Source organism: Sphaerodactylus townsendi, linkage group LG06 (assembly GCF_021028975.2).
Source record: "Sphaerodactylus townsendi isolate TG3544 linkage group LG06, MPM_Stown_v2.3, whole genome shotgun sequence".
Lineage (NCBI taxonomy): Eukaryota > Metazoa > Chordata > Lepidosauria > Squamata > Sphaerodactylidae > Sphaerodactylus > Sphaerodactylus townsendi.
The window spans coordinates 131,961,956-132,033,008 of record NC_059430.1 but is presented as its reverse complement, the minus strand read 5'-3'; the positions used below and the strand labels follow the sequence as shown (position 1 = coordinate 132,033,008).

The 71,053-nt window shown below is 49.6% G+C and overlaps 1 protein-coding gene across 2 annotated transcripts; it reads left to right on the top strand.

Moving 5' to 3' along the window:
* The first annotated feature begins 36,639 nt into the window (after positions 1-36,639).
* ZFP36 (ZFP36 ring finger protein) lies at positions 36,640-49,392 on the top strand. 2 transcript variants are annotated; one of them, XR_007244911.1, is made up of 3 exons: positions 36,640-36,832; positions 43,678-45,175; positions 49,378-49,392. XR_007244911.1 is itself a non-coding variant. In XM_048502111.1 (2 exons), the coding sequence occupies exons 1-2, from the start codon at positions 36,797-36,799 to the stop codon at positions 44,659-44,661; spliced, it is 1,020 nt and encodes a 339-aa protein (XP_048358068.1). In that variant the 5' UTR covers positions 36,640-36,796; the 3' UTR covers positions 44,662-45,555. The 2 variants fall into 2 exon arrangements, 1 of the variants encoding a protein (XP_048358068.1); XM_048502111.1 differs by lacking the exon at positions 49,378-49,392 and having other exon boundaries at positions 43,678-45,555.
* Positions 49,393-71,053: the final 21,661 nt, after the last annotated feature.

The window sequence follows — 71,053 nt, the reverse complement described above, 5'->3', positions numbered from 1 at the left end:
GCAGTTTTATTATCAACTCCTTTCCTAATTATCCCCAGCATAGAGTTTGCCTTTTTCACAGCTGCCATGCATTGAGTTGACATTCCCATGGAACTATCCACTAAAACGCCCAAATCCATTTCCTGGTCTGTGACTGATAGCACTGACCCCTGTAGCGTGTATGTGAAGTTTGGTCATTCCTGAAACCAATTTTCTTCCAGTTAGGAATAAAACTATTGAGAGAGCCTGTAGAGAAAGTAGAGAATCTATCATTTTACATTTCTTTTTGGGGTAGCAATTCATGTCAGGTGCTACCATGTTTTAACTTTGTTAAAGGTTATATTCCAAACAAAATTGAAATGGAGCATTAACAGATGTTAGCATCCTTCACGTTTTAACCTGATGAGCAGCTGAATGTAATCAGCCAAAGTCTAGAAGAAACTAGCAATATTGCCGGACTTCTCATAAGGCAGCATCTTGAAGTGCTGCAATTCTAGATTGGATTCATCGTAATTTATGTATGTGCTATCACAGGGATGTCAAACTCGCGGCCCTCCAGATGTTCATGAACTACAATTCCCATCAGTCCTTCCCAACATGAGCATTGGCTATACTGGCAAGGGCTGATGGGAACTGTAGTTCATGAACATCTGGAGGGCCACAAGTTTGACACCTGTGTGCTATCAAGTTGCAACTGCCTTTCAGTGAGTGCAGTCAGGGCCTTTCAAGGCAAGAGGAAAGCCAAGATGGTTTGCCATTGCCTCTCCAGAACCTTTCTTGGTGGTCTTCCATCCGAGGACTGACCCTGCTTAGCTTTTGAAGCCTCTTGGGATTTGGTCTTTTCCATACCACCTTCCCTCTTGCATTGCAGTTTAACCTACCTGTAATTTAAAACTTCAACCTATTTTGCGCTGATTTTTTGGATGCTGTTGAGTTTGGCCTCCTGCCATCCAGATATTCACAATGATAATCTCTCAGATGCAGAAACGGCCAAACAATCATAGAATGTCCTCTGTTTTGTCATTGGGCTTAGCAGATGGAAGCAATGGCATATGCTTACTGAAGAAAACTCATCTTCATGGTTTATCTTCTCAATACCAATCATCATCATCATCATTGACATAGCAGTCCCTGGTGACAGCAGGGTCATTGAAAAAGAACATGAGAACGTCACTAGATACCATGATTTGAAAGTCAAGCTTCAGCGACTATAGCAGAAACCAGCTGAGAATTCGATCCCAGTGTGGTAATCAGCTTGCGCTGGGCATGCCATCCACAAAGAAAACTACTAGAGGGCAGCAATTGAAACATCTTCGAATTGACAAAATTAACATCTGTCAAATTCAGAAGGCAGCCCTGCTGGGATCTGCACGAATACTACGCCGATACATTACAACTTCCTAGGCCTCTGGGTGAGGCTCGAATTGTAATGAAGGCCAACAATCAGCTAAAGATCTGGCAGCTGTGAAATCTACAATAATAATAATAATAATAACAACAACAACTACTACTACTACTACTACTACTACTACTACTACTACTACTACTACTACTACTACTACTACCATCTGCCTGTGACAAAGAACTGGTGGAATCACAAACCTGAAAAGGTAACTGAAAATGAACACATAAAACTACACAGGGACTTCCGAATTCAGACTGACAACGTTTTGGAACACAATACTCCTGACCTCACGATTGTGGAAAAAAAGAAAGTGTGGATAGTCGATGTTGCAATTCCTGGTGACAGAAGGATTGATGAGAAGCAACTGGAAAAACTTACATGATACGAGGATTTAAGGATTGAACTACAAAGACTCTGGCACAAACCAGCAAAGGTGGTCCCAGTGGTGATCGGCACACTGGGTGCAGTGCCTAAAGATCTTGAACGGCACTTAAAAACAATCGGCGCGGACAAAATCACCATTTGTCAGCTGCAAAAGGCCACCCTACTCGGCTCTGCACGCTTTATTCGTCGATACATCACACAGTCCTAGCTGCTTGGGAAGTGTCCGACGTGTGATGTAATACAAAATCCAGCATATTGAACTTGTTTGCTGTGTATAACTGTTTTATATCAATATAATAATAATAATAATAATAATAATAATAATAATAATAATAATAATAATAATAATAATAATAATAAATCGAGCACTGCATCCAAGAAGTGATGTAGACAGACTCTACCTAGCAAGGTCAGAAGGAGGAAGAGGACTGCTCCACATCAAGCAATCAGTAGAGGAAGAGAAAAGAGGCCTGAAAGAATACATCCAAGAAAGTCAAGAGCCAGCATTGAAAGAAGTCCACAAGGCTGAGATGCTGAAAGCCAAAGAATCAAAAGAGTATAGAGTCCAACAGTTTAAAAAACACAGAAAGGAGCAGTGGCTAAACAAGCCACTCCATGGGCAGTACTTTAAGAACATTGAAGGGAAGGTTGACAGCAAGGAGAAAACATGGGAGTGGCTCAGAAGGGAACTCTAAAAGAAGGGAAACTGAAGAGGAGCTGATTTTTGCTGCCCAGGAGCAAGCATTACTGGACAAATGCAATAAGAAGACCACCGGTCGAAAGGTCTTACAATGACCCAAGTGCCGTCTCTGCAAAGGGGGGTGATGAAACTGTGGAGCACATCATCTGCTGTTGTAAGAAAATAAGCCCAAACTGACTATCTTGAACGTCACAATGGAAGCTAGCAGCAATGGTGCACTGGAACCTTTGCAAAAGTACGGACCCCTGCCCTGTAGCAAGACCTGGGTACACGAGCACAAATAGCCAGAGAAGACCACAGAAATGAAGAAACAAAATACTCTGGGACTTTAGGAATACAAACAGACCAGACACCCTGGCACACAACACCCCAGACATGTAACAGTGATAGAGAAAAAAGAAACATGTTTTGGATCATAGATGTTTGCTGTGTCCAGTTGACAGCAAGGGAGTAGAGGGACAAAGAGCTGGAAAGATCACAAAATACAAGGACCTACAAATTGAAGTTGAACGATTGTGGCAGAAAAGAACAACAGTAATCCCACTAGTAGTCGGTGCTCTAGGAGGAATCCCAAGAAATCTTGAAAAACATCTGGAAAGCCTAAACTTGGACAGAACATCAGTCCACATGCTGCAGAAAGCAGCACTTCTAGGAACTGCACACATTCTACGCAAATACCTCTAATATCCTAGGTCCTTGGGAAGGACTCGATATTCAGAGATGAATTCCAGACACTTGTGCTGTGTTGTTATGTGTATAATAATAATAATAATAATAACGTTGCAAGTTCTATTTCGTTATCAAATATCACAATTATTCTTCTAAGATTTTTGGACTATTTTTACACATCAAGCATCTTAGTATATCCATTGCAAATTTCATTTTTAAAATGTTCTAATTTTTTGCATTATTTTCTTTCCAATTTTTATAACTTTTCTGCGCATCTCCCAGATATGGTAAAATGAGCCATCCGTTTCTTTACACCTCAAGCATTTCCCTTTGTAATTCTTATCCATCTGCTCGATATCCTTTGATGTACCACTGATGAAACACCCAGAACCAATTTCCTCTTAATATTTGGCTGGCTGTGAATTTTATAGCTTTTGTCCATGAGGCTTCCCTCCAAATTTGCTGCCATCCAACCAGGCATGTTTTCACTTGAGCAAAGAACTTATTTTTGTTTTCTGGGTAAGTCAGCAAGATTATGAGCTGTGAACATCAATGCAGGTGACGCACCTGGCTGGTTTGTTTGCAGCCGGTCTCCTTGGAGAATGTTTCTCTGTGTTACACAATCGCAGGCCAGCCAAGCAAACTGTCACAAAGCTTCAAGGTTTTATGGGGCTGCAGGAATGTTTGTGTGAGTTCAAAATAGGCCTGGGCTGCTCCAGGATTCGCCCTTAACTTAAAAAAAGGGAATCTCCACCCCTCCTCTCTCTGTGTATGTGAGCATGCCCGCATTTACAACAAGGAACAGACTCTGCATAGCCCAGCCAAGTGGCTGTCAGCATTCTTTAGCAATTCTCCTCCCTCCCCCACTTAAAAATAAATAAATTACACAGATCAGGAAATTCCTAACTGGGAACAGCTGAAATTCTGTTTTCGTGGAAGAACCGAAGACAGCGTAGCACAGAGAAGATGGGAATCCACCGTCCTGATTTCCAGGGTTCTGGGAAGAGCCCGAGTACGCGGGGGAAGCGGGAAAAGGATCAGCCCCGGCAGAAGTCAGTTTTACACCCTGCTCAGCAAACCTCGGTATAGCAACGTGCAGAAAGTTTAATCATGTACAGAGGTGGAAAATATATCAACAAATTATCCATTCACACATACACCACATTCATACCTACAAGCTCCCATACAGTTTATACCTCTCTAAAGCATATCTAATTGAAATCTAATTTACTGCAATATGAAGTGTAGCACTTAAACTTGTTACCACAGAGAGGAAATAAGCAGATATAATGATTATTCAACACAAACTAATGCTCTATCCAGTTCTCCCGGAATCTTTCACTGCTGCTAGCACATTTGTTCTTTGGAGAATCAGCCCTAACCAGGCCAGTGAGATCTGGGGGAAGGGATGCCAGAGGCCGCTTGTCAACTCCAGGTTGGGAAATCCCTCAGGGGCCCTCAGTGGAAATCCCTCAGGGGCCCTCAGACAGGGGCCCTCAGTGGAACATACGTGTCATCCAGCACACCCTTTAGAGCAGCCTTTTTCTCCAGATGTCTTTGGAATCTGCAGGCCCTCTGAAACTATTTTCATGGAGATCAACAGTAATTCCAGGAGATCTCTAGGCCACACCTGGGGGTTGGCATCCTAGGGCAGTGGTGGCGAACCTTTGGCACTCCAGATGTTATGGACTACAATTCCCATCAGCCCCTGCCAGCATGGCCAATTGGCCATGCTGGCAGGAACTGATGAAATTGTAATCCACTGTATCTGGAGATATAAAGAGTCGCCTCCTCGGTCCCAACCTAGGGTCTATTTATGGCATTTCAGAGATACAGTAGAATTGTTTCCTTTAATGATGACTCATGAAGTTCTATGGATGTGTCAGAGAAATGAGTCTTCAGATTAAAAGGGTCATGTGTGTGTGCTTTTAAATTTACTTCATTCATAGCTTGCCTTTCTCCTTGATAGGGACCCCAGTGACTCATATAGTCTTCCTCTCCTTTGTTTTCTCCTGACAATATCCCTGTGAGGTAGCTTAGGCTGAACACCTGTGACTGGCACCAGGCAGCAGCGTGGGGAGTCAAACCTGGGTCTCCCCGATCACAGTCTGCTACCCTGGCCAGGCTCTCTGGAGCAGTTTCACACATGAGTCCGCTTCAAATCTGAGTCTCCTGATTATTATTATTAACATCACAGCTGCCAGTTCTTTAGCTGGTTGTTCGCTTTTCATGACAATTTGAGGCCCACTCAGAGGCCTAGAACCTTTGGCACTCCAGATGTTATGGACTACAATTCCCATCAGCCCCTGCCAGCATGGCCAATTGGCCGTGCTGGCAGGGGCTGATGGGAATTGTAGTCCATAACATCTGGAGTGCCAAAGGTTCACCACCACAGACCTAGGGTGTTGTAAGGAGCAGCAGTGGTGTAGGAGGTTAAGAGCTCATGTATCTAATCTGGAGGAACCGGGTTTGATTCCCCGCTCTGCAACCTGAGCTGTGGAGGCTTATCTGGGGAATTCAAGATTAGCCTGTACACACCTCCCACCTGCGCCAGCTGGGTGACCTTGGAGCTGAGTCACAGCTTCTCGGAGCTCTCTCAGCCCCACCCACCTCACAGGGTGTTTGTTGTGAGGGGGGAAGGGCAAGGAGATTGTAAGCCCCTTTGAGTCTCCTGCAGGAGAGAAAGGGGGATATAAAGCCAAACTCCTCCCCCTCCTCCCCCCTCCTCCTCCTCCTCTTCTCCTCCTCCTCCTCCTCCTCCTCTTCTTCTTCTTCTTCTTCTTCTTCTAGCAGCGTCTGTTTGGCACACAGTTAAAGGGGCAAGGCAGTAGGTGATACGAAACGCCCTGGAGAGCAGCTGCCAGCCTGAGTAGACAATACTGACTCAGATGGACCAACGGTCTGATGGAGTAGAAGGCAGATTCACACGTGTCAGGAGGGATGGGGCTCAGTTGCTGAGCACCAGTTGGGCATGCAGAAGGTTCCTGGTTCCATCCCTGGCATCTCCAGGTAAAGGGCCAGGCAGCGGGCGAGGTAAAGACCTCCGCCTGAGACCCAGGAGAGCTGCTGCCAGTCAGAGCAGACAATACTGACATTGATGGGCCAGTGGTCTGATTCAGTGTAAGACGGCTTCATGCGTGTGACCCTTGTGCTTTCTGAAGAGCCAGTGTTTCTAGGTCAAGTTTGCAGACCCCAAAGGGTGTCAGCAAGAAAGTTCTGGTTGAGAGAGAGGCTCTGCAAGCCGATGGTGCTGAGATCTTGTGGAGTGGGTCAAATAAGAGGCCTCTCACCCCCATCTCCTCTGCCCGCCCGCCCCCCCCCCTCCCGCCCCCACTTAGCTCTGGGCTAAGGCTTCGTGTCTGGTGCAGGGAAGAGATTCTGGCAACTGAGATATTTAGATGGGGGCACTGAAGAAGAAGAAGAGTTTGGATTTATATCCCCCCTTTCTCTCCTGTAGGAGACTCAAAGGGCTGACAATCTCCTTGCCCTTCGCCCCTCACAACAAACACCCTGTGAAGTGGGTGTGGCTGAGAGAGCTCAGAAGAACTGTGACTAGCCCAAGGTCACCCAGCTGGCGTGTGTGGGAGTGCCCAGGCTGATCTGAATTCCCCAGAGAAGCCTCCACAGCTCAGGCGGCAGAGCGGGGAATCAAACCCGGTTCCTCCAGATTAGATACACGAGCTCTTAACTTCCTACGCCACTGCGGCTCCTCCTGAAAGAGGCTTGGGCAGTTCATTTGCTTTCTAGCAGAGGGCTGACTGCAGAGATTCTCCCCCGCAATGCTCGAGTGCTTCTGAGCATGAGCAGAATCCCCTTCCTTCACCAATCTGTTATTACAAGCAGAACTCCAACATCTCCACTGTGAAACAGTTGCTGTGTGCCTGCATTAAAACATGAATCTCTAAGCCTCCTATGGGGATAATAATTCTGCTCTACTTTACAGGATGGTTGTGTGGAATAATAATGGGGGAAAGGAGCCTTCTTACACCTTAGGGATGAAAAGGCGTTTGGGGGCCAGAAGGCTTCATCATCATTAGATGCACTGAGTGTCTCTTCACATTGGCTGGCGCACTCCGATTGGCTGGGAGCAATCGCGTCACTGCTATGGTGGGAATCTGAAAAAGAACTCAGTCGCGCGAAATTCCCCACCAATCCAGAATGTAAACATGTCCTGGCAAAAATTGCACAAGCAACCGGGTACAGGAGGAATGCAGGGTAAGGGGTGGGGGGAGCGACAGAGCCAGAACTGAACTGTGGCCCAGTGGGGAAAACGGGAGGAAACCACGACATTTCCAGTCACTCTTCTGGAACTAACTGAAAGTGGGGAATCGACCTTAGAAGACAAATAAAGCAATAACTAAAAATAGAACATGTTCCTAACCCTGTTGCTCCACCGGGGCTGCCAGTTCCGGGTTGGGAAATTCCTGGGGGTTTGGGGGTGGAGGGGTTTGGGGAGAGGAGAGACCCCAGTGGGTGCCATGCCAGAGAGCCTACCCTCCAAAACAGCCACCCTCTCCAAAAGAACTGGTCTCTGCCACCGGAAGATCAGTTGGGTTCCCAGGAGACCTTTCGAATCAAGAAGCAGGCTCTGATTTGGGCTGGTGCAGACGACAAGCATCTTGGTTCTCCTAGTCACAGCTTCTCGGAGCTCTCTCAGCCCCACCTACCTCCCAGGGTGTTTGTTGTGAGGGGGGAAGGGCAAGGAGATTGTCAGCCCCTTTGAGTCTCCTGCAGCAGAGAAAGGGGGGATATAAATCCAAACTCCTCCTCCTCCTCCTCCTCCTCCTCCTCCGCCTCTTCTTCTTCTTCTTCTTCTTCTTCATCTAGTCAACAGGGACAGATCTGGCTCCCCATTGGTGAATCGGCTGCCAGTTATTCCTTGTAAGGCAAAGGCCGAGTGCTGTGCTTCCGGGCTGTCCTTGGGAAAACAAACTGGACCTGGCTGGCCTCCCCTGGCCTTGTTTGCACACCTGAGAGCCCGGTCGTTTCCTGGCTCAGCAGCTGGAGCAGCTGACACCCACGCAAGTCTCTGGCAGCCACAGCAAGGCGAGACTTTAACACCTCTCTCCACCTTCAGCAGGCCCTGCGCTTGGCTCCAAGGGACTTCCTGAGCTCCAGAGATCCCTTCCCTCTCCACAGCCAGCTACCGTGGTGCCAGTCCAAGTCCCAGCCTCCTCCGACCTCCCTGCTGGCTCCCTGGCTCCCATAAGTGGGGGGGGGGGGCCCGCAGGGAGCCAGGGGGATGGGGACTGGAAGGCAGTCATGCCCCTAGGCGCGGTTCAGCGCTGAGCCTTTGAGTTGTCAGCTTTGGGGGGCTGGCCTTTTGGAAAGGCAAAAGGATTCCAGGGATCCGGCCTCTTGCAATGGCAGACAGGGGATCTGTGAAACCTTGCTTACGGCGGGAAAGACTCTGTGGGAAAGTCGCCCACTCATTCCGAGTGCATGCAGGGTGGGTGCCTTTCTGTGTGTCCTGAGGAGGGCGGGTGCTTGATCTTCTCTCCCCACTTGGGGAAGACCCTGCTCGTGCATTGCCTGCCTGCACCACAGGAAGCCCTTGGGACAGATGGCTTTTACAACAGTGGACAGTCTTGGGAAATGTACATATGATCGGAGAAGGAAAAGGGAAAACAAACATCTGTACTAGGGTCTTTTTTGAAATGTTGCACCGATCTGGACAAGGCTGCTCTGCTCACCAAGGGCCGTTCATCCCAAACCAGCAAAGTTTTTGAAAGCAGAGCTGAGCTGCAGGATCCAGAAGGCAGGAGCTGAGCACCCAGCAAGAGGCGAGGAATTCCAGATCAGTCACTTGGTCATGAAAACCAGACATCGCCGGGGAGGCCCTGAAATGGAATGGGCTGAGGTTCTGAGGAATGATGGACTTACTTCATTTTGACCAAAACAAACAAAATGAATTTCAAACAGAGATAAATGTAAGATACTACACTCAGGCAGAAAAAAAATGGCATGCACACATATAGGATGGATGACACCTGGCTTGACAACGCTACATGCGAAAGGGATCTGGGAGTCTTAGTAGACCACAAACTGAACATGAGTCAGCAGTGTGATACGGCAGCCAAGAAAGCCAATGCGATTCTGGGCTGTATCAGTAAGAGTGTAGTGTCTAAATCAAGGGATGTAATTGTATCTCTCTATTCTGCATTGGTCAGACCTCACCTGGAATATTGTGTGCAGTTCTGGGCACTGCAATTCAGGAAAGATATTGACAAGCTGGAACAAGTCCAGAGGAGGGCAATCAAAATGGTCAAAGGTCTGGAATCCATGCCCTGCGAGGAGAGACTTAGGGAGCTGGGGAGGTTTAGTGTGGAGAAGAAAAGGTGAAGAGGTGACATGATAGCCATGTTTAGATATTTGAAAGGATGTCATGTCGGTGAGGGAGCAAGCTTGTTTTCTGCAACTCCAGAGACTAGGACCAGGAGTAATGGGTTCATGGTGCAGGAAAAGGGATTCCACCTAAACATCAGGAAAAACTTCCTGACTGACAGGGCTGTTTGACAGTGGAATTCACTACCTCAGAGAGTGGTGGAGTCTCCTTCTTTGGATGTTTTTAAACAGAGACTGGATGGCCACCTGTCAAGAGTGCTTTGATTATGTGTTCTTGCATTGCAGGGGGTTGGACTTGATGACCCTTGGGGTCTCTTCCAACTCTATGATTCTATGATACCCTGCCTTCCTTACGCCAAACAGCCCAATTCTCCCCTGTCTGTGCCAACACACAGCTTTAAACCTGAGCAGGGACCTATCCCCTAAAGACACAAGGGAGTCCCTTCTGATACTGCCGGTCTGTAATACGAACCAGTCGTTCTTTGCGGATGGCTTTGCACTGCGAGGGGAACAAAGCGTCCCCAAACACTTCTGAGCAAACCTCTCCCCACCCCCTGTACTTTATCCTTTTTATCATGGGACCAGTTAATTCGAGGCCAGTGGTTTTGACAAGAGCGGAGAGGAAGCTGAGCTGTGGGCAAGAGCAGCAGACTGGGTCGCTGTTGTCAAGGGCCACGTGACCTTTGTGGTCTGCAGCAAGAGGCTCAGGTGACCCAGCCCCAGGTGGGTGTGTGGCGGAACGTGTGGAGTCCAGAGCCAGAAGCGTCACCACTTCTGTGGGGGAGCCAAGAATAGCACATCCAGCCGGGCAGCCGGAGAGGGGGGCTGGCCAGAGTTTAATTATAGCCTTCTGAGAGTGGAAAACAGCTTTGCAGAGCTGAGACACCCAAAGGGACTGAGGGATGCGTGCGAGGTCTCCGTGGCTGTGATTTTAATTCTGCGCTGCAGTGGGGGGGAAAGCTTGGTCATTTGTGTGTGTGTGTGTGTGCGTGTGCGCACGTGTGTGTTTAAACACTTTCCATGTTCTGATTTTAACCCTTCTTCACTTCTTTCTTGGCCCTCATCAGATAAGGGGAGAACGTTTCTAGAAGAAGTTGGGCCTGATCCAGTTGGGAGTGGAGCCCCACTGAAAAGCAGGAGGGCTGAGCCAGAGCATTCTTGCCCCTCTGGCGTTCGCAGGATCCTCAGAAGGTGCACAGGCATTTCTTACCCCTCAGTGCCTCGAGCCAGGGTCCCCAGCCTTATTGACCCTATGGGCATCTTTGCAATTCGGACACAGTGGATGGGCCCAGCCACAAAGCAGCTGGGACAAAATGGCTGCTGCATAAGGATTCCAACCTCCAGGTGCGGCCTGGAGATCTCCTGCTATTAAAATTCATCTCCAGACAACAGAGATCAGCCCCACTGGAGAAAATGGCTGTTCGGAGGGTGGGTTCTATGGCATTATCCCCTGCCCAGGCCCCACCCCTCAGGCCCCTCCCTTCGCCCCCCAAATCTCCAGGTCCTTCTTTCCTGGTCCTGGCAACCCCACTGCCACCGGAAGTGGAGTCAAACACAAATTGGTTGCCGTGTGGTGTGATGGTGGCAGCAGCTAAAGCAATGTTATAAAAAATAATCATAACCAATAAAATATCTAATGGCCAATAGCTCCACTTGGCCCCTCCCACTTTGCAGCGTCACACTGGGGACCCCGCCCACAGCATCCAGCGGCCCCAGTGGGAGCCCAATGGCTTTGCCTAGGCCCGTGGGGGCGAACCTTTGGCACTCCAGATGTTATGGACTACAATTCCCATCAGCCCCTGCCAGCATGGCCAATTAAACATGCTGGCAAGGGTTTATGGGAATTGTAGTCCATAACATCTGGAGTGCCAAAGGTTCGCCACCACGGGCCTAGAAGAAAGCCAGGCTGAGAAACAGAGGACGCATGTGCAGGTGGAAGAATTCCAATGGGTGGACTTAGGAGGTCCAGGAAAAGCGCTTGGTGCTGAAACGGGGAGAAGTTAGGACTGAGAGCTCCTGGGTTGGCTGGCAACTGCGCTGCAGTTCTTATAGTTCTCAGCCTCAAAGAAATGTTTTTAAACCATGAAGCTCATCTTGTCATCCATCCAACAGTGTGGGCATCATCTGTGCACATGGGCGGGCAGCGGTTGGGGTCTCTCTTGCCAACTCCGCCATGCCAGCAGCCCCGTGACATCCTCTGCAAGGCTGACGAAGATTTGGGGGAGGGGTCCCTTTTTGAACGGCATGGCGTACCCATTTGGCCCTGCCAGATGCCTTTGGTCGGCCTGCCCCAACCTGCCAAACCCACAGAGGGAACATTGCTGCAGGGCTGCCGTGTTCCTAAGTTAAAAGGAGCTGGAGTGATGACGTCCTCAGGTTATGGTTCCTCGTCAGCAATGAGCTTGGTGTCAGGTCTCAAACCTTGAAGCAATAAATGGACTCTGTATTATTGATCAGTAGTGTTTATTGGTAGGCATCGGAGCACCCAGCTTGACAGAGCCAGTTCTGGCGAACTTGGCTTTTGCTATACGCTTTATTCTGATGTTAATCCCCAGTCCCATTTTCCCAAGAAATGTGAGAAACAGTTAGTTTGGAGCTAAGGTCAGCAACAGATAGAGATAGAAGGCCACCCACAGGGCAATGGAAACAATCCCGGTTCCCATGAGACCAAAGTGTCAGGGGAAAGCCTAGTTCTCTACTCAGTGTGCAAAGCCATAAAGCAGGGGTCCCCAAACTTTTTAAACAGGGGGCCAGTTCACTGTCCCTCAGACTGTTGGAGGGCCGGACTAAAAAAAACTATGAACAAATTCCTATGCACAAATGATTGTAAAATGTTTGATTTCACCTTTCAGCCTTTCTGTCATGGTCTATTTTTAGAACAGTGACCAAAGTATGTCAAGTACAGGGTGGGCTCCAAATATTGTTGGGGAGGCTGTGGAATACCTTCCCCTGTAAAAAAAAAAAAGCAGAACTTTCCCAATGAAGCATTCCATCTAACCCAGGATCAGGTATCTTCCTGGGTTCTTTCCTCCCTAGCAGCCAGCGAGCGATTCGCCAGCCTGGCTGATGCCAATGGGAGTGAGGCGGAACAGAAAGCCTGAGAGCAACACATGGAGTAGCTGAGAGGGAAGGGCGGAGCAGGCGTTGCCACATGTAAGGTTTCCAACTCTGGGTCAGAAAATTCATGGAGATTTGGGGGTGCCATCAAGTAACTGCAATCAATGGCCGTTGGGGCTGGTTCCTCCTCTCCCTCAAGCCCCCACTGCACATGAATGGAGCCATCGCCACTATGCCTGGCGGGCCGGATAAATGCCTTCAGGGGGCCACATTTGGCCCCCGGGCCGTAGTATGGGGACCCCTGCCATAAAGTAAAGATCAAGGAAAGAATGCCCCAGAATGGCAGTGGTAACATATAGCAGGCTGGTTACATATATCTGGTAGCAATTACATTGAGCTAGGAATGCATCTCAATCACCTAGATACCATCCCCCTGACACTTGGCAAGCTGCTTCTCGGAGCTGCAAATCACACCTACCCAAAGGTGCAGTCCTGAGATCTGTTTTGCACTTGCAATTGCTTGAGAATTTTGGCAAATTTTCAAATCTCTCAGCTTCAGAAGAAGGGGAGAACCTGCCGTCCGCTGCGGACTCCGTGGAACCCCCTGTTTGAAGAGCTGAATCACGCCAGCTATCAAGAGGCGAGGTAGCAGGATTCAAAGCCGTCATAAGAGTCTCAGGAGCCGTCCCAAACAGCGGCGTTCAGCTTGCCCTCCGCTAAAGGAGAGACTTTACAAAGACACATAAAGAAAGACAAAGGAAGTCAATGTGGTGAAAATAGAAATTGATGCTAGGAACAGTATGTGTAGTGTGACTGTGTGTAGAGGAGAGGTCCCAAAAGAAGGTCCTGAATATCATCACATGCTAGATGGGCGAGTGCTGGTTGGAGGACTGAGGCCCTTTCCACAGAGCACAGGGAGAGCAGGTTGCAGGTGGGACAAAGGGACTCACTCTCCCTCTTGCCCCGTTGCACACCTCCGCTAGGCAGCAACCGGAGCCCGCGGAGGCAATGCGTGCTGCTGTCACGCCTTCACATGGATGCACAGCTTTTCAAAAGGGACTCACCTCTGTAGCCACGAGGGAGGGCAGGCATGGACCCCACAGCCATGCTGACGTCTCGCTCTGCCACGAGACGTCCCTGCAGCCACGAGACGGGGACATTTCAAAACCAAGAACTGCAGCCGAGCACAGCTGCAAAACATGGTTTAAAAGCTTCCCGGGGCAGCTGTTCACACGCGAGCAGCTGCAAAACACACTTAAACAAAAGAATAAGGAATAGCGCAATTCTCAAATAACCCATTTCGGGGGGAATGCGGGACAGCCTCACATTTGGGGAGGGAACCATGCAAAGTTCCTGCCCACAACGGGTTTTATCCCATTGTTATCCTGGGGTTATTGGCCAGAAAGGGCCTGAGTTTAAAAAAAACTTTAAAAATAAGAATAAAACCTTTTGGCAGTATTTGGTGGTTTCTGGAAGACTGCCAAGGAAAACCACAGAGTTGTGGGATAGAGAGACTGTTCTTTGCCAACAGTGTTCTTTGCCAACAGTGAAACTTAAAGGATAGACAAATTTCCGGGTTTAAGATAAAAAAGGAAGGGGAAGGATGATATCATAAAGAAAGATTGTGATAGAGTAGCCAGAGACTACTTAAAGAGAGTTTGGAATGACAAAAGTAGAAAAAGCAAAAAAAAATGCAATTATATAATTATTAAAAGAACTTAAACGAACATGTCTTTAACAAGACCAAAGAATAGCGGTATGAATGGTAATGAAAATACGGACTCTAAAACACTAGAAAAAATGTTAATGACTTATATAGAAAATTGGAACAGTTGCTTAGCTTGACAACATTAGTTCAAGAAGACACAAAAGAAGGTTTTGATAAACGGGAGAGCAGATTTAACAAATTGGAAACAGAGATCTAGGACATAAAGAAAGACTTAGCCCAGCTAAAAAAATTAGAAATAGCTGTGAAGGAAATAAAACAAGATATAAAAGCTTCAAAAGTCCATTTGATAGTCCTGGACAAAAAATCAGAGATTATTAAGAACCAAATAGAAACAATGCTGCACCAATTTGCTCTAATGGAACAGAAACAGTAGGAAAATACCTTGAGAACAAGAGGATGTAAAGAAGACGATAAAGAAGATTTAAGAATGATATTAAATGTTGTACTAGCAAACTTTCTCAGAATGGAAGAGAAAATGGAACAAGAAATTGATAGGACTTATAAACACAAGATTCACTGCAAAAAGAAAACAAACATATAATCATACTTTTTGTGAGGAAAACAATTAGAGATGAAATATTAATGAAGCACTCTGTAGAGATATTTAAGATCAAGGACCAGGAAGTATCGGTTCTAAAAGAAATTCCCATACATATCCTCCACAAAAGAAAAGATTACATGTCTTTTTTGTGGCATAGCTGAGAGACAAAAAAACCCCAAATTTTAGATGAGGTCAACTTGCAAATTTTATAGGCAAACATCAAGTTGGATTTCTACCAGGGAGAAACTGAAAGAGAATATAAGAACTGTGTTAGACATTACAGAACATTTAGAGACCCAAGTAGAAAAGCAGCTTTAATCTTCTAGAATGCTGAAAAGGCTTTTGATAATGTTAGCTGGTTATTCCTGGACCAGATTTTAACTACAATAGGCATTGTGGGAGAATTTAAAAACACAATCAGCTCTATCTGTAAATCCAAAAACACAACAATTTTAATGAAACCAATCATAATCTATTAAATAAATAAAGGTACGAGACAGGGTTGTCCCCTATCCCCTTTGCTATTCATTTCATATTTAGGAACGTTGAATAGAAATTTGGAAACCAATAGAGAATGGCCAAAAATTAAAATAAGAAAACACATCTTCAAATATAAAGCCTATGCAGATGCCTTCATTCTTTTTGTGGAAAACACAATAAAGAATAATCAAATTATACAAAAGCAAATTAGAGAATTCAGAAATTTATCAGTCTTGAAAATAAATAATAAAAAAACTAAAATTCTAACCAAAAATATGTCAGAAAAAGAAATAATTAACTTGATGAAGATCTCAGGATATTATATGGGTATAATATTAGAACAAAAAAATCAAATTATTAGAAAACAATTATTAAGGGAGACCTGGAAATTTCTTTCCTAGGAAGGATAGTGGTGATAAAAAATAATGTCTTACCTACCTCTTTCAGAGTTTGCCAATGTCTTTCCTGAAGAACATTTTTGATCCATGGAAAAAGGATACAACCAAATTTATTTGGAAAAATAACAGAGCCAGAATAAAATATATGATCATGATTGATGAGAAAATGAAGGGAAGATTAGGTCTGCCAGACCCATAAATTTACCATGATGCCAATGCTCTAGTTTTGCTAAAAGATTGGATAACTTTAAGAGATTTAAGATTATTAGCCCTTGATGTTACGACTTATTGTCAGAATCCCCCAAACTGAAACAAACTCATGTATAAGAACAGCAGTTTATTGAGTATTGGCCTCCTGACCAATAACAGGACTCCTGACACTTATTAAGAGGCTGGCATGCATACCTCTGGCCGAATAAAAATAATTTAGAGCAGAAACAATTAAAAAACCATTTAATTAGGAATTTTCTTATTATTCTAGAATAAATATAAGAACAGAGTTTATACAAAAACACTGGAATGTATTTCAAGAATCAAAGAATATTACAAAAATTAGAACTGGCCAACTTATAGGAAAATTTTAATTGGAAAAATTGATATATTGAAAATGAAAGATAGGGAAGAGATTCACAATGGAGAAAATGCTGTCATTGGTATAGTTATATCCAATTAAAAGAGGCTTTAAAGAAAGATCAGATAGAAGGAGGAATACTTATGAAACCTGCTATATTTGAAGAAAAATTATGTAAAGATGAAAAAAGCTAGTTAGTAAAATGTACAAAATACTATCAGAACTGAAAATTGAAACAGAAGTGGTGAAACAGAAGTGGTGAAAGAAACAATGATTAGATGGGCAGCCGACATAAAAAGAAATATTCGTTTAGAGGATTGGACAAAATTTTGGAGGAGAAATGATAACTTTATGTTGTCAATGAATCTGAAAGAAAATAGTCTGAAGATGTTTCACAGATGGTAATATACTCAATCACAAAGAGTGAAAATGAATAAAAATTTAAATTATTATTATTGCTGGAAATGTAATAAAAAACCAGGAACCAGGAACACATGTGGTGGGATTGTCCAAAAATTAACAAATATTGTAAAAAAATAAAATCATTCATGGGAAAAATGTTCAAAGTAAAAATTGAGATGAAACCAGAATTATTTAAGTCAGGTGTGACAGCTGATAAGAAAGTTTTGAAATATGATAAATTATTTCTTTATTTGATAACATTAGCAAGAAAAGAATTAGCACAGAATTTAAAAAAGAAAAAACATACTAATGTTAGAAGAACCCTCAGGGGTCCCAGGGCAGCGTGGGCGTGTCTTTCCAGCCGCCCAGAGCTGCAGAGGAAGGCAAGGTAAGTCCCTCGCAGATACTGGAGGGGCCAAAAGCGGCGGCCTCTGTGCTGGTGGGAAGATGCCACTTTTTAAAAACCTTGCGTAGGGAGCGAGGTTTAAAAGCGGCGTCTTTGTGCCGCTTGGGCAGGCCCAGCACAGCTGTGCGAACAGCTCAGTTTTAGCCATCCCAAGGGCTCTGTTTTCCGCCTGTGAGGAAACAGCCTTGGAAACCGATCATGTCTTATACAAACATGACAGTTAAATAAGTTCAATTTAAATATCTTGTTGGGCCAAAAAAAAAAATAGTATAGGTTTAGATTATTTTGGTAAGAAAATACTATTATGTGTCAGTTTAGTATAATTGATTAAATTGTCATAGAAAATATAATATATAAATCTTTTCTTTCTTTATATTCTCTTGTATGATATAATTAATCAATTAAGATTTAATGTACTTTAAAGGTGAACTAGTATAAAAGATAGGTTATAAAATTAGACCATTTTTCATAGTATACCTGGAAGTTTTGTGTAATGAAAAATTCTGGACAAGGTTTTTTTTCACTGAAAATTTTCTATTATAACTTTTATTCTTACTCTCTTTTTCTTTTCTTTTTTCTCTATTTTTCCTTTCTTATTTTTTTTCTCTATTAAGAATTGGTACACTTATTAGTATTATTAGTATTTGATTCCATATTTTAAAACTGTGTTACTTTCAACTAAAGGTTTTTTTAAAGCAATGAGCAAAGCACTCTGCTTATGCCCAGAGGCACTGCTATCATTGTGTACATATTCCACCACTGAAACCTGGTGCTGGGATAAACAGGGGGATTCATTCTAATGAAACTGGAAGGTTTTTCTGAATTTCTATATGTAGTTTTTGGGTTTGTAAGACAATACACAGTGAATTGGTAAAGTCTTTCAGGTACAGTGAGTGTTTTGGCAATTTTCTGTGTTCTTTCATGCTGTTGTTCTGACCTTTATTATTATTTCTCTTGGTGTGGGAATAGATCTGAATCCGCAAAGCCCACCCCAGCCCCTCCCAAGCCTCTAATGTTTGTTCCACTGCTAATTCACAAAATCACTTTGCACAATCCCTGGAAAACCAGTCATCCTTCCCTTGGCCCCAGCATCTGCTAGCTGAGCCAAGCCCTGAATTCCCCCTTGATAGGAAGGATAAATAGATCCATCCTCGTCATTGGTTTGGCAGGCATGAGCAAGCCGGGTGGGGAAAGGGGCAGCTCTGGAGCTCCAGCAGGAAAGATGCCAAAAGCTCGGCTGGGAAGTAACACCCCCTCCCTGGGGTGTCCGCACTCCCAATACTGTCGGCAGTGACAATAGGGCTGCTTTGCTGAAGCAGTCCGAGATTCCATCTGATGCAACATTGGCCAATCAGATGCCATACGAGAAGGCCCTTCCCCCTGTTTTTGCCCCCTAGCAACAAGTATCCAGAGGTAGACTTCCTCTGAACATGGAGGGGTTCTGTCAAGTCATCATTACTGATAGCTAGGGATATGACTAGCATTTGATTCTGCTTGGGCTGATGTTTATTATTGTCTTTGGGTTGCATGGATTTCTTTCCCTTATATTATTATTCCCTAAAAATAAAGTTAGAAACCAACCTTCACAAATTCAGTCCTATGCAAATGTTATCAGCATCAATTCACCATCCATTTATCAAACTTCTTTACCTTTATTTATATACCGCCCTTTTTACATTCAAAATACAGGGCAGTTTATTTATTTTATTTATAACCTTCCTCAATGAAGTTAGACTCTGGGTGTCGACCAGCAATATATTCACATGTTCTACTTTTTAGCTGAGATACTGCTGTGAATAATACGCTAGCATTTTATTTAGGACTTTTGTGGGAGATTTCAGTAGCCCATTTAGGATCTCCCCTTTTTGAAAACGCTTAGAGTACCATGCAAGCTATGTTATTTTTTAGTTTTGCAAGCAGAATTTCCAGATATTTTGTATTACCACAGCCCTGGCCTCTTCCTCCAGCTCCCACCCCCCTTTTTATTTACTTAGTTTGAGCTTCCTTCAGGAGGACTAGAGGAAAATAACTTTTAAAAGACACGAATACATAAAAGACTAAAAATAAATAACACATCATCAGGAGGAGATCTTCAGGAGGAGAGTATATACTAGCTCACTTTGCAGAGCCCTTTGAAAAAGTCTTAGGAAACAAGCCAAGCTAAAGCAGAGTACATGCTATTAATTTTGGACAAGTCAGAGATAATAAAGTACATGTTGCTGATGACAGGCATACTTAACTGTACACATACATTCCATTAGTTTCTCCAAACATCCCTCTTTATTTGGAGTTACATTCCTTTCCCAGTGTCTAGCAAAGACTGGTTTTGCAGAAGTTACGGGATTTAAAATAAATTCTTGAGACTCTTTAGGAGGAAAGTCCATATAATTCAGCAGGAAACCTTTAGGAGAAATTGCCTGTTGCTTAAGAAATAGTTGTAGAAAATCATTTCTCAGTATTCTTCAGTTCTCCTGTATCCTCCTGTATTAAATCAAGAACAAACCGTGTGTGTGAAAAAGCCCAATGTTTATGCAACTTTCTGAGATAAAACAGATTCCCTCCACAATCCACTGCCTATGTGCGAATGGCAACGCGAACAAGCAACTTCGAAGAATCACGCCCACTGTGTGATGCCATTTCCTCCAGCCAATCAGCATGCGCAACACATTGCCAGTTGCGCGCGCAGATTTCACAGTTTCGTTTCCATCTCACTCGCCTCCCGCCCCTCCCTGCATGATTCCTAGGTCATTGGCCTATAAGCTAAGCTGATCACGTCGAGATACTTGAGATCTTTGCACAGATGCGGCTGAGACAGTGGAAATCCAAGCTGACTTCGGTAGCTCATTATTGCCGCATTCACGTTGGGAGCTTCAGGCCCGCGTCAGCATGAAGGTGGAGAGGAGATCACATGGTTGGCCAGAAAAATTCAGCCGCCATTTCAGGCAAAGCTCAAGGTAGGGGCGTGTCATGGCGGACTGAGGAGACGAGGGACCTGATTGCTGGGGGGGGGGGGAGTGCAGCGCTCCCTAAAGTCAAACTACAGAAACCCGGATGTTTTTTTAAAAGGTGGCAGCGGAGACGCACCTCAGGGGCCACAACAGAAGTCCCGTCGAGTGTAGGACAAAGGCAAAAACTGTAAAACGGGACTTCAAAAGAGTTAACCAGCACAACAAGACTTCCGGTAATGGTCCTAGGACCATGGCTTTTTTTGATGAGCTGGAACAGATGTTGACAGAACCGTCAACCCGCCACACCAGCTCAGAGCAACGGAATGTTTAGTGGCCGCTTCCGCCAACACTGTCTCAAAGGACTCCGCCAACATGGTGCACAAGGACTTGGAGACCATTGACCCGAGACCCCTGCAAGTCTCCACTCCATCTCCGGTATCACAGGGTGAGTATTCAAGTCTCCCTCTTCTGCGTGTGAATGCAGCATATGTTTTGGTGGGCCTGCAGTGAGATGATGCATCCCTCGCCACCATTTGGGCTGGAATTAGGGGGTTTAGTGCCTCTGACTGTTTATATAGTCATATACTAGAAACTCCGCATCAGGTGGACCGGAGGGGGGCGGTTGGGGAAGAGACATTTCGCTGCCCCTAGGCCCCTGTGCTACCTCATGCCACTTCTGGCCGGGGGTTTGACATAAAGGGATCCATTTCAAGGCTCTCTGTTTACTTTTGGGAAATTTGGTCTTCTGCAGTGTTGTTGATGGTGATCTTGTGTTCCCACAGTCCACCTCGGACCTCAGCAATTGCCTGGAGGACGGTGCCACGCAGATCTCGATGTCACAAATGAGCGGTGAGTTCAAATGTTGCTCTGGCTGGTGGCTTGCAATTGTGAACTTGGGAGCAGCTGGGAATGGGATGTCCACGCACTCAAGAGAAAGTGCTCGGTAATAGTTGGTGCTTAGATGTCAGTCACTGCTTACTTATCTCTCAATATGAGTGAGCATGACATTCCTGGAGATGGCACCCTTGCTACGCATCTGCACAGTTGTGTTGTTGAGAAGTGGAGTGGTTGTGCCTTTCCAGCAGGTTCTACTTGAATATGACTGTCATCATGTGCTTATTTCCCTACAGCTGCTCTTTTTGCAGGCAGTCCTGGTGAAATGAATGATGCAAACAGCCTTCCTTCTGCTGGAAGTGTGAGTAGCAATGAAAGTATGTGCCGTCTCCCCCCTTTCTTCCATGAGCCTTGTTTCTCCATCCTTTCCCCTTCCTCACAAATCACGCGAGCGCCAGGACAACAGCAGGCCACTCTGTCTTGACCGCACGTTGCCTTCATAAACCCAAACCTCAATCGCTACCTACATCCCTCCCGAGTCCCTGGGCACATGTGAAACATGCATGCACAGATGTCTCTCTTCCTTTTCTGTGGGAAGTGGGGCATCCTGCAACGCAAACAATCTAGAAGAGCCAGATTTGTTTCCCCGCTCCTCCACATGAGCCCTCCTGGGCGACCCTGGACCAGCTGCAGTTCTCTCAGAACTCTCTCAGCCTCACCTGCCTCACAAGGTGTCTGTTGAGGGGAGGGGAAGGGAAAGACATTTGTCAGGTTGGCTCTCCTTGGAATGCCATTCATGCCTTGAAAAACTCCTTCTTTAGCACCTTCCATTTATTTTGAACCTGCGTAGGGTTCCTGGAAAAGCCTCTTTTTGCCATTGCCTTGCTGACCCCCGTGTAAATTTTTCTATTGGGGGCCTTTCCGCTGCCCATTAGAATGGGGGCAGCCCCCTGCCCATGACTGCCTTGAGCATCGCCTCCACCTCCTCAGCTGACCAGTTTACCCCACGAGTGGACGACATCACTGCCAGAAGGTAGCACGGAGTAACAGCAGAGGCTAGGCTAGTAGCACAAGGGGAGGAGGCGGCAGACCGCGAATGAAAAGACGTATGCGCTAATTAGTTTACTGAGCTAACGGCACAGTGAGGTGATGTGGTACCGTTACACCAGAACTTCCTGCTCTGCACGCCACCACCTCTTCATATCGGGACTGCATGTTAACGATGCCACGTTACACTCCATTTTCTGTATACTAGGTTTCAAGTAGAATAGGCAGATAAACAGCAGCGTGTGTGTTTTCCATCCACACCAGTTGACATGGCAAGCGCACACTTTGACTAGTGAAGCCATGGAGTGATTGTAGCAGAGGCTACTAATGGTAAAAATTGTACCGCCCTCTGAGGAGGGGCCACTAGCGTCAGAGAGGCAAGAAGTACGCTGGTGTGGCTGGGATAAGAAAGCAGTTAACCTAATCTGATTTTTGGATTTGAGTGGAGGACTGGCCACTGAAGCCTGGTTCTACAGGTCACAGTCCAGGGGACCTCCCTTTTTGTTCATCCATCTAGCATCCTCCATGGAATAAGGGGAGGATTTCCTAATGTACACCCCATACTTATCTGCTGAAAGGAGACCTCATACCCTCACAACCTCCTTTACCTTTCCCCTCCAAAAAAAATCAGCCTGTCAGGGTGTGGCAGACAGAACTTTGACCAGCCCACGGAGACGTTGCTGGCATGTGTGGCGTGCACAGCTGTCCGTTGTAGGTCATCAGCATGACACCCTGGGAGGGGTGTGCAGTGGGTGTCAGCTGGCAAAGCGGGGTTGCCAAAAGTGGCAGCTACAGCAGTTGAGTAAATGACAGAGTTAGGGGAGAAATCAAAGCTTGACACAGTCTTTCAGTTTATTAACATAGTAAAAAATGGAATTTTTTTTGGTTAGACAGTCATGAAGATATGGTAATGTCTATAACGGGGATCAAAGGCGGAAGGCCAGCCTTCACCAAACTACTCCTGCCCTGGACGATTGCAGTACAGGAAGGTTGCCAGGGCCGCTCTCACTGCCTTGCCCCGAGCAAGGTTACACTCCTCAGCATGGCAGCCTTCGTCCTGTGCAATTATGATAGGTTGCTGCTCCTCTATTTGTGTGAGTAGGGCTCCCGCCCGGCTCTCACTCTCTGCGACATCATGTCTCTCTGCCTCACACAAGTTATGGAGAACTATGCAGGTGGCAACAAGAGCATTCACCCTTTCTACCCATATTGGCAATTTATTTCTAAGGCATTTCCACCTTGCCTTTAACCGGCCAAATGCCCGTTCTACAACACACCTGGCCCTGCAGATTCTCCTGTTGAAGAATCGCTCTATTACATTGTGCGGTGGAACATATGGTTTAACAAGCCAACTGCGCAAGGGGAAGGCCCCATCTGCCAGAATTAGGGGTGGTACGGCCACCCTGTGCACTGACATTACAGGAGTCACAGGGAAAAACACACCCCTGTCCATGGCCTGCGTCAAGTGGCATCCACCAAATATGTGCACGTCATGACTCCTTCCTGGGTGACCAATGTCCACCTCAAAGAAGTGACCCTTGTCATCACACACAGCCATTAGGACAATGGAGGCCACCCTTTTCCTATTGATGTAGTCCGCGGGGGCATCTGAAGGATTAAAGTATCTGGATGTGGCATCCATCAATTGCTCCAACACACTGCGGGAAACCAAGGTTGGTGAATCCTCATATAACCTACATGTAATGGGAAAAATACATAACTTTTCATTAAAAAATTGGACAAATTCTCACTAAGAGCAGATTGCGGTGACAGAAGGGTGTGTGCATTACAGATCGGGGTTTGGTGACTTGTGGTAGCTGCTGTTGCTGCCCTTTTCAGCTCCAACCAATGGGCCTGGCAGGCATGGCTGACAGGACAGGTGTGTGGGAGGGAAGAAGCCTCCTGGCTACCTGTGCCACCCTGCCTCCACCAATCCGGAAATGTTTTAAATAAATTCAGTATTTAGCCGTTTTGCCATAACACGAATGTAAGTTGAAGCAAACCTTTTCCACAGGATCAGCAAAACGGACGACCCTCTTGAAGAGAATGTCTCTGACAGCTTCGCAGAACTCATGTACGGCCTCAGAGGCCGTGGTGGTGCCCACTCCAAATTGTTGCCGAACCTCTCGGAAAGAGTTTGGGCTGGCCAGGTACCATATAGCCACCCCCACTCTCATCTCCACAGGCAATGCTGGGCGCATGTGAGTGTCCTGCCACTGGAGAGTGGGCGCAAGGCTATTCTCTGGAACGTTCTTCTGGTTATGGTAGCCAATGGGAACATTGGAGACACATCATCACGTGGTCATGTCACAGCGTGACAACATGATGATGGGGCCAAGCATCACACAAAACACGCCCCTGGACGGCGCAGCAGGCAATCAGGACACTCGTTTGTATTGCATTCCGCGGCAATGCAAACCACCAGGGTTTCTGGAGCAAGAAGAAGATCCATATCAACCGAGTGGTGTGTGAATGATGTCGAGCGACAAAATGGCAACAAAAAGGTCAGGATGTTGATGTGGATTCCATTAATTTCAGAGCAAACCTTGTGTGCGAAAAAGCCCATCGAGTGACAGGAAAAATCCGAGGCAAAGGCTGAAATGGGCAACAGATTAGGGGTCAAAGCACATTCCGGCCCAAGTGTGTGCGAAAAAAAGCAGAAACCATGACGACCACATATATTAAATCAAGAACAAACCGTGTGTGCGAAAAAGCCCTCAGAGACCCAGTCAGGAAGAGAGAAAGAAACAAAAACACTTGAAGCTCTCAGAGTACTCTGAATACAGATGAAAGTAGATCACTTGGTAGATTTGTCCCCAGGGTGGAGGGGTCCCTCCCCTTCCCAAACCCCGCCCTTCCCAAGCTCCACCTCCACAATCTCCGGGTATTTCCCAACCGAGAGTTGGCAAGCCCTCTCACAAGTGGTGGGAAAGCCGTGAGTGGGCAGGGGGAGGAAGCACAGGTAGTTGGGGACAGGTGGGCAAGAAGGGCAGGGGGGACTGGGAACTCTCTGCTTGGAGCCCTCCAAAACCTGGAACCAGCCTAGGATGACATAACTCATTCGGCCTGGTCTCTGGGTCCTTGAACGCTCTCCTCCTCCAGCGGTTTATCTGCCCTTCCCACCTGATAGCCAGGACTGCTGCTGCCCTGCCCCCCGATAACCTTTAGAGCCGTGGTGGCGAACCTTTGGCACTCCAGATGTTGTGGACTACAATTCCCAATTGGCCATGCTGGCAGGGGCTGATGGGAATTGTAGTCCATAACATCTGGATTGCCAAAGGTTCGCCACCACTGCTTTAGAGTGATTTCACAGTGATTTCAAATGATTTCAGCTTGGGCGGCAATGAATGAACACGGAGGCGAGGATCGTCCAACAGGGATTCTTTATTCTGACACGAAGCTCCTTCCAGGCAAGACTGCGCTGGGCAGAGCAAAGCACAGGCTTCTTATTCAGGTTGATCAAAGGGAGGGAGGCAGGGGGCAGCCCCCAGCAACATAATACAAAACATTTTGCAACAGAGAGGAAGATTAAAACACAATACAAGAGTCCTTAGAATTTTATGAATGAGTCCTGGCCAACTCTTGCCGTCAGCGTAATCTCACGATAAGACAAAAAGAAGGAAAGTCTCTTCCTGGTGTGCTGATGAGCTTAGACAAAAGGGAAGAAACGTTGTAAGGCTGCATCCTCTTCCTGAAGATCTCCACCTTGAGATTCTGTCAATGGGAAATTCAAATAATCCAATGGAGCTTGAGGTTTTGTGAATGAGGGTTCAAATAGTCCAATGGGAAAGTAGGGTGCTGTCTTCCAACGGCCCTGACGTTTAGTTTATAAATCCAAAAGGTCTTTTGTTTACGTTGATGGGTTTGCCTGCCAGGCAAGTGGCAAGAGGGTGTTGTTCAAATTGTATTTCCTTGCTGACTCCTAAAAACTCTGTTTTAAGCAGCACTAATGTAACACCAAGGAATCTACAACATATCTAAATGTATACATATACCAAAAATAAAGCAAAGAAAAGAGTTAAATGAATAATATTTTTATTTCTATATTTATCTGAACACTTACATTCTCCCTGGCAGATGCGTGGGTTGGCTTCATGGGAAACTTAAGCAAATCCTTTATTAATACAAACGCCTGTACATTTATATATGTGAGAAGGGGCAGGGTCAACTAAAACATATTCTAATACATTCTGGGGGTTCACCGGTTCCAGTACAAGCCCTTTCCCTCTTTTCCAAAGCAGCCAGACGCCACTGTCTCCCACCCCACACATCCTCTGCCTTCTCCCTGAAGATACCGGGGAGGCATCTCCGCACTGCAGCCTCAGAGTTTGAAATGCCTCAGGGGAGGAAGATTCCTGCTTGGACAGCAGTCAGAGAGACCTCCGAGGAGAAGCACTGCACACAGAAACGCCAGGCAGAAACGATGCTTTGCGGTGCCAACATGGGTCGGCGGGTGCACTTATCTGGCAAATATCTGCTGAGGCACTCCCTCACCTGCCTGCCTCCTCCCCAGGAAATGAAAACCGAAAGCAAACTACAACTGGTGCGGCCAGAACTTGGCTTGTTAGGTTGGGTCCAAAAGTTCGAGGAGGTTTTATTTGGACCCATTCACCTTTTGAGGTTAACAAGCAGGGCGCTTGGGCTCGATAGTTCTGCTAGCTGCATTCTGAAAGCACAAATTTTGAATAGTTGTTCACCACCTTCCAAGCATTTGTCTAATACCTGTTCTAAAACCCGTCTAAGTCCCCTCCGCCCCATGCATACATGCATTCAATCCGAGGATTGAGAAGTGATTTTGCTTTGGTTCCCCGTAACACATGTGGTAAGCCAAAAGGAAGGGGAAGGAGCACTTTCTTCATGTGCTTAGATGTCCTCTTTGTAGTGGTGATGCCCCCAAAATACAGCTCAGTGACTTGAACTATTCAGTGGGGAAGGGGTCGTAGCATGGGGTAAAGCACCTGCCAGAGGGCCTGATGGGGTATTGGTCGGTTCAAGAGCCACATCACACTGTGCTGGAGTCCCATGATTGGATGCCTCCAATGACTGATTTAGTGGCAAAACAGTACGGGGGTCCCACGGTGCTGCTATGGAAATGCCTTTAATTCCTCTCTCCCATTTCCCACCCCTGGAAGCAGCACCTGACCAACGTTCACCTGAACAGATCCTGTTAGACCACAGGTGTCAAACTGGTGGTCCTCCAGATGTTATGGACTACAGTTCCCATCATCCTCTGCCAGCACCATGCTAGCAGGGGATGATGGGAACTGTAGTCCATAACATCTGGAGGGCCACCAGTTTGACACCTATGTGTTAGACAAACCCATTCGTGGTAGCTTCTTTTTTTGTCTTTCATGACTGACCTGTGGGGTGATGTCACATCACGTTTACTAGGCAGACTATTTTTACGGGATGATTTGCCCTTGTTGACTACACTTCAACCCTAGCAAGCTGGATCCTTATTTTACCAGGCTTGGGAGGATGGGAGGCTGAGTCAGCCTTGAGCAGGAAATCTGAACCGACTTTTGTGGGGATCAAACTCATGTTGTGATCAGAGCTTGGACTGCAGAACTATAGCTTACCGCTCTGCGCCACGGGGTTGGTCCTGTTTGTTTATCCCCCTTGGAAACCATTTCCACTTTGAATGTCAGGTGAAAATGTGCCGGGGTGTGTGCGTGTGTGTGTGGATTCTAGCAGGGTTTCTGGCACAGCAGGGTTTTTTTTTCCTTGGGGGTGGGGATTGGCCCTGGGACGAGAAGCTCACGGAGAGTGCCCCAGACAGTAGGCCTGTTGTGCACTCCTGAGGGAGAGTGTAACATTCAGATTCTTTTCCACAGGGGCATCCATCCTTTTCCAGCCTGTGGGAGCGTTTGGAAACCTGATAGTGTGGAGGGTGCAGCCACAAAATGACTGCCATATCATCAGTCCCTCTTGTGCTGCCAAAGAAATATTTTTTTAAAAAAAATATCAAGTAAAATATCAAGTAAAAAACCAATGCAAATGGTTCTTTCTCCCACCCTGGACATTCCACAGGTAGATACTCAGATTCTCTGAAGATGCCAGCCACAGATGCAGGTGAAACGTCACGAGAAAATGCTACTGGAACACGGCCACACAGCTCAGAAAACCCACAACCTCCCAGTGATTCTGGCCGTGAAAGCCTTCGACAATACATTGTTTAAAAAAACTTGGCCAGAACATTTGCAGATACCCTGCTTTCCAGTGAAGATCCAACACTGGCCAATCCCGGCCACTTTCTAGAAGATCTTGTCTCTGTTTTGAAAGGGTTTCTGCATTTCGGCTGGTATGCCGTGAGCCAAACTCTTCAAGGGAAAAAATGAGTTTGCATGTGCCATTTTACAAAGCATTACAAAATAAGTGGCACACAAACGCACCTGCACATATAACACACTCACAAGCGCACAGAAAGCCAGTGTCGTGTAGTGGTTAGATCAGAGGTGTCGAACTCATTTGTTATGAGGGCTGGATACAGAGGTGGGATCCAGCAGGTTCTCACAGGTTCCCGAGAGTAGGTTACTAATTATTGGTGTGTGCCGAGAGGGGGTTACTAATGGGTGATTTTGCCCCGTGATTTTTGCCTTAGCTACGCCCCTCCTCTCAGCAGTAGCGCACAGAACTTGAAGTCGTCTAGCAGGAGGTGCACCGGCGTGCGTGGCAGCCTGCGCCTGCGTGCATTCGTTTCCCGCCCAAGGACCGGCGCAGTGGCTGCGTCCTTGCCACAGCTCCGCCCAGGAATGCCCAGCCCCGGAATGCCCGGCTACGCCTCCGTCATGCCCCGCCCAGCCCCATTGGCGCTACGCCACAGTTTGAATCCCACCACCAAGGAAACCTGTTACTAACATTTTTGGATCCCACCACTGGCTGGATATGACTTGGTCAGGCTGGGTGGGGGAGGGGGGCAGGGTAGCTGCCTCGGCTGCAGGGGTGTGTGCCTGCAACAAGGGGGGGGGGGTGACTGCCCTGAGAGGGCTTATCGGGCCCACGAACCAGTGAGGGACACACATACCCCTCGCTGGGCTCCCTAGACCAGATTGGGAGCGAGGAGATGTTGCGTCTGCTGGCTCACAGGCCTGATAGGTCTGTGTCATAGAGATTGGGGGGGGGGGGAGAGAAGTGTGAGGCTTTGCAGAATGGGGGGGACTTCATCTCAAGGGGACCACATGCTTGACACACCTCCAGACCACATGTTTGACACCCCTGGGTTAGAACATCTGACTAGGATCTGGTTCCAGTATCCTCACTCTGCCATGGAAGTTAATTGGGTGACCAGGCTAACCTACCTCACAGGGTTGTTGTGAGGATACAGTGGAGGAGAGGAGAATGACGTCAAGAGCTTTGAGTCCCCATGGAGAGAAAAGCAGGATAAAAATGAAATTGACAAACATGGCCTTCTGCTGACTCGAAGGTGTTCTGTCTTCAGGCGGTTATAACTCACTGCCACAAGGCTCACAGCTGGGAATCTACCAGCTCCTGCTGGGTGCCGTCCTGCACCTGGAGCTCCGCCAGTTCCCTGCGGGGCTCAGCAATCGAAGAAAGCCAGCGATTGTTTGCCAGGCTGGGATAGAACGATAACTGCTGTGATTCAGTAGGGATTTTCCGGCCCGGAGGGGAGCCAGAGATCCAATTCCACAGAAATGCGGCCATGAGTCACCCTCTGCCGCTGAGGCCTTGACTCAGAATTCGGTTGAAACAGAGATGCGGCTCTCCGGTTGAGAAACTCACCCACCCTCACAGCATGACATGCGGGACTGGAGGAAAGACTTTTTCACTTCCCTTTGCCCACTCTACCCTATCCAGAATAGTCTGAAACGGCCACTGGTTGGTCCAAGCCCCAAAGGAAGGCGGGCAAATCTTTCCCTTCCCTGGCAGAAGGAATAGGTTCAACATAACCTCTGCCCCCACCCTGAATTATCAATTAGGAATTCACTTGGAGCCCTGGATGGGGGCAGGGGGGCGGATTCATGGCCTGTCATGACCTCCTGAAGATATCCGGCTGGCTACAGTCAGAAAACGGATGTTGTTTAGACAGCCCTTCAATCGGCATTTCTCCTGCATTTTTCGTGCTTTTCTTTGGCTTGATGAAGCCCAGCAGGGAAGCTGTATTCTTTTGTACAGCCTTCTGTGTGGCAGAAAGACCTTCTACAGAACTGTACAGGTGTGAATGTTTTGATTGAAGCACAAGCTCAGGTGGACCAGCTCCTTTGGCATTCCCCTTTTGCTGCAGCAAGCCTCATATTTCAGCGGCCTTTGGTCACTCAGTGGTGTAGATGGTTAAGAGCTCATGTATCTAATTTGGAGGAACCGGGTTTGATTCCCAGCTCTGCCGCCTGAGCTGTGGAGGCTTATCTGGGGAATTCAGATTAGCCCGTGCACTCCCACACACGCCAGCTGGGTGACCTTGGGCTAGTCACAGCTTCTCGGAGCTCTCTCAGCCCCACCTACCTCACAGGGTGTTTGTTGTGAGGGGGGAAGGGCAGGGAGATTGTCAGCCCCTTTGAGTTTCCTGCAGGAGAGAAAGGGGGGATATAAATCCAAACTCTTCTTCTTCTTCTTCTTCTTCTTCTTCTTCTTCTTCTTCTTCTTCTTCTTCTTCTTCTTCTTCTTCTTCTTCTTCTTCTTCTTCTTCTTCTTCTTCTTCTTCTTCTTCTTCTTCTTCTTCCTTCTGCCGTGCCAGCCACAGGGTCCCTCTGGCCACACCCCACATTTTCACGCCCGTGTCTCTCTCCCCACCCCCCACCCCCCATGCACCTTTTGGAACTCCAGTGAAAGGTTATGTCTGTGGTGTGAACCTTGGCCTATTCCACCCTCCCCTTCTCCTGGCATTTCTGCAGGGCTGGTTTACCTCTTGAGAGCCTCTGCTTGTTGCATCCCATCCAGATGTGCGGGAGGTTTACTTCCCTGTAAGGTTCTTCAGATTCTTGTCAGTGGGGCCCTGCGGCAAACCCATTTATGGCAGCCTTCAGCCAGTCGTTTGCGGTGATGCAAGATGGTGTAAACAGACCCCATAACACATAACACACGCTGAGAGTCTACGTCACATTCCAGTCATTTCAAAAGGCTCAAGGAGTACCATCAGCGGAACACACAAACACACTCAATAACTCCACTTCTTAAATAGCCCCACTCTCTGCCAGGTCCTCTGGTGGCATTTTGGATTAGAGGGGATCGTTCCTGTGCTCTCAAGCGACACAACAGTCGTTACAAACCACTATGTGGGCCTAAGTTCTACTGTTTTATGTTAAGCAACAACACAAACTGCTTTGCTTGAACAAGGCAAGTGACCCTTTGACCTCTGCATTTTTATGAGGCTGAAGAGAGGAAAGAACTGTGCCCACTGATAATCCCACCCGCAATACAGTGCACTCAACCACACTTTTGCATAGCAAATTCCACCCAAACAGTTAATGATTGGTTCCCCACCCTGGGACATGGACAAGATACCACACTAAACTTTCCCCTTCTCACTTAGACACAGTGAGAAACAGACTTTTCTCTGTGATACACCTCTGAAGGTGCCAGCCACAGATGCAGGCGAAACGTTAGGAACAAAATCCACCAGACCACGGCCACACAGCCCGGAAAACCCACCAGAACCAACTGTGCCCACGTTTGCAATTTAACTCTTGAATTGTACGAGGGAGGGTGTTCCTTCTACCTTGCCCCCTCTGAAATTGCTCAAAGTGGGCTCCCAGGTGGGGGACCTTAGCTTGCTGAAAATTTCACATGCTATTCACTAACTGATTGGACTTTCAACCAGCTAGTTGTTTGCTTCTTGGGAAAAAAATATGGAAGTTGAAATGTTCATGAATATTCCCTAGCCACCATACCAGTTGAGCCCATAATTAGAAAAGACACATTTTGGTCAATGTATTATTATTTTATTATTATTTAATCTCACAGCTACCAGTTAAATCCAAATCCAAAACCTTTATTAGGCAAAAAACCGGTGCCAAGAATTTCAAATACAATAAAAAGATCATTATTGCTCAACTTGCAGTACACAGAGTACAAATATAGCAACAGCTTCAGAGATTTCAACATTAGAGTTATTTAGAAGCTTAGCCATTTTTATTTTATCAGAAAGGAGCATAAATCCTGTTGGTCATACAGTTCTCAAATCAGTTCTGATGTTGTTGTATTTTGAACAATGAAGCAGAATATGAGAAAGTGCATTAGTTGTATCAGGACAAAATTGACAGCAACACTCATTTTGTGGAATACCAGAGAAGCGACCTTGAAGATGTACTGACGGAAAAGAGTTACACCTTGCTCTAGTCATGACCCATCTGCAATTGTAATTAATAAGTTGTTGCAGGTATATAGCAGGGCTAGATTTCTGACGGGATAATCCCAAAAGAATATTGGAGAGCAAGAGCTTTGCGCTTTGCTCAGGAGAAATTGGTACTCTTGATCAAATAATCTAGTCTTTAAGCGATGGTAAATCTCCGGAGCGGTGAGCATTTGTAGGGCCTCCCAAGAGAAGCCCAAGGAAAAGATCTTTTTTTCAATATGTAGCCACCATTTCGAAAGCTGAAGCTCTCTCATTTCTAGCTGGGACAAAGCTACCAGTTCTTTAGTTGGTTGTTGGCCTTTCATTACAATTCAAGCCTCACCCTGAGGCCTAGAGGACATTGTAATGTTTTGGCGTAGTATTTTCGGGGATCCCAGCAGACAAATGTTGATTTTTGTCTATGTGGAGGTGTTTCACATGTTTTCAGCAGTGGGATGACCTCAGCTGGTTTGTGCCATAGTCTCTGAGTCTTGATTTTAAAATCATGGTATTTAGTGACCTTCTCATGTTCTTTTTCATTGACCCTGCTGTTACCAGGTATTTCTATGTCAATGATGGTCACTTTCTTGTCCTCAAACATGATGTTATGTGCCAACACTTTGTCCATTTGGATTCAAAAGTCGGAAGAAGAAGAAGAAGAAGAAGGAGGAGGAGGAGGAGGAGGAGGAGGAAGGGATGAAGATTTAATATTCCCCCCTTTCAGTGTAAAACAATTATAAAATAATAAGTATAAAATAAAAAGTAGATCTTCTCTCCCCAATTATTATGGAGGTTTCAAAGATGGATTTTGCTTTTGTTGAGTTTGGAGGTCAGTTGACAAAACCACAGTGTTGCCACCACCATATGAGTCTCACGTGTCGATATCTCTCTCATGTGGCCAAGCCACTTCAGTGAGTGCCCCAACCCACAAACAATCTCTCCAAGGACATTTGTTTTGAAATGGATCAAAGAATTCCCCATCTTGCCCCTATCTCATGACGGTGTGTAAGCGCTGAATCACCTTTTATGGTGTCTTCACCCCTGGAGAGCCCTGAGGAGCCACGAGAGTGCAAACAGTGTGGAAAGCAAATTTCTGTGCCGTCTCAATTTCCGCAGTGCAGAGGCAGCACTCAGTATTGGGGAAACACAGGAGCCCAGTTTGCCCGTGCACTGTGCTTTGCACTTCCCCTTTGCCTTTGCAGTTATTTTAGACCAACCGAGAAGCGGAAGGTTCCAGAGATATGTTCTCTCTACCTCTCGGCAAAGACCTTACAGGAGCCCTCCAGGCAGCAGCGATGACTCAGAGCACAGTCACCTGAGAAACAAGAAATCAAAACACAGACGGGGCCAGTTTCAAAACTGAAAGTCCTCCAGGCTCCTTCTCACGTAGGGTTGCCAGATGGGGCTTCAAAATCTGGAATGGCAACTGATCTCCATTCCCCCGGAGACAATGGCTGCTTTGGAGGGTGGACTCAATGACCTGACGCCCCGCTGATGTCTTTCCCTCACTCCAACTCAAGGTTCAACCCCCCCCCCCACATGTCCGAAGCTCCACCCTCCGTTTGTGTGTTTTTTTGTATTTTTTAGTGTTGTTTCAGTTTATGGGCTGCAGGGGGTGCAGTTTTTAGGCTAGCAGCACCAAAGTTTCAGGGATTTGTTGGGAGACTCTCCTGATGATACCACCCAGGTTTGGTGAGGTTTGGTTCAGGGGGTCCAAAGTTATGCCCCCATCCCGCATTCTTTCCAATGGGAGCTAAGATATTTCAGCGTGGGGGAGAATCCACCCCAAAACAGCATCACTTTCAATGTTGTTTTAACTGGGGACCCCAGATTCTCCCTCTTAGGTGGATTTAAAAGGAGAATCTGGGCTTCCTAGTTTAAACACCATTGAAAGTGATACTGTGTGGGGGTGGATTCCAGCACCACAGCAGCCCAATGGGGGGGGGGGGACCTCAGTTTTTGCACGGGCTCCATTTTCTCTAGCTACGCCTCTGCCCAGAGGAGAGGACAGAAGAGGCTGCCAGCTGGGAGCCCAGCTGGGGGGGGGGCAGGGGAGTCTGTTGTCCCTGGCCTCAGAGAGCTGCTTTTATAAGCACTGAGGCCGGGGGTGGGGGCTTGGGGAGGCATGGCCATGGCCCCAGGTGTGAGTGGGGGCGTATCCCCGCACCCCGAACCCCCCATAAAAAATCTATACCTACGTCCCTGCCCAACTCCACCCTTCCCAGTGTCTATCCGCAACCCCCCAGGTGTTTCCCAGTTTCCCAGGAGCAGCAGTGGCGTAGGAGGTTAAGAGCTCGTGTATCTAATCTGGAGGAACCGGGTTTGATTCCCCGCTCTGCTGCTTGAGCTGTGGAGGCTTATCTGGGGAATTCAGATTAGCCTGCACACTACCACACACGCCAGCTGGGTGACCTTGGGCTAGTCACAGCTTCTCGGAGCTCTCTCAGCCCCACCCACCTCACAGGGTGTTTGTTGTGAGGGGGGAGGGGCAAGGAGGCTGTAAGCCCCTTTGAGTCTCCTGTAGGAGAGGAAGGGGGGATATAAATCCAAACTTCTTCTTCTTCTTCTTCTTCTTCTTCTTCTTCTTCTTCTTCTTCTTCTTCTTCTTCTTCTTCTTCTTCTTCTTCTTCTTCTTCTTCTTCTTCTTCTTCTTCTTCTTCTTCTTCTTCTTCAGTTAGGAGTTGGCAGCCCTACACATCAGGCTGGGCTCTGGCAGCGGCTCTCCCTGGCTCCTTTGTCCAGCAGCTCTTTGTCATTTCTGGGGAGAAATTTTCATTTTTCAATGCAAAACTTCCCCCACCATTTCTCTGCTGGGCTACCGCAAGGGGCACTTCTTGTGGTGCAGCCCTTGACATTGAAGGTCCTTTGGAAATTGTTTCCCCTCCTTCCTTGGCCCCTCTTGCCCTTCCTTATTGCCATTCTCCTGGATGGATTTGGGGAGTGGGTGAACCCTCCAGGACCTGGGTGTAGAGGGGTCCCAGCTCCTAGCCCTCCAAGGCAGGAACAGCCCCGTCTCCACCACCAGGAACCCCCCTCCCAGTATTTGTTTGGACTGGATCCAGTTGCTGATGTCAACCTGGCAACCCTGACGGTGCACTTTCGATTTCAAAAGTGACTCTGTTTTGCTAAATGGTATCCTTAAGTACACAGGAAGCTGAATGGGACTTTCCCACATCACCCGGCCACCCGCCAGCCATGCGAGGGGCACCCCAACCTCCCGACCAGGGCCTTTTTGGGAGATATCAGTAATCCTGCAAGGTTGAAGGAGCACGCTTCCTTGCCAGGATTTTCACCAATTGGGTTTCCCCCCTCATTAGAGGGTCCCATTTGTTACTGAAACCCCTCCTAATGGTGCCAGGTGGGCGGCTGCCTTGGCCGGCCCGCAGCAGAGGAGCACGACCGGAGTTCAATTGGGACCCCGTCGAGATTGACCAGGTTGCCAGATGAAGAGCGCGTGCAGTTTGTGCACTCTGCACATGCTTAAGACACCAGCCTGTTGGACGGAGGGAGCTTTGCTTCTGGAAGGGTTATACCCTGGAAATCTGGTAGGTCTTGAAGGCTGCGTCCCTGCCCTTTAACTGTGAGGCCCTGATGCAAAAGAGAGACATGAGCCCGGCGAGCCCGGCAGAACCTCCCCAGGCCAGGGGCAGTCTACCTGCAGCTCCACAGATGGAAAGCACCCTTTGTTTGTTACATTTGTACCCCGCCAAATCTCCTAGAGGACTCAGGGCGGCTTACAATAAAATGAATCAAACAATATAAGACAATAAATATATAAAAATATATCCGTCAAAACTTCAAAAACAAATTACAATACATGGCACAGAAGTTAACACTTGAGGAACATGAAAATGTGGGAAAGCCCCTGTGGGGGGGTCTGCGGAAAAACCGGAAGGGACCGAGAGGCGAGGAAGGGGCTGAATCCCCAAAGACCCCCATTTCTACTTGATCTTGGAAGAGATGATGATGGCTATTTGTGACACTGAATGTGTTTCTGTGCTTGCGTGAGAGCGTGCAAGACCTCTCTCTGCGTGGCCTCCGTGGAGGAGAGCGGTGGGCAGCCCCGCGTGGCCCCAGCAAACTCCGCCGGCCTCTGTGCCACCAAGAGTGGGCAGCCCCCGCCCCCCCCCCTCTGGGGCTGGCCGTTTGGGGGAGGGAAGGGGAGGGTCCTGGGAGGCGCAGGAGGGCGCGCAGCAATGCAGCCCTTTGCTCTTGGGGGGGAGGGAGGGGATCCAGCGGCAATTCCGGGAGGTGTCCAGCCGCCACCGGGAGGTTGGCAGCCGCTCTCCTCCCTTCCCCTCCCCGCGTGCCTCGGGTGCCGCTCCGCCCGCCGCCCTTTCCTGGCAGGTGCCTCCCCGCCCTCCCCCTCCGGCTCCCGGGGAGGGAGGGATGAGCTCATCGGGGGCGGGGCGCGGCTGAGCGGCTCTGGGTCCCCCCCCCCCCCCCCACTGCCGGCTGCGTGATCCGCTGTACTTAAGCGGCGGGCCGCGCTGCTGCGCCTCCAGAGCGCCGCCGCTGCCTTCGCGCCGCTCGCTCAGCTGGACGGACGGACGGGGCCGCCGACACCGCCAGCAGCAGCAGCAGCAAGCAACAACAGCCCTGCCCTGCCCGCCATGAGCTCCATCCTGGACGTCAGCACTTTGTACGAGGTGAGGCTCCGGTCCCGCCCCTGGTCACCCCCGGGCTCCCTCCTGCCTGCGCGCCCCTCGCAACTACGGCCCCCCTCCCCGCGGGGAGCCCCCGTCCGCGGCCCTGCCTTGGCACCGTTTTGTGCCGTGGGAGCGGGGGGCTCGGAGGGTCCGGCACCAGACGCTTCTCTTGTAGAAGCGGGCAGGCTTGGGAGCTAGGCAGAGTTCTGCGTCACCTCTCTGGCTGGGGGGTTTTGACAAACCCCTCGGAATGGCTTTTTTTTTTTTTTTTTTTTGCCACTTCTTTGTATCGGCGAAGTTGTCGTGTGCTGCCCGGACTTTTCCCAGACTGCTCCTTGTGGTTTTGTGACTTTAAACAAGGATTGGCGTTCAGGGTTCTGGATGGCATGATTTCATGTCGCCACTATTTGTTAAAATGCCTCCCTCCCTGCCACTCCACTCGGGCCAGGGGGGCTGAGAAGAAGAATTAAAGCACCCCCAGCTCAAACCAAGGACAGAGTGAGTTCTTGTTACGCCAGCTTAGTTTGAAGGGGGCAAAAGATGACCTGGGTAAAACACAGGTCTGTTCGCCATGTCAGATGGTAGTCTGGTGGAAATGAATGTTTTTGGTTTGGCGGAGCTGAAGAGCAGAATCGTTGCCAACAGGTGAGGTTGGGTTCGTCTCAGGAAGGCAAAGCTGAAAGCGACCTCTGAGCGGCAGTCGGACGACTGGGCGAGGGATCCCCTGTTCAAAAAATAAGGATTTAGGAGTTTGTTGTTAAAAAATTGGGCTTGCTTGAGGAACCGTCCAACAGATCTTTCTAGAAGCAAAAGGTTTATTTAAAAAGGTTGACGGCCATTTGGCCTTCCTTTTCCCTGGCCTGTTTTTCTGTTAAGAGAAGACTGGGGGAGGGATTATTTTGGTTTGGGCTGGGGTGGACAACTTTTTTTTTGCCTCATCTGAAAACTCTTCCTCTCCTCCCAAGAAAATCAAGTTGGCTCTGGGTGCTTAGGATCGACTCTTGGGATCCACATTTCTCAACGCTTTCCCTCTACCCCATTCCCTCAACCCAGAAATCTGGGAATTGTGCATCGATTTTAATCTGCCAGAAACACCCAGGATTCAAATCTGGTGTTTCTCTTGCTTCATCAAACACTTTGAGTTTCTTGAAAATGTTCAGGAGGGGGTGTTGACTTGACCGAAGGAGCAGGAGCTGACGGTGGCATTATACCGTGCTTTAGAGGTGTGTAGCACTAGTGGAGGCCCCCACCCTGTGCTCTAAGTCAGTGGCAGGGAACTTGCCTGTATTCCGACTTCTGTTCAGTTCGGGGGTGGCAGATAAGGGGTTGGCAGCAGCCTCCATGGAGAAGGTGTGTTTTGCAGAAGTTCTGAAACGAATGAGTGGCCCACACAGTCGTCCCAGCCGTGGTCGGTGCCTTGTGTGGCCAGAGATCTAATCGGAGGGGTTTGCCTCTCAAACCTGCCCCTCCTGAATGTTGGGAAAGGGAAACAAGAAGGATAATGCCGGGCATTGGCCTCGTACAGCCACCAAGATCAGCTCAATTCATATATTTAAGCCTTTACTAGCAGCCTTTCTCAAGGCAGCTTACAGTAGAAACAAAATGCTGCAAAAACAACAGTTTTACAGCCATAAAAGCCACAGTTTTGTTGTCAGCAGAATGCTTAATTCAGCCGGCAGCCATTGGTCAAGGGTGGCACGGAGAAATGAGGCCACCTGTCCCTCTGTGTTGGCCTTGAAGCACAGTTCGTGTGCCCCTGCCCTTTGGAGTGGCCCCGAGTGGATATGCAGGTGGATCTCCTCTGCCGGCAAAGTGTTTTTGAGGACTTTGAATAATGGCCAGCCCCACCACAAAGTCCTCTTGCGCAAACTCTGGTGAACCGAATGGGCGGTGCGCATGAATTGGAGTTGCACAAGAGTGTAACTATTTAGGAGCCCAAGTAGAAACAGGGTGGGGGGTGCGGCGGACGGGAATACTCTGATTTGGGTTGATCCTGCAGACTAGCCGGCCGGCCGGCCGGCCTGCCTCTAAGCAGAAAGGGGCTAATGTTCTCATGAACTTTTTAAAAAAAATCCGGCGTGTGGCCTGCAAGTTGAATCTTGTTCCTTTTTAAATTCCCCTTTCTTAAAATACTCTGCCCGGCCCATCTGCTCAGTCTGCCCCAGTGCTGTGAGGTTTGCATCTGTCTCCGTGGCCTAGAAATCATAATCCCCATTTATATAGATAGGCCTTTCCTGACAGACAGCTGGGCAGGAGGTAGAGTTGGTCAGCTGTGGGTTTATTAAGCACTAGCGAATTATCAGGGATGCTGAACACCACTGGAGGATTTCCCCAGTAGCCAGTAATCATCTCCCAGTTAATGCCAGAGCAGCGCCTCCCCCTTCTCCTGTATTATTTATCCCACTTCCTCGGATTCTGCTGAAGGGAGCACATGGTTGGGCCAAAGTTGCCACCCCTTGATTCTTCCAGGGTTGAGAAATCTCTGAACTGGTGTGTTTCGGGGGGAGTTAGTTGAAGCTTAACAGGGTGAAAAAAGGGGTGATTCTAGGAGGCCCTTTAAAAGTACTCGTCCTCCGGCGAAAATCAGATTTTGGTTGTAATGGAATTGCTCCCATGGTGGTTTTTTTTTTGGGGGGGGGGGTGGATTTCTCCCCCAGACTTCAGCCACATCACAGAAAAGCTGTGAAACTTATTGGAATTCCTTTTCTCACATAGGCCAAGGGAATTATTCACCTGTGGTTTGAAACACATTTGAGTCGGTTTCCCCCCCTAACTTGTCTTCCAAACTGAAGACCTACAGAAAAGACCTTGGCATACTTACTTGGACAGCATTTTAAACGAACCCTTCAGCTGCGGGGTGTGTGGGGCAGAGAGGCTGGCTAGCCCGGCTTGGTATGTCCCTTGCAAATAAGCCTTATGAATTCTGGAGGAGGGTGCGGTTTCTGGGCACACACACACCCTGCCTGTCCAGGAAGTGAGCGTGTGTGTGTGTGTGTGTGTGGTCAGCTAATCTCCACATTCCGTTCCTGTGTTCACACAGCTCTGTGCACTGCAGGCTGTTTGTGTGAGGGGGAAAATGCGTCTGGAGAAAATGCTCAAGCCATGGAAACCCCTCGCTCTTGGGACAGTTAAAACACTGGCCGAAATTATGGGCCCTCTTGAGGGGGAGGCTCTGGCTTGTCGCCCCTGGGGCTGAGGCAACGGGGGACAACGACATGACAAAGGCAAAAAAGAGCTTGATTTGTGGAAGGAAAGTGTGAAAACAGGAGTTGAATGTCCCAGTGAGAAAGCAGACTGGCACTGGCTGGATTTGTGTGTGTAAAGTGTCATTCAGTCAATGCGGATCTGTCAGCATGGTCAAGGCAAGAGATTTTGAAGAGGTGGTTTGCCATTTTCTGCCTCTGCCTGGGCCCGGAGAGTTTGGTGAGAACTGTGACTGGCCCAGGGTCAGCCAACAGGCTTCATGTGGAGGAGTGGGGATTGAGTCCAGTGTTCCCCATTAGATCTGAGTCTGCTGCTCTTAAGCACCCCTCTGGCTGTGGAGTTGCAGCCTCCTCAGACCAGGGAAACCAGTGGGTCTCGAAGATGCAAACCTGCTTGTGATTGCCCCAGAGTCCCCATCGCTGCTCCCACGCTTCCTCGCTTTGCTTTATTTTCAAGCTCCTGAGCCCCGATCTGGCTGGAAGCGCAGCCTAGCAGTTAGAGAGTCGGGACGCAGCTGGAGAGACTCCGGTGTGGCTTTTGTTTGCCATGGAACTTCCTTGACTGGGTCATAATTGTTCAGTCTAATCTGCCTCACGTAATTGTTGTGTGAGGAGACAGCGGAGGAGGGGAGAATTGCGGATGCCGCCCTGAGCTCATGGCAGGAAGGGCAGGGTCAAAAGGCAGGACAGGCAAGACCGACGTGCTGACCAGTTCTCTGTAGGGCTGCCGGCCTCCCGGTGGAGTTGCTGTTGCAACCGATCGCCCTGGGACAGAAATCAGTTTCCCTGGGGGAGGGGGCAGCTTTGGAGCACAGAGGCAGTAGCCTCTGAAGCCCCTCCCCTCCCCAAAACCCTCCCTCCCTGGCCTCTACTCCCCAGATCTCAGAGGTGGAGCTACAAGGGGGCCGGAGGGGGGGTGCGCGTTGCACCAGGCGCGCGCCTGGGGGAGGCAGCAAAAATTTCACGTTTGTTTTTTGTATTTTTTAGAGTTTTCAGTTTTTGGCTTGCAGGGGGCGCAGTGTTTAGGCTAGCAGCACCAAAATTTCAGGGAGTTTTCGGGGGACTCTCCTGATGATACCACCCAAGTTAGGCGAGGTTTGGTTCAGGGGATCCAAAGTTATGGACTCCCAAAGGGGGTGCCCCATCCCCGATTGTTTCCAATGGAAATGAATAGGAGATGGGGGCTACGCCTTTGAGAGTCCATAACTTTGGACCCCCTGAACCAAACTTCACCATACCTGAGTGGTATCATCAGGGGAGTCTCCTAAAGATACCCTGAAATTTTGATGCTACTAGCCTGAAAACTGCGCCCCCTACAGGCTGAAAACTGAAAAAAACACTAAAAAATACAAAAACCCACAAACAAACATGAAGGGAGTAAAACTCAGATTGTGCAACGGGCTCCATTTTCCCTAGCTACGCCTCTGCCAGATCTCCAACAATTTCCCAGCCCCCAGCTGGCAGCCCCAGTTTTCTCCCTTCATCCTCTGCAGCCTAATGCCCTTTCCTGGTGCCTCTTCCTGATTCCTCTTTCCCTCTTCTTTTACTCATCCCGTCCCGTGACCCCACAGTGCTGGCACCGGTCTGTAGGGCCGCTTTTCCTCCCATCCTGATTGGTTCCCCTGCCTTCCTTAGTGCCCACAATCAAGACATTCTGGGCTGTGCCCCTGTTCCTGTGCCAAGCTTGCAAAGGAGGAATGAAGGGAGCCTTCCACTGGGAAGAGGGGCGGGGAGGGGGTGCTTCTCTCTGTCTTCTTGCTGGATTTTGTCAAGCAGGAATTCTCACGTCTCCTGTCAAAGGCACTGAGTTCAGGCCTCAATTGGATTTATTTATCATGGAGGTGTGCTTTTTTGTGTTTTGGAGTTTAAAAATTTAAGCTATTTGTTGGCTTCAAATAAATGATTGAACCATGTCAGAAGGGGGGGGGATAATTTATTATTATTAACCCAATAATGCTTGGGAGCAGGCTGGGATGTTCTCCTGCCCCAACCCACAGAGAACAAACAGGGACGACTACAAAGAGCCCACTACCCTGAGACGTGCCTAAAATAACTCCTTGGTGGGGATGCCGCATCTCGCGGTCAGAGGGGAAAGATCTCCCCATCAGGGAAATGAGGAAACGTGCATTGAAAATAACTCACTCCAAGAAGCGAGGGAGTGGGCGTCACCCAAGTGCCAATGAGGATGCTCCCCCCCAGTTCTCCCCCCCCTTATGCCAACTTCTGGTTCCACTGTCGCATAGCAGCTGTTTCTCTCTGGCGTAGCCCCAATTCGATTTAAAAATAGCTCCAGCCCAACCTACCCAGAATGTCTCAAACAACCTGACGTCACCCTCGGCTCAGTCGCAATGCTTGGTTTGCTTGTGGAGCCTCTTGTTTCTTTCTTTCCTTCCCCCCCTCTTCTACAACCTGCCCTACAATAGCAAATCCTCTACAGGGAAAAGAAGGGGGAAGCGGTGTCCCACACAGAGAGAGAGAGAGAAAGCCAGGATGATCACATCCTACAACCCCACACGGGCCCAGATCTTGTTGAAGAAGAAGAGTTTGGATTTCTATCCCCCCTTTCTCTCCTGCAGGAGACTCAAAGGGGCTGACAATCTCCTTGCCCTTCCCCCCTCACAACAAACACTAATGAGGTAAAGAGAGAGCTCCGAGAAGCTGTGTCTAGCCCAAGGTCACCCAGCTGGCGTGTGTGGGAGTGTGCAGGCTAATCTGAATTCCCCAGATAAGCCTCCACAGCTCAGGCGGCAGAGCTGGGAGTCAAACCCGGTTCCTCCAGATTAGATACATGAGCTCTTAACCTCCTACGCCACTGGTGCTCACTGCTGCACTGTTGGAGAATCTTGGGCATGCCGATTCACACGTGCACGCTTTTTGTGGCTTGCGAGTGTGCGAATGGGCTTCCTCAAACCAGGGCGGATTCCCTGGCTCCGTCTCTGTAGTGTTCAGGGGCTCAGTTGAGGACTGATTCCCACTTGGCCTTTTGTACCACCCAAAACCATCTGCCCAAGGATGGACGCCCGGCCGCCGGAGGTTGTCTTTTTGCGTGGTTTGATCCTGCTGCCAGGGATGACCAGCCCCATTTGACAGAATTTGGGGGGCAGAGAAAAAGGCAACCTCTGGGGCCTGGTACAGAGACGGGAGGGCAGTGCCCGGAGCTGGAAGTCTCTCTTCATAATAGGGCTGCCAAATCCAGGGTGGGAAATGGTTGAGGATTTGCGGGTCAAACCTTGAGGTGGGGAGGGGCTCCAGAGGGCCATGATGCCATGTAGTCTACCCCCCAAAAAGCAGCCATTTCCCCACTGTTGCCTGGCGACCAGTTACAATCCCAGGCGTTCTCCCAGCCCCACCTGGAGGCTGCACAGCCCCCCGACTTCCAAAGGGAGTGAAGGTGGTGGGGAGTGACTGGCAGCCATTTTTTCAAACTCCCCACACTTACCAGACTTACTGTGGTTTGGGGGAGGAATGGTTTTACACCCCGCCCCTGTTTCTGGACATGGCTGTCATCTGGATACTGACCTCTCCCTTTCGTCCTCTAACAGCAGCTATAAGTGACCAGAGTAGATGGGGGGGGGGGGGACATCTCGTTTGGGGGGTTCACACTTTGGGACTAACGCCTCATTCTTCTTCTCCTTCCTCCAGAACCTGCTCAACCTGTCCCTGAGTGAAGAGCATGACGCGACAGGATGCCACCTCTCCCGGCGTCACTCCGCCTGCTCCTCAGACACGCCTTACAGCAGTGGGGACCCTTCCCCCGTCTGGCCCCTGCGCACCCACTGGAGCCCCAGCGCTGAGCAGCTGCACCCCATGGCCGAGGAGTCCCGGCGCCCCCCTCTGCGCCCGGACCGCTCTGTCAGCCTCATCGAGGGCAAGGCCCTGCCGCCCCCTCCGCCGGGCTTCCCGCCTCTCAAGCTGGGCCCCCAGGCCACGGCCATCTCCTCGCGGTACAAGACGGAGCTGTGCCGCACGTTCAGCGAGACGGGCAAGTGCAAGTACGGGGCCAAGTGCCAGTTTGCCCACGGCACGGCCGAGCTGCGCACGCTGACCCGCCACCCCAAGTACAAGACGGTGCTGTGCCACAAGTTCTTCCAGCACGGGGACTGCCCCTACGGATCCCGGTGCCACTTCATCCACTACCCCGAGGAGGCCCGCTTCCACTCGGCCGGCTCTTCGCCGCAGCTCCTGCGCCAGAGTGTCAGTTACTCCGAGGGGCCGGTTGCCCTCCGAGCATCTCCTCTGCCCGGCTTCCCTGATCCCGCCTCCTTTGCCCGGGCTCCGTCGACCTCGCCGCCACCCGACCTCCTTTCTCCGACGTTGGGCCGCCTGAACTCGGAGCCCGTCCCTCGCAATTCCACCCTGGGCGAGGCCACCTCTGGCTCCAGGGGGTGCTTGTGCCGCTGCAGACAGTCCTCTGGCGTCCTCAACCCCCTCTACCTCTCTGCTGCCCCCGGCACGCCCGTCTCAGCAGCCTCGGCTCTGCCTCGAACCCCCTCCGACAGCTCCCTCTCTGACCTGGGCAGCTCCAGCGGCTCCGACTCGCCGGTCTTTGAGATGCCAACCCCCAGCAGGCTGGGGGGAAGCGCTCACCGGCTGCCTATCTTCAACCGGCTTTCTGTCTCAGACTGAGGGGCACGGACTCGAACGGATCAGTTTCTCAATTGATGTCTGTCTAAGATTTTCTCAAGGGGGGGGGGCGGGGGTTGGTTGGTGGCTGCTGACTGCCTCTTCCGAGTGGGGGCAGCCTGTGAATTCTCATCCTGCTGTGCAAATGAGCCCTGCATGGATCTGACAGGGCAGAAGACCCCGTTCCTTGCCCTCCACGTCTCGTTTCTGCCCCATAGTGCCTACAGAGGGCTGCTGTTTTAAGAACCCGACTTGGTTGGAAGGCTGAGTTGGAAGGGGGCTCGTGTGTCTGGCAGGGAGACCAGCAGGGGGCCTTTTGCTCTTGGACGGGGCGCCAAGATTCTTTCTGCTTGCTCACGTAGATAGTTTCAAAGGGCAGCCATGTTGGCCTGCAGTAGAAAAGTTACGAGTTGGGTCCAGGAGCACCTTACAGACCAACAAGATTTTGGGGGTGTGAGCTCTTGAGAGCCAAAGTTCCTGTCAGCAGCATCTCATCTGTGTGTGTGTGTGTGTGTGTGTCCCCCCCCCCCCCCCCCCCGCCCCAACACTGCTAGACGTGACCTGCCTGCCTTCTTTCCCCTCCATCAGGGCAGCGTCCAGAAGCCAAGAAAGCAAATCAGATACCTTCAAGTTCTGTTCAGTGATAAGCTGGAAGCGAAGGCATGCGGGCACATTCCTTCATCTCTTTTGCAGGCTGATAGAAAGTGAGAAGGAAGGAGTGCGGGAGCCACCGAGAGAAGGGATTGGGGTTCGGTGGCTGCTGTCGCTTTATCGGGCTGGTTTGGCCCAAGATCTGCTCTGGGCTTTCTTGCCTTAGATCACATAACCAGAGGTAAAAAGAAAAAAGAAAAAAAGCTGTGCCTTGTAGGAAAAGTGCCACTTCAGAAGTTTGGTTAGCAGGGAGGCAGAATGGAGAGGAAAATCGAGATGCCAGCAAGGCTGAACGATCAGCAAGATGCCAGCAAGGCTGAACTATCTGCCTCTCCAACTGTTTCCTCCCGCCCAAGCCTAGAGTTGAGATGCAGCCAGTAGGATAAGCACCCAGCCCAGTTCCTTCCGTTGAGACAAGCCCACCAGTATTAAAAAATTTGCCACCTCCTGGATGAACTTCCCAGAGGAATATGGGGGAGGAGGGCACATTGTTTTATCTCCCCCCCCCCCCATTTCCCCAAAGTCTTTAGTCACGTCTGAGGAGAGACAGAACTGTTGTCTCTTTTATCGGGAAGGGGACATTTGGTGTCTGCGCATTTTCCACCAACCTGTCCTTAGTTGCACCTGAGTCTAGGGGTGGGAAGTTGACAGTTTAGTGTATTCCTACTTATGTAGCAGATATAGCAGAAATACCTTTCTGGTTGAGAAGATGGAAAAGGTACAGGCGTGAGTGTGAGAGACCATCTTAAGGGCTGGTTTGTGTTTGTTTAATGTCCTTCCCCATTTAAACCAGTCTTCTTTCTTGACTAAGTACTGTGAAATTCCCTCAGGTAACAAGAGGTTTTGCATTTTGGTGTGTGGGCCGGGACGGAGCGGTTTCCCCTGTTCCCAGGCCTCCCAATCTCACCAGGAAGGGGGTGCTACCCTTTAACCGAACTCGTGTGACTTTCCTCAGTTTCCCAGGTGGACAAACTTTAAGTAGACCTACGGGGAGGCTCAGAAACTTGATTCTGAAACCAGCTGGCTGGCGAACAAGACAATCCTGGCCAAACCAGCAGAAGTCTCTGCTGTAGAAGATTCTGTTAGGGTAGACCCTGGCATTAGTCGTGCGTATCTGAGTTGTAAACCATTCTGCGTCCAAGGACTGAATCCAGCCTTTGCTTATTTGGCAGGATCAGTTGTCTCTAGATCAGTGGTGGCGAACCTTTGGCACTCCAGATGTTATGGACTACAATTCCCATCAGCCCAATTGGCCATGCTGGCAGGGGCTGATGGGAATTGTGAATCAGAACCCTGTCCTGATAATTCAATAACATCCTTTCTTCAGACTCTGGTTTGTTTACACAATTGTGGGGCTAATCAGAAGTTGGAGTGTGTGGTCGGAGCCCCTGGACAACGAGGGGCTGCTTGCACCGTTGCAACGTAAAACCAAAACACCGCAGTTCCATATAGGCATGAAGAAGTAGCAGGGTCTGTTTTTTAAAGTGAGTGCTAAGCAAGGGGTGTTGATTCCAGGTAGTTGCAGATTCCCAATTCAGAAACCATCTTGAAATTAGAAATAAGACCTCTCCTCATTATTGCTAAAATCAACCAAAGTCTGCTGTGGTCGAGGAAATCTTCGTGCGCTTTGCCATTTCACACCCATTTTTGCGCACCTGGCCAGCAGCGAACAGTGAGGAGGAGATGGGGAAGGGGGGAATCCAATTGTTTTACTTTTCTAAATCAAGATTCATGTTAAACTTAATCACCCGCATATAACTGTTGTGTTGTGGTTTTGTTTTTGTTTTTTTGGTGTGTGTGTGTTGTAAAAGAGGCCCTCAATGTTTACCTTGTAATAATGCAAACCAAAACAAAAAAACTATTTATAGACTCTTATTTATTCAAAACAGAATTTTATATTATATTTATCTTTTTTGTAATATTCCAAAATAATATTATATATATATATATATATAAATATATTTTCATGTGTTGGAAAAAATTGCAAAAAAACCCTGTGCTAAAATTGTTTTTTTAAAAGTTTGCTATTTCCTTTGGTATAGTATTTCTGTTCTGAATCTCAGAAAAAAAAAAGCCGAATAATGGTGCAACTGATATTAAATAATAAAGAAATTTCAGAGATCAGAAGGCCTGGTTCTGATTGTGATTTTTTGTCCTGTTCACAAATGCAATTAGATCCTCCCTCCCTCACTATACACTGAAAAGAGACAAATAATTATCTTTACAACATCATTGTAAGGTAGGGCAGTCCAATTATTTCCCCCAGGTTGTAATGGACATCTAAGGCTGAGAAATAAATCACCACCCCATGCATACTTCCCCTCCTCAGCTCTCTGAAAGAGGAACCAGTTCTCGCTTTTATGCAATATATGGTTCCTTTTTTGTGTCTTTTGAAGGTCAGAGGGAAAAGCGTCACAGAAGTTTTCTTCTAAAAACAACCAGAGCGGGGAGAGGTTTCTTCCCAGGGTCAAGACTGAACTGAACACATGGGGAGGCCTGGAGGTGTGGGGCGGGGGTGGACACTGAGTGGGCTTGTCTTCTTGGTTGTCCTTGGCCCTTTCCCCACCTACCGTTTGCTGCGCGCTACTGCCCCCAAATAGCGCATGGTCCAGCGGTGCTCCCCACGAGTCCGGGCGGCGACAACGCAGCCGCCCCGACTCTGCTCTCTAACGTCCCTTCAGCGTGCGTCATTTCTGACACTGAAGAAAACGGCACCTTCTGACTGCCCCGCACAGAGCGTGGGGCAGTGGGGAACACGACCTCGGGGTGGAAATCGCTCGCGCTCAGAGTAACACGCTGCAAAAAGTAAGTGGGGAAAGGCCCGTTGTTAGCAGTTTTGTAGTTCGTTCAAAGCTGGTGCCAACCTCCTCCTGCAAAGAGGTCCAGGGCCTGGGAGTTCCACAGGCATCAATCTCCAGAGGCATTCAAGGGAGGAACTGTGGCTCAGTGGCAGAGCACCGGCTTCCATCCAGCTCAAACCCTGGCACCCTCATTTAAAGGATCTGGCAGTAGATGATGAGAAAGTCCGCTCCTAGAGACCACGGAGAGCTGTTGCCAGTCAGAGTAGAGAAAACTGACTTTGACGCACCAAAAGCCTAATTCAGCGGAAAACAGCCTCATGTTTACATTTGTGAGATCTCCCTGACCCTCCCATCCTCTTTGGTTTGTGTCTCGACTAGGGATTGCCTGGGAACTGGAGAGGCTGCGCTGTGGATCTGGAGTCTCCATGCGACTGGTGTTTGCACAAGAATTTTGCACAATTGAGCAGCAGAATTCCTGCCCGGCCGGCCGGCCAGCCTGCCTATCTTGGACCTTCTGAGCTACCCAAGAACACCTTGTGCTGTTGTGCAGTTGGGATCTGCGTCATGTTGATGCAGCACAGGGTGCGGCCTGAACACATTCCAGTGGCCTTAGGCACCTGTACAGAGAACGCTCATTTAATCACCCTGACCCTACCCAGACTGGAAGAACCTGCCGGTCAAATTGCTGGTCCCGCTGGCTCAACACCGCTTTCGGTAAACAGCTCTGCCTTGGGTGCAAAAGCCACTCCTAATCTAGAGAAACAAAACAAAGGCTCCAGCCAAGAATTTTGAAGTGGGTGGGTGGGTTGCCCTGTGCCCGGACTTCTTGGTGTGGTTACATCATATGACAGTGATAGCGAACCTTTTCGAGGCCGACTGCCCAAATTGCAACCCAAAACCCACTTATTTATTGCAAAGCGCCAACACGGCAATTTAACCTGAATACTGAGGTTTTCGTTTAGAAAAAACGGTTGGCTCCGAGGCGTGCGTTACTGGGGAGTAAGCTTGGTGCTAGTCGTTGGCTTTGCTTTGAAGAAACCGTGCAACTCTTCGAATGGGTGAATCACAACCCTAGGAGGGTTTACTCAGAAGCAAGCCCCATTGCCAGCAACCGAGCTTACTCCCAGGTAAAGGATAGCGCTTTAGTTCTTTGCATGAAAATCAGTGGGGTTTAACAGCGCTTAACAGGGTTACCTACACTGCTTCCCCAAAACTAGGTCTTAAGTTTAATGCTAATAATCGAGCCCAGCAGCCCAGGCCAGCCTAGATGTGTGTGTGTGTGGGGGGGGGGTGATTCCCGCCCACATGACAAACTCTGTGCGTGCCCACAGAGAGGGCTCTGAGTGCCACCTCTGGCACCTGTGCCATAGGTTCGCCACCACTGTCATATGACATCTCTCCATCCAGAAGACTGTAGCTCTGTGGAATGAGACAGTCCAGCAAAGAAAGTAAAAGACCCACAAATGATCCCCAAGGAGAGTTTATGATAAACTCGAAAAGGTTTCTGGCCCTCTAGTTTTTATTTTATTTAAATCATTTGATGCCGCCTTTCCACTCCATCGGGCTCCCCAAGACAGTGCACATAACAATATTATGACAATTAGCAAACATTTACAATTATAAAATAAGCTTATAACAAAACAAAGCTCTTCAGCTGAAACTTGGGCAGTTACACCAGATTCAGGCCAGCTTAAATGTGAGGCGTGTGTGTTTCCTTCAAGGCAAATGGTGTGGTTTTTCGTAAGAAGGAAAAGCTAGACAGTTGTCATGTTTTGCCATGACTTCTTATCCACACCCCAAATGCACACCAGGTCAAACCCAACCAAGTACCATCCTTTGGAAGAGGTTCTCAGAGACAATGCTCGTTTTACACTGATTTTAAAAAGCCCCGCGGTTTTCTCTCAAAAGGAAAAATACCAGTCCTATTCTCAGAGGCCCTTTGCCTTCAGGTCACTTTAAGAAACTGTTCTGCCTGAGCTGCCACCCCACCATCCAGAATTGGAACTGATTTCCAGACCACAGATCTCAGTTCCAGAAGAAATGACCGTTCTGGAGTGCTCCACCCCCATATCTCCAGGAATTTCCCAAACTGGAGTTGGCAACTCTACCACTGGCCTACAGGTATCTGTTTTTGGTCCTGTCTCAGTGTCTGGGAGGCAAGCAGCAGGTGTCACCAATCCCAAGATTAATCCTGTTCCTCCAGGGGGGAGGGAGAAGAATAAGAAGAGTTTGGATTTATATCCCCCCTTTCTCTCCTGCAGGAGACTCAAAGGGGCTGACAATCTCCTTGCCCTTCCCCGCTCACAACAAACACCCTGTGAGGTGGGTGGGGCTGAGAGAGCTCCGAGAAGCTGTGACTAGCCCAAGGTCACCCAGCTGGCGTGTCTGGGAGTGCACAGGCTAATCTGAATCCCCCAGATAAGCCTCCACAACTCAAGTGGCAGAGCTGGGAATCAAACCCGGTTGCTCCAGATCAGAGTGCACCTGCTCTTAGCCACTACGCCACTGCTGCCCCCCACCCTGGACTCCACCATCCCATTGGGTGCGTGACCCCTGCATTGAAAGGGTGTTCTGTCCCAGACGTGCTCACTCAGTGATCTGGGCTGACCCAAAGCGGCCATGGTTCCTCAGATTCGATGGGTCAGCAAGCTGTGGGCCACATGCCACATCACCCCGTGCTTCCCCTCTGCCACACGGCTCCTCGCAAGGGGAAACGCTGTGGGCTTGCAAATGCCAAGTTCCTTGTTCTGTGTCCTCCAAAGGCCAGAAATCCCCTTCTCAGAAATGTTGCTGACGGAGAATGGTTTCTTCTGAACATCAAGCAGGAACTAAATGCTGGGTGGCCGGGGGGGGGGGGGGGAATTTGGCTGAGCTCATCAGCCCCTCTGAATTGTGGCATTTAACAAAATGCACTTATGACTTCAAAATGACTCTGTTGCTGCTCCCTGTATCAGCATGCTCTATATTGCACCCTAGCCTACCAGTGAGGGCCGTTGTGAGGAGGCAGCAGAGAGCAACACTAGGCCTCTTGGACGGAGCTCATTTGAGGCAGGGTGAAATAAAACTGACATATGCATTTTTATAAAATAAAAAACTGTTACATTTAAATTCTGCTCAGATGCACGGAACTCAACAGTATTATTATTCATTTCAGCCATACCCCATTTCCTTCTCAGTGGGGACTCACAGCACCTCACAGAATTCTCCTTGTCAGTGTCTACATTTTAATTCCACAACAACCATGTGAGGTAGGTTAGGCTGAGAATGACCAGCCCAAAGTCACCCAAACTTCACAACAACCCTGTGCAGCAGCAGAGAGCAGATGACTTCCACTGCAGGGCAGGGAGTCAGACCCGGGTCTCCCAAATCTACCTATTTGCTCACCACCACTTGCCTGCAACCTGCATTGTATTGTCGAAGGCTTTCATGGCTGGAATCACTGGGGTGCTGTGTGGTTCCCAGGCTGTATGGCCGTGTTCAGACTGAAGATGCCAGCCACAGATGCAGGCGAAACGTCAGGAGAGAATGCTGCTAGAACACGGCCAGACAGCCCGGGAACCACACAGCACCCCAACCTGCCTTGTTTTTCTTGGGCAGGATCCTCACTGCAGACGGAGCCCCACGTGAGGCTTTGGATGTGGAAAGGAAATGTCAGTCTTAAACAGAGCCCGCAAAGCCCAGTGTGCAGGGAGGGGGAAGTGCTCGCACAAGGGGGCCTGATCCCGAATAAGACCATCAGCATTGCCTGCTCTGACTGGCAGCGGCTCTCCAGGGTTTCGGCAGATCTTTCAAGTGGGCTGGACTTGGGACTCCTGCCTGCCTGCTCAGCAGGTGCTCAGCCACTGAGCCTCCTCGGTTCCTTCCCTCTCGGTACCTGGCCAGAGAATCTCTCTGTTCATCTGGACTTCTGAAGTTCCAAGATGAAAACCTGCCTGTCTGCAGGCTGAACACCTGACCTCGTAGGCGGAAGTTGGTTACCATGAAGCACGTTGCATCAGGCAGTGGAAATGTGTCAGTTGGCCATTCAGAAAGGGCCAGGGGAGAGGTGGAGAAATATGTGGGGTCCAACTGCTCCCAGGCACTCCCTGCACATACAGCAGCGGCAGTGTTAGAAGAAGAGTTTGGATTTATATCCCCCCTTTCTCTCCTGTAGGAGACCTTCCCCCCTCACAACAAACACCCTGTTAGGTGGGTGGGGCTGAGAGAGCTCTGAAAAGCTGTGACTAGCCCAAGGTCACCCAGCTGGCGTGTGTGGGAGTGCACAGGCTAGTCTGAATTCCCCAGATAAGCCTCCACAACTCAAGCGGCAGAGCTGGGAATCAAACCCGGTTCCTCCAGATCAGAGTGCACCTGCTCTTAGCCACTGTTCTTAACCACTACGCCACTGCTGCTCTCAAACCTTGAAGCAACAAATTGACTTTGTATTATTGATCAGCAGCATGTATTGATAGGCAATGAAACACCCAGCTTAGAAAAGCTAGTTCTGCCGAACTTGACTTTTGCTATCGCCTTTATTCAGAAGTAGATCCGCCCTCCTGTTTTCCCAAAGAATGTGAGAAAGAATTATTTCGGAGCTAAGGCACCCCACGGTCGGCGATAGAGATAAAGACACCTGGCCTTCTGCCCCCACATCCCATTTCCCATGAAACCAGAAGTGTCAGGGGTAAGCCTAGTTGGCTACTCAGCATGTGAAACCATAAAGTGAGATCAAGGAAAGGATGTCCCATTACAGCAGTGGGAACATATAGCAGCCTGGTTACATTTATCTATTAGTGATTTCACTGAGTCAGGAATGCCTCTCAATCAACTAGATACAATCCTTGGCAATATATTTTGTAACAACTACATTGAGTTAGGAATGCATCTCAATCAACTAGGCGCAATCCTTGACAGGCAGAGAACTGGGCTGGGGCGCTCTTGGTCACAGCCTGCAAAGGAAATGGGGCCAAAGCAAGCACCCACCCACGTTGGTGAGGGTGGCCAATGTTTCGGCTGGACCAAGCAGCTGTGCTTTTAATCACTTGCTTGGCACCTGTGCGCCAGCAAAGCCCTCCCTGCTGACTTTGGCCATAAAAGGCATGAGAGCAGGCTGGGTGAGCTGGCTTTTCCTGGTCAGCTGGCAACCCAAAAGCCAACACGATTCAGCGGACAGGTCTGTGGAGGAACGAATCTCACCCTCTCCAAGGCCTGGTGGATGTTTGTGATGCTGTTCTGCCCATTCCACGCCCAACCCAATCTCATGAGTCTGGCATGTGTGGCAACACTAGAGACCAACTGGGCAATGGAAGAGGTTGGCAGTGTGGACTGGGACGCCCTTCTTGTAAGTGGCCCGTTTCTGTTCACCCCACCTCACCCCACCCCAATACCACCACAGACCTTTTTTGCTACTTCTGCTTTGGATGGATGCTTTGTATTTTGGAAGAAGGCAGGAAGAAAGAGTAACGCAGCAGGTAAGTAACCCCAGGGCTCGCCTGTGTTCATTTGCTTTTCCAGGGTTCTTACGGTAGGTGCTCTGGCTCTAAGGTGCCCATCCGTCCTCCTGGACCATCCCCCTGGGGCAGGGGCATAACGAGGCAGCCCTGGGCAAACTGTAGCCCTGGGCAAAACCTGAGTTGGATGCCCCCCCCCCACCATGGGCGGCCACTGCCTGCAGGGGGTGAAGTTTTTAGACATATCAGCACCAAAATTTCAGCATATCACCAGGAGACTGTCCTTATGCTACTCCCCAAGTTTGGTGAGGTTTGGTTCAAGGAGCCCAAAGTTATGGACTCCCAAAGGGGGTGCCCCATCCCCCATTGTTTCCAATGGGAGCTAATAGGAGATGGGGGCTACAGTTTTGAGGGTCCATAACTTTGGACCCCCTGAACCAAACTGCACCAAACTTTGGGGGTACGATAAGGTCAGTTTCCAGATGATACCCTGAAATTTTGGTGCCGATACATCCAAAAATGCGCCCCCTGCAGGAACATCCCGAAATTTGCCCAAGAATCTTTGTTCTGCATTGAGTTTTCTGCATTGCTGTCAATGGGGGTTGCAGGCTGGGGGGCACATTTCTCAAGGCACAGTCTCAAAACTTTCAGGGTCTCATCAGGAGACTGCCCTAATGATTCCCCTCAAGTTTGGTGCAGTTTGGTTCAGGGGGGGCAAAGTTATGGACCCTCAAAACTGTAGCCCCCATCTCCTATTAGCTCCCATTGGAAAAAATGGGGGATAGGGGCACCCCTTTTGGGAGTCCATAACTTTGGACTCCCTGAACCAAACCTCACCAAACTTGGGGGGTAGCATAAGGACAGTCTCCTGATGATACGCTGAAATGTTGGTGCCGCTAGCCTAAAAACTGCGTTCCCTGCAGGCCAACAATGGAAAGCCACTAAAATACCCAAACACGAACCCAGCATTTTGATGCCCCCCACAAGGTAATGCCCTGGGCAGCTGCCCACCTTGCCCAGTGGGCATTACGCCAGTGCAATTGGCCTTCTGGCATCGCACGGGTTTCTCCCTCCCTCTCTCCCTCACAGTTGGAGCCTGAGAACTGGGAGCCCCGGGTTCAAATCCCCGCTCTGCTGCGGAAGCTTGCTGAGTGACCTCGCGCCAATCGCGACCTCTCGACCTAATGTACCTCGCAGGGTTGTTGTGAGAATACAAGGAGGGAGGGGGGAAGCGACTGAGGGTGCTTTAGGGAGAAGGGGGGTTCTAAAACGAAGCCAAGGCATGGGGAGAAGTGGGCTCCAGCCAGGCCACGGCAGCTTCTGCCACGCCAAATCTGTGGCTCTTTCTTCGGAACGCGTCAGAGGAGCCCCCCCCCCCCCCGGCTCCCCCAGCCCAGTCCCTTCACAAAGCGCCGCCCTTCCAAGGCCAGCTGCTGCTGTTTGGTCCGGCCCCAAAGGCCGCGGCTTGACATGCGAGGAGGGGAGGGGAGCGGCCCAGATCCCCCCTCCCCGGAGTCTGGCCCCGGAGCTGCGCGGCGTCCGTCCGTCCGTCCGTCCGGGAAAGGAGCACCCCGGGCTTGGCTCGGGACTTCCCCAACGCTGGCCTGGCCTGTGGGGCGCGGTCCCTTTAGGGCCGCCGGGCTTCGTTGGGTAACTCAATGGCAGTGAGTGAGGAAGACGTAACCCTCGATGGCAGTTCGGAGGGAGACCACTGGGCGGGGTTGCCAGTCTCCCGTTGGGGGCTGGAGATCTCCTGGGATTGCAACTGGGCTCCAGACGGCAGAGATCCGTGCCCTTGGGGCTGCTTTGGAAGGTGGGCTCTACGGCCCTGGGCCTCCCAGAATTCCCCCTCCCCCAAATCCCCAAACATCTTCTAACCGCCTGCTGCCACTCCGAGCTGCCATCCCCGGGCGAGGTTACCAGTCCCCCCCCCCCCCCCAATGCAACAGGATCCGTTCCCCTGGCTGGCGGGGGCAGAGCGGGTGGAGCGGCTGCTTTGGAAAGTGGACTTGATGGCATTATGATGCCCCGCTGAGAGGCACCGCCCCTCCCCAACCGTGCCCCCCCCCCCCCACAGGCTTCACCCTCAGACCTCCAGGAACGTCCCGAGTCATTTTAAACTGGGCTTTCTTTAGAAGGAGATTGTGGCAGACAGTTCGTGGCTGAAAACTAGTCAGGCCAATCCAGGAGGGCCTTGCTGATGGCCTTGTGTTCTAATCCAGCCCCTCCATATGGTAGCAAATGAATCCTCCAGGCTCAGAGGCAGTATATCTCTGAGTAACAATGCTGGGTAAGGAGAGGGCTTTGCTTGTGGTCTTTGCTCTCCCTCTGGAAACTCCCAACACAGCCTGGGGGAGGGCGGGTTTGGGGAGGGAGAGGGCCTCCGTGGGGTATAATGAGGGCTGCCAACTCCACCTGGGGAAATTCCTGGATATTTGGGGGGGGGGAGTGGAGCTTGGGGAGGGCAGGGTTTGGGAGGGGGGGCTCTTGGCAGGGATGCCCGGCCTCTGATTCAGCTCCCAGCCAGTTTCTCCAGGGGAACCGAGCTGTGTTGCCTGGAGATCCGTTGTAATCCAAGGAGATCGGCCCACCCCACCTACAAGGTAGCAACCCTGTCTGTCTGTCTGTCTGTCTGTCACCCCCAGCCAACACAGTTGCCTCCTGCCCTCTCACAATTGTGCCCCACGGTGTTCAGTTGGTGTTCAACTGCCCTGAACTCTATGGGGAGTTTGGGGGTTGGAGACCGTTGTGAGGGCGACCCTGCAATGTACCCCCATGTGACCACGGGGAGTGGCTCCTGGGGCTCTGCCAAGCCCCCCCCCCGCATGACCTCTTGCTCCACCTCTGCTGTCCAGCCGCCCACCCTTTGACTAGACAAATCTTCGCTTCCGGTCCAGCTGGGTTCTGCCAAGGGGCTCATTGGGGTGGGCTCTGCTGGCCCAGAGGGGAGTCCTGGGGCTGCCACTCTGCTTCCTGGGGCTGCTGCCTGATCCTGGCGCAGGTCCGGGTTGAGTCCAGGCAGGAAGCTCTGGCAAGGCTGCGCCCAGGCTGATTTCCAGCTCCGGCCCAGGGGAGGCCGTGGGGAGGCAGCCAAGCGGGCCCTGCGTCAGCACTGCAGCCTGCCGGAATGCAGCAGGGTCAAGAGCAGAGAGGAGCTGGGCTCTGTGAGGCAAACAGCTGGCCGAGTGACGCAGCGGCAGCAGGAGACGTCCCGGGAGGGGGAGCAGCCAGCGCTGGTGGAGTGGCGGATTACTCTGGCCTGGCCTTCTGCCCCCCCCCCCCCCAATGTGGACGCTGGCTTCCTTCTGAGTAGAGCACGCTTCCTTAGGAGCCTTTCCCCCCTTTCTAGAGCTGTGAAATATTTGTTTGGCCTTGAATAATCTGATGAGTAAAATCGTGCTGACAGTCTTAAAGGCCCGCCTTCTCCAAATGGGGCGATGCACAAGAATCATAGAGTTGGAAGAGACCCTTCCAACTCTATGATTCTGTGATTCTTGCGGATCGTCCCATCGGAATGACGCTCCCACGATGCCACGGATTGAATCAGACCTTGTGTCCAGCATGGCAAACACTGTCTGCTCTGTATTGTCGAAGGCAATACAGCCCGGAAACCACACAGCACCCATTGTCTGCTCTGATTGGAAGCAGCTGTCTCAGGCAGAGAAAGGTCTTTCCCACAAGGCTCTGCCCGGTCCTTGTTACTGGAGATGGTGGGGATTGAAAATACATGCCAAGCAGATGCCCAGCCACTGAGCCGTGTGCCCTTCCCAAACACACACACACACACACACACACACACAAAGTGGTTTATCTTCAAGACCTTCTCCAGTAACACCACCACCACCACCACCACCACCACCACCACCACCACCCCCCCCCCGAGCACTTTGTTCATATTTGGGCAACTTACTTGTATCCAGTGGTGGGATCCAAAAATTTTAGTAACAGGTTCCCATGGTGGTGGGATTTCAAACTGTGGCGTAGCGCCAATGGGGCTGGGCGGGGCACGATGGAGGCGTGGCCGGGCATTCCGGGGCGGGGCATTCCTGGGCGGGGCTGTGGCAAGGACGCAGCTGCTGAGCCAGTCCTTGGGCGGGAAACGAATGCACGCAGGCGCAGGCTGCCACGCACGCCAGTGCACCTCCTGCTAGACGGCTTTGAGTTCTGCGCGCTACTGCTGAGAGGAGGGGCGTAACTAAGGCAACAATCACGGGGCAAAATCACCAATTAGTAGCCCCCTCTCGACACACACAAATAATTAATAACCTACTCTCGGGAACCTGTGAGAACCTGCTGGATCCCACCTCTGCTTGCATCCCTGACTCAAAGGCCACCCAGCCTTTGGTCCACAAGGGCCTTTTGGGCCATGGCCCCACCTGGTGGAACTCTGTCCGAGGAGACTCTGGGCCACAAAGACTCTGGGCCCTGTTCCATTAACCTGCAAGACTGAGACGTTCCACCGGGCCCGTAGCTGAGGACAGCCAAGGATTTTTACGGATAATGTCACATGCCAGCCTGGATTGCACGGGACTCTCTTTCATGGTTCTTCCACATGGCCCCTCCACCTTCTGTATCACAGGAAGACATCTGTGATACAGTTTTTATGTACCCTCCTGTTTTTCGAGTAATAGTTTGATTTTAATCAAGGGTGCTGTTTTTTAATGCACCATCTTTTGTGGTTAGATATAATCTATTGAATTGATCCGCTAAACTGGGGGGAGGGGCACGGTAAAAATATAAACAGCAAATAAAAATAACACCAGGAGGTTTGAAGACTTGCCTCTCTTGGAGACAAAAATCGACCACAGAGCCAATCCTTTGGAATGAAAGCCACAAGAGTGCCTATGACCACGTGTGGAGTGCATGCCAAGGGGCAGCCAGCCGTGATTGGTGATTGGATGAAGACTTCCCAGACTGAGAAAGCAGCAACTTGAGCAGTGACAGACTCCTTCACTATTCACTGAAGCATCATCAGATTGACTGGGGAGGGCGTGGGGGTGGGGGTGGGGATTGCCTTCTTCCTGCAGCCAGGTCCTCTGGCTGTGCATTCCCTAGCAGTGGGGTCTGCCAGCCATTTCCGGGGACTGTGCAGAGCTTTGGTTTCCCATTTCTGCATGCTAATCTTCTATTAAAGGGAGGATCTTCCCACCCTGCTTGGCCAGAGGGAGGGGTGATCCCTGCTTACAGGAGCCTCAGAATAGATGGGGCTCAGCCGTGGAGATGCCAGCGCCTGGGAAACCTAGCTGGGGGGGCAGGCCTGGCCTTGTCTCCCTGGCTACTGGCCCCGGTTGCTTGGCTGTGGACGAGGGTTGCCGAGTGGCCCCCTGCCCCTCCCTCCAGCAGCCGACAGCGCCGGCTTGCCTTTCCCAATCCTGCCTTCACCCTCTGGATTTCAGCCTGCTGCGAGGGTGTTTAAGGCCAGGGAGGCTCCTTGTTCCGTGGCTTTGTTGACAGGCTGCTAACCTTTTTCAATGCTGGTTTCCAAGAAATCTGGGTGACAATGCGAGCCCTCTCTCGCCCTCCTCCGCTGGGTAAGCGGCCTGACTCCCGTCACGTGGCCCTGAACTCAGCAGAGGTTGGAACAAGCTGTTCCGACCTGTAGCATTGGACAAAAACATTTTTTAAAGCTCTGAGAACAAAGATCGGGGCCTCCCTGGCCAGACCGGAGGGCCGGGGCCAGCAAGGCACAAGGCCACAAAGCCCCAAGCACAATGTGGCTCGGCTGTCCTCCCTGTAGGGTTGCCTGTTCTGGATTAGGAAGAGAGAGGAGGGCAGGGGTTGGGAAAGATATACCTCTGTGGGATATAATGCTGCACAGCCCAACCTCAGTTTTATTTATTTACTTTCCTTACATCCCATCTTTCTCCCCAACAGGGACACAAAGTGACTTGCATTGTTCTCCGTTCTCCCATTTTATCCTAACAACAGCCCTGCGTGGTAGGCTAGGCCAAGAGTGTGTGACTGGCCTAATCAAGCTTCCACAGCAGAGTAGGAATTTGAACCTGGGTCTCCTCGATCCCAATCTGACACGTGAACCACAGCTACTCCACGCCGGCTCTCCTTCAAAGCTGCCGTTTTGTCCGGGGGGATGGATGTCTGTCATCCAGAGATCCGTTATATTTCCAGGGTATCTCCAGGCCTCACCTGGAGGCTGGCAACCCTACCTTCACATTTTGGAGCGGGGGGCACCCAAGGGGGTTGGCTGTCACACACGGCTGCGTTCACAAGAACAGCTTCCTGCTCCCTGTCTGCTCCAGACTGGTGGGAAGGATTTAGAGCATAAGTGTCAAACTTGCGGCCCTCCAGATGTTATGGACTACAGTTCCCATCACCCCCTGCCAGCATGATGCTGGCAGGGGATGATGGGAACTGTAGTCCACAACATCTGGAGGGCCGCGAGTTTGACACCTGTGATTTAGAGTGAGTTTCCTCCTCCTGTCTATTCAATGAGGCTTACTCCCAGGAAAGAGTTTTTAGGACTGCACTATTAGCATATGTTTTGAATACTCCAGGACAGGGGTAGGGAACCTGCGGCTCTCCAGATGTTCAGGAACTACAATTCCCATCAGCCCCTACCAGCATGGCCAATTGTTTTGATGCCAGTGTGGGGCTAGAACAGGGGTAGGGAACCTGCGGCTCTCCAGATGTTCAGGAACTACAATTCCCATCAGCCTCTGTCAGCATGGCCAATTGGCCATGCTGATAGGGGCTGATGGGAATTGTAGGAAGCTGAGCTCCGGGGGAGGTCGAAGCAAGCGTGCTGCAGTCTGTCTCCCGAGTCCAGATGTTTCATCCCTCTTCTGGTAGATTCACCCATTTGCCCACATTAGGAAATGCTTCCTGGCAAGGAGACTGCAGAGGGGCTCATACAGCTGTGAAGGAAGTGGTCAGGTGAGGAATTCCCAGGTGTCTTAAACCAGGTAAGTAGGGCAAGAACACCCTTCTAACCTTGTAATTAAAACCTGGATGTGTTCCAGCCAGAGGGTCAGAACGGACAGGCCCGTCTGACCCTTCCAGCCCGATGATTGTACAACTTCAGGATGAGACACAATTATCTTATTATTGGTAAATTGCTTTATAAACCTGTTTTCGTTTTGACTGGTATTTGGAAACGGTGCTACTTAATAAGTCTCCTGAATTCTTTGAATTCCTCTATTGTTTGGACCACATGACTTCAGTGTCACTTCTCAGCTATGTTTTGATGCCAGTGTGGGGCTAGAATGTCGGACTACAATCTGGGAGATCCACGTTCGAATCCTTATTCTGTCATGGAAAGTCGCTGAGAGATTTTGGACTCTAACCTACCTGGTAGGGTTGTTGTGTGGATAAAAGGAAGAAAGGTTGCTGGATGATTTGGGACCAGCTACGTACTCTTGGCCTAACCGACCTCACAGGTTTTATGAGTATAAAATGGAGCAGAGGAGAATGAGATCGGCTGCTTTCAGTCCTCATTGGGGAGAGAGGCAGGGTATAAACGAAGTCAATAAATTAGTTCCATGTGATGAATGTGCGCTGGTTTTTAAATGAAAAGCAGACTGCGAGTTATGTCAATGAACAAAAATTAAAATAGGTGTATCGAATGTGCAGTTGTGCACAGGGAAACACATTTGCACACACAGGGCTGCTCTCAGTACCCCAGTCTGGTTCAGGGATCTGCTCTTTTGCGGTCAGTTCAGGGATCTGCTCCTTGGCTTACTCCGCTCTTCCCATGGAGATGCCACATGTCCAGACCCTGGCCCAGCGGGAGTCCCGTGATTAATGCCTGCGGCCATCTGTTGCCTTGCTGGCCTCAAAGCACATGCCAGGCCCTTCCGCCACCTCCTGCTCGGACTGGGCAAAAGCCGTCTGCAAGGGGCTGGCTGAGACTTTCCCCCACCCAGACCAAGAAAGAATAGAAGATCTGTCAGGGGCTGGTGGGGAGGGGGGGGCACAATGTCCACTTGGGCAACAAGTCTCTGTTGATCTGCCATTCATGTTAGCAGCGGGGGGGGGGGGGCGGTGGGCGGGAAGAGTAGTTTAAAAGTATACAAGATGAGCCAGAAACAGTATATTTACAAGATTATGGACATTGTTGGTTTAACAAATACATGATTATGGACTTGAGAGAAGGTTGTCTTGTAATAAATTGTTGCATGAATTGGATTTAAAGTGGAGATATATATGTGTTATGGAGATGTAATCGTTTGATAAGTCTAATAGCCAACAATTTGGCATACTTTACAAGAAACTAACAGGTACTATAAATTGCTGGAGCCAGCGCCTATGTGCCACGCGTGTTTGTGAGTCTTATATTGTTTTGGACGTAGCACATTAATTTCATAGATTGTCCAGAAACAGTATAGACATTGCAAAACGAAAACCTCAGTCTGGCTCAAAGAACAGTATTAAAACTATACCTTTAGTAGAAATAGTTAAAGAATCTGTATCAAAAGACCAAAAGGCCAACAATAAAGAAAAATACAAAACGTGGATAACTCATTACAAACAAAAGAGACTCAAAGTCTCTTCAGTGATATCCCTTCAGTGAAAATCCAAAAAGTAACACAAGTTGGAAGAACTCCAATTGCCAGATGTTTAGCTGGATTCCACTTTAGGAGATAAGCCACATACAAACATCAGTTAGTAGAAACATCATTTACCGGTGGTAATGTGAGTTCAACACTTTCAACCTTGGTCTTCTTCAGCCACAGTTATATACAGAAAGTGACAAGGCATCTAGCCCAAAAGTGTGACTTCAATAGCTGCGTCATCCATTATGCTTAATGCATGTGGTCTATTACACTGCTGAAGTCAAACTTTTGGAAGTAGTTTAAAACCCAGAACGCTGTATAGTTCTTAATATAGTTCTCAAAATGATCCAGCATTTATTTACAGATTTACTTCATTGATATCCTGCCAAAGGGGACCCAAAACAGCTTACCCTCTTTTCTTCCCCTTCATTTATCCTCACAACAGCCCTGTGAGGCAAGTTAGGCCGAGAGAACTCTACAGGCCCAATTGGGGTCCAGCATCAGGATTTGTCTTTTGAAATCTCCTTCCCTTCTGCAGTCAGAGTGGGTCGGAATAATTCATTACAGTTTGATCCCACCCCTCATCCAGAGAGTGTGGTGTCAAGAAGAGATTGGTGGCACACCCTGTTCTCCCTGGTTGGATTCTGGTTGTATTCTTTGGCACCCCGGTCCCTGGTTCTTGACCTGATATCCGAATATGAGAATGGTCTGTTCTGTTCCCCAAGCAGACTAATATCAAAGGCCTAGCACTCAGCCAGAGCAGAATGTTAGACCCACAAACAAATGAGTAACTGTTCAAAAACGGTTTAATAATATTGAAAGTTTAGGACTCTGGCTCCTCCCATGAAGTCTAACTAATAAAGAATACTTGTGATGCTGGAAACGACTGGAGATTATTGAAGAGCTTGCAGACACCAACTCTTTCTTGCTTGCTTCCAAGAAAGTCTGCTCTGCTTCTTCTGAGTTCTGCATGGTGTCCTCCAACTGGACTTTTGTTTTTCCTGCAATCCTGGTTATAAGGGTGTAGAACTGCAGCCTATTGTACAGAGAACCGGCGTGGAGTCGTGGGTTAGAATGCTGGACTAGGATCTAGACAACTCAGGTGCAAATCCCCACACTCTAATGGGTGCTCTTGGGCCAGTCACACTTTCTCAACCTAACCTACCTTGCAGGGGTGTTGTGAAGATAAAATGGAGGAGAGAAGAATGGCGTGAGTTGCTTTGAGTCCAAAATGGGGAAGAGTATAAATGAAGTAAGCATATTGTATCATCTTGCTCTTATGTTGTGTTCTACTTCTGTAAACTATTCTCTGCATTATGTATAAGATGTTATATCTCTGCTTCGTATTTGTTTTCTAATTTGGGGATCGTATTCCCGTTACATTGCTCATTTGCTGTCTTAGGGCTATCTTGACTGCAGTGTCGTTATATTTTTAAACATTTTAGTTTTTTCGAACATTTGGATTCTGCTTCCGCCCCCCCCCCCCATGAGGAGGCTCAAAAATGAGCATTGTCCTCCCAACTTGATGAAGAGCTCAGTATAACTCAGTACCTGACATCAATCTTTTTGTGACTGAAATAAACAAAAAGCCATTTTTTAAAAAAGAATAAATTATTGTTGTATTTACCATCTGGGACCTCAAGGTGGCAGCACCACACGAGGCTCAAGTGTAGGAACTTCAGTGGTTCAGTTCACACTGCAACTGAAGGACACTTTTATTATTTTTTTAAAATGCTCTCTGGGATTGCCATCTTTTTAACTGGACTTTGTAGTCTACCCTTGAAGATCAGTTAGATAGCAGGTGATAATATTTTGCTATATGCTGTGCAAAAATCCTCTGCTGATTTTTGCATAGCAAAGTGTCAAGATGACCCCCGTCTCCCTTGGTCTTGCTGCGGGCACCCAGGGGAGTCTGGGAGACGGTAGCTCCAATCAGTTCTTGCTTTCACTTGTGCTTGTTTTGTATAGAGATTAATTCCTTCCCATAGCACCGTGGTGGTAAACCTTTGGCACTCCAGATGTTATGGACTACAATTCCCATCAGCCCCTGCCAGCATGGCCAATTGTCTTCACATGGTCTTCACTGGAAACATGCTGCGGTAGAGAGGTTGAAACCTCTATGAAAAGGTGCAGTCTATTTTCAAACTTGGTTTGATCTAGATTGAATTTCCCAGTGGGGATTTGGCCAAAGTTGCACAAGCAACCAGGTTCTGGGGGAACACGGGATAAGCGGGGTGTGTGTGTGTGTGTGACAGAGCTGGGATTGATCTGTGTTCCAAGGTTCGGCAGTGGGGAGGTTGCAAGGAAATCTCGATGTTTCGGGGGACTATCCTGGGATAAATCGCCAGTGAGGAAATCTCCAAGGAAAAACAAAATAAAAACATTAGCAAACAAAAGTAAATTATTCCAATATATCAAGGAAAAATTTAGTTACAGCAGTTACAATCAGAGGAGAAGAATTATCAAATAAAAATATAACCTTCCCAGCTAATGAATATTCATTGAACTTTACAGGAAGCAAGGAAAAAAAGAATGGACCTAGGCCCCTCATAGTTAGGGTAACGAAGCAGAACACTTTCCATCGTTTGAACCTCAGAAATGCAATGGGGACATTTTCACTCCTGCTGGATAATCTTAGTGAACGGGAGATTCATTGCTATTTCCTAGGACAGTGGTGGCGAACCTATGGCACGGGTGCCAGATGTGGCACTCAGAGCCCTCTCTGTGGGCATGCACAAACAGAGTGCCCCTCCCCACACATCTAGGCTGGCCTGGGCCACTGGGCTCGATTAGCATTAAACATAAGACCTACTTTTGGGGAAGCAATGTAGGTAACCCTGTTAAGCACTGTTAAACCCCACTGGTTTTCATACGAAGAACTAAAGCGCGATCCTTTACCTGGGAGTAAGCTCGGTTTCTGGCAATGGGGCTTGCTTCTGAGTAAACCCTCCTAGGGTCGTGATTCACCATTGGAAGAGTTGCACGGTTGCTTCAAAGCCAAGCCACCGACTACCACCAAGCTTACTCCTGAGTAACGCATGCCTCGGAGCCAACCGTCTTTTCTAAACTAAAACCTCAGTGTTCAGGTTAAACTGCCATGTTGGCACTTTGCAATAAATAAGCGGGTTTTGGGTTGCAGTTTGGGCACTCGGCCTCGAAAAGTGTAGGGGTGTAGAGCTTCAGAAAGTGCACATGAATGCCTGCGCCATCTGTCCCCTCCTGGGCTCACACGTACGCACATCACGAGTTCTCCCAGACACCCAGGTCACAAGATACTTGTATGTGGATTCGACCCAGACAGGAACGTCTCTCCCTGCACGTACGCAGCCCTCCGCTGAATCATGAATTGAGCAACTTCCCCAAACCCTTAATAAAGGTGCCAGAGACCCCAGCTCGGCAGAAAGGTCGGACTAGCCAGACTTGCCGCTGGCCTCTCTCCACCAGCTTCTTGATATCGCTGCGTCTCGTCTCATTCAGAAAAGGTTCGCCATCACTGTCCTAGGACCTAGGTGGGTGGAACCCGCAGGCAGCAGGTGGTCTTGCCGGCTCTGTGCTTCCCAGTTCCAAGAAAAGGGGCTTTCGGGGTGGCTGGGTGCAGAGCCCAACGGCCCTACGGTGGTTGTTGCAGAGGCGACAGCCCAGCTGCCATTTTGTGGCCCTCAGGAGACCCCTGGGTGGCAGCCAGCCAGAGCACCCCCTCCTCAACTGGGAGAGACTCCCCCCTCTGCTCTGGCTTGGCCTGATTCCAGCAACGGTGGAGGAAAGCATGAAGCGGAAACCGGGCGGAAGGTGCCGCTGAACAGGGGCAGACATCCACACCCACCCCGGACCCCTCTCTCTGGGCTTCTGCCTGTCTTGGATGGTTTTATCCCACCCCTGCTCCAACAAACTTGAAGTGGCAAGTGCTCACAACAACCGTGCGAGGTAGGTAAGGCTGAGAAAGAGGCAGAATGTGTGCATGTGGGACTGGCCCGAGTTCTGTGCCGGTAGCAGCTGTATGAGTTGGGGTTGCCAACCCTGGACTGGGAGATTCCTGAAGATTTTGGAGGTGGGGCTTGGGGAGGGCGGGGCTTGAGGAGTGGAGGGGCTTCCACAGGATATAGAGCCCACCTTCCAAAGCAGCCATTTTCTCCAGAGGATCTGATCTGTGTTGTCTGCAGATGAGCTGTAATTCTAGGGCCAATTGGCCATGCTGGCAGGGGCTGATGGGAATTGTAGTCCATAACATCTGGAGTGCCAAAGGTTCGCCACCACTGTTCTAAGAAATCCTGCCTGGAGGTTGGAAGGACTCATGACGGGCAACTGGAAGACTTTGCGTTGCCGGCTGTGAGCTTGTGCCCATTTCCCACTCAGAGGACAGGCTCCGAGTGGAGTTCCCAACCTCCTGGTGGTGACTGGAGTTCTCCTGGAATGACAGCTGGGCTCCAGACAACAGAGATCTGTCCCCTGGAGAGAATGGCTGCTTTGGAGGGTAGATGCCTGGCATTGCATCCCTCTCCAAAGCCCACCCTTCCAGGCTGCACCCCCCAACCTCCAGGGGTTTCACATCCTGAACTCAAGCACGGGAGCCTTTGCTGCACAAAACGGCACGCACACCGGAGACGTTTGCTTTTGGGACTCGGCCAGCGTGCAGCCCTCGTGGCTGGGGAGGGTTTCCTCTCACAGGTGTCTAGCCTTTGCCCTTCTGCAAATGACAGGGGAGGAGCCGAAATGGTCCAGGCTGGGGGATTCCTGGTCTCAGAGGAGGGGATAGCAAAGTTCCAGCCAACCCAGGATAACCTGTTGCTGCCTGAAGATGAATTCTGTGAAGCTCAGGGGAATTCTGACGCTTGTTTTGTATTAATTAAAATATTTACCAGGCCTTTCCCAACATCAAGATGGCATCCCTGTTTCAGGATCTCTCCCCCCCACCCCACCCCACTCCACCCCGCCCCCCACCCCAAGCCTCAGTTTTCTGTCTGTGGAGTTTCGCAGCAGACCTCCCTTCTTAAAAAGCTGGCTCTCCGAAGCAGCAATTGAAATCCACTCAGAGGTGGGATCCAGCAGGTTCTCACAGATTCCCGAGAGTAGGTTACTAATTATTTGTGTGTGCCGAGAGGGGGTTACTAATTGGTTACTAATTGGTGATTTTGCCACGTGATTTTTGCCTTAGTTATGCCCCTTCTCTCAACAGTAGTGCGCAGAACTTGAAGCAGTCTAGCAGGAGGTGCACCGGCGTGCGTGGCAGCCTGCGCCTGCGTGCATTTGTTTCCCGCCCAAGGACTGGCGCAGCGGCTGTGTCATTGCCACAGCCCCACCCAGGAATGCCCCGCCCCGGAATGCCCGGCCACGCCCCCGTCGTACCCCACCCAGCCCCATTGGCGCTATGCCACAGTTTAAATCCCACCACCATGGGAACCTGTTACTAAAATTTTTGGATCCCACCACTGAATCCACTCTTTGGGGAGGGAGGCAATTCCCAGGAACAGTGGACTGTGAACAATTGCGGTGGTGGGGGGTCGGCTGGGCTGGGGTGGGGGGTGGGGATGTCTGGCTAGCCTAATGGAATTTGCCATCTGTGTCCGGGATGGGAGGGGGCGAGGGGTGGATTATTCCAGTGTGAAAAGCATCAGCCCTATTACATAGGGATTAGGGGCAGAGCAGCCAAGACTGGGTTTGGCCCCATATGTCCTCCCCAGTCTACAAAAAAAAACCCAGCCCCCCCTGCCCGCCCCGTGACCCCTGGGCAATCGCCATTCGTTCCCTGGGCAACCAGGAAGCCGGAGTCTGTCGCAGGACTTATTGAAGCTACTTTGGAGGGGGTGGGGGGTGGGGGCGAGCAGCTGTTCCATTCTGTGATGTGTATCTGTGGACGGAACTGTCCTTCCTTGGTTTTTGCCCCTCTCTACGGCACGCAGGAATGAGCCAAGGAGTGCCGTCCCTGCAGGTGGAGAAAAGCCCCATCTGTGGAACGATGCAAAGAGATTTCCGGTATTTCTCCACCCGTCACCCGTGTTCATCCAAGGAGGCTTCCAGGAACGTGGCTGGCGCTGTCTGGAAAGAAGTCGGACCACGAGGACGCGGGTGTCAGGCCGGCTTCCCGCTGGAACCCAGCCCAGATTCCACGTCCTTCAAAAACGGCAACAGCGTGGTTTGGAAAGGCCGCCCCAGCCGTGCTCTGCTGACAGGACTGCTCCAGGACCCGGCCCGCGACTGAAACACGGGGTGGGCCACGGGGCGTGCTGGCAGGCGGGGTGCGGGCAGAAGGTCCCCCGGGCAATGCCTGGCCTCTCCAGAGACAGTGGGGTGGGGTGGTTAAAAGTGTCATGCTAGGGCTAGCAGTGGTGGTGAACCTTTGGCACTCCAGATGTTATGGACTACAATTCCCATCAGCCCCTGCCAGCATGGCCAATTGGAATTGGAATTGTAGTCCATAACATCTGGAGTGCCAAAGGTTTGCCACCACGGGGTTAGTGTAACCTCTATCTGTGGGTTCTGTGGGGCAGAACTTGGAAGGAGTTGCAAAGAACTAAATTTAAAGCAAAACAGTTTACTTCTCTTAACAAACAACACTTTTTAAAACATTTAACATTTACACTTTACAGTCCTGTTCAGTTTGCATTTCAAGTCCTTATCTTTACAATCTACTGATAATGCCAAGTCCAATTCTTCCTGCTGGTGGTTGGCTTATGAAGACTTCTGAGGCTTGGTGAATGGGATCCAAGATGATGAAGGTCCCCAAAAGAACTCCCATCAATTACATACACAGCAAGCCCTGAAACAATAAATTCTAACATTTTTACAATATAGCAAAAATAAACAACTCCCTTCCCACTAGTTCCCAACAACTTTGCAGTTGCCTTAAACAAGGTGTTAAGAGCTTATAAAGAATTAAAGCAAGGTCCCAGCCTGGTAGCCTAAGAGCTTCCTCCAACTTCACCAGTTTTGCAGCCTTCTGCTGTTTTGAGTCTCCACCCCTTTCTGGGTCAACCCATTCTGAACATAGGGGTTACACTAGTACCCGAGAGACCCCAGTTCAAATCCCCACTTGTGTCACAGAAGCTTGCTGGGTGATCTTGGGAAGTCACACTCTGAGCCTAACCTACCTCCCTGGGTTGTTGTGAGGGTGAAAAGGATGTCACTTACAAATCCCTTCACTTCCCCTCCCCACAGCAGACACTTTGCAGGGCAGGTGGGACTGAAAGAGTTCTGAGAGAACAGTGGCTTGCTGGTGGTTAGGGTTGCCCGCCTCACAGGGTTGCTGTGAGAATAACACAGAGGAGATGAGAGAAATGCCAGCTGCTTTGGGGTTCCCTTTGGGGAGAAGGACGGGGTCCCCGTTGGACGCAAAACGCAGGGCTGGGAGGGATGCTCGGCTGCCTGTCTGTTGGGAGAAAGGGAGAGAGGAGAGCTCAAAATATGTGAAAATCTGATCAAACCATCATCTTGGGGCAGTTACTGTTGCCTAACACACTTTAGCCTCTGCATGGCTGCCAACCCAGTCTGCCTGCTGAAGAACTCTGTGGCATTTAAAAGCCTGTGTACCCTGTCCTCGGTCAAAGGCAACAGGTCTCCCAGAATGAACACCTGATTCCCCTCTTGGCTTCAGTCGTTGCCCTTTGTGGTCCTTCCATGCCCCCCTCTCTTTGCCGCCTTGGCCCCGCCTCCCCCTTCTGGCCATGCCCACCCTGGACCAGGACAGGAGGCGTGGCCCGCAAAGTCCCTAAATTGGAAGCGCAGGATACTTATAGGGCCGCCGGGAGCCCCACCCAGGTTGAGTGTTGATCCCCACCCAGAGGAAGAGATGGAGGTGGGAGGGTGAGAGCTGCCTCTGGAGCCAGAGACGGGGGGGGGGGGGGGGGGGGGAGACGCGTGTGGATGTCCCCGGTCCCTCTGTGGAGCTGGATGATACTCTGTGCAAGGCAGGTGGCGACTTGGGAATGAGCCCAGGATGCAGTGGCTGCCCTCTCTGGCTGGGCCATTCTTTTTAAGCAAAGCTGCGTGTCTTTTGCACCTGGGACCCCCTCCCCCACTTTTGTACATTAGAAAAAACTGGGGTGGGAAAGAAAAGCTTTTTCCTTGAAAAGTTATTTTAAGCAAAGTTTGCTTAGTGAAAAATTGAGGACTTTCTTATCTTTTCAAGTTGCTGGTCGGAGGTTATTGGGGGTCATGCATTCTACCCATCTTTTCCTGCCTGTGCAAACAGGTATTTCCTGCCTGTAGGATCCTGGGATTTGAGTCCTTCCTTTAAAAAAAAAAAAGTTTATTGGTAGTTCATTATCATATAATTTATAATACAATCATTTATAAGCAATTGAGCAAGAGATTGCAAGAGAAAAGAGAGAGAAGGAAGGAAGGAAGGAAGGAAGGAAGGAAGGAAGGAAGGAAGGAAGGAAGGAAGGAAGGAAGGAAGGAAGGAAGGAAACATGAAGGAAGGGATTTGAGTCCTTCCTTTTCTAGGGGGGTTTTGAAAGAGGAGATTCAAGAGGAGCAGTTAGCACCCCCACCCCAACCTGTATTGCTTTCATCTGTAAACTCTCCTCTCCCTAATGTTAAGCGGCCAAAAGAGGAAATATTTGGTTATTCTTTTATTGGCTTTCTCTTTCCTTGGGCTGGTAGCGCAGAGCAATGTGGTGAAAAGATTTGGAATAATTTGGGGTGGAGTGAAGCATCAGCAGCAACCATAAGAGTGGTGCAGCTTGCAATATTTCAAGTAAGAGTTGGGCCAGATAGAAGCTTTCGCCTGCATTTCCCACTCATGGCCTGTTCGGACAGGAACTCTGTGCCCCTGGGTGATGGCGTGGTTGTAAATCGTTGCCGGTTTCCTTCGAAGTTTGGTGCTGGTGTTGGACAATAGAGTTTTGTGCTAACTTTAAAAAAAATGCTGTTTCTTGCGCAAAACGGAATTGCAACAGAACTCGAGGACTTGGACCAAAATGAAAACAGCCTAACCCCAAGTGAATGTTATCTTGCATCTGATCAGAGTTTCTAACGTACAGGAAATATTAGCAACATGGGGAGGAAG

Coding starts and splice junctions, on each gene's coding strand:
- ZFP36 (XM_048502111.1), top strand. CDS start 36,797: ATGAGCTCCATCCTGGACGTCAGCACTTTGTACGAG. Junction 36,833..43,677: donor ACGTCAGCACTTTGTACGAG/GTGAGGCTCCGG, acceptor TCCTTCCTCCAG/AACCTGCTCAACCTGTCCCT.